The 71,219-nt window shown below is 40.7% G+C and overlaps 5 protein-coding genes across 5 annotated transcripts; 3 read left to right on the top strand and 2 right to left on the bottom strand.

Moving 5' to 3' along the window:
- Positions 1-24,063: 24,063 nt before the first annotated feature.
- Positions 24,064-34,588, top strand: LOC147855882 (Transducin/WD40 repeat-like superfamily protein). Its single transcript, XM_087330194.1, has 21 exons — positions 24,064-24,239; positions 24,342-24,563; positions 26,135-26,243; positions 26,363-26,725; positions 26,803-26,858; positions 26,942-27,185; positions 27,270-27,325; positions 27,428-27,704; positions 28,296-28,474; positions 28,614-28,750; positions 29,079-29,180; positions 29,359-29,497; positions 29,579-29,665; positions 29,843-30,004; positions 30,089-30,466; positions 30,616-30,821; positions 30,967-31,498; positions 32,282-32,455; positions 32,602-33,076; positions 33,432-33,821; positions 34,341-34,588. The coding sequence occupies exons 1-21, from the start codon at positions 24,192-24,194 to the stop codon at positions 34,508-34,510; spliced, it is 4,506 nt and encodes a 1,501-aa protein (XP_087186320.1). The 5' UTR covers positions 24,064-24,191; the 3' UTR covers positions 34,511-34,588.
- Positions 34,589-38,585: 3,997 nt separating this feature from the next.
- LOC147855881 (phosphoenolpyruvate/phosphate translocator 2, chloroplastic-like) lies at positions 38,586-46,461 on the top strand. The gene is made up of 9 exons (XM_087330431.1): positions 38,586-39,061; positions 40,635-40,757; positions 40,835-40,987; positions 41,076-41,161; positions 41,290-41,374; positions 45,615-45,734; positions 45,842-45,910; positions 46,020-46,149; positions 46,230-46,461. The coding sequence occupies exons 1-9, from the start codon at positions 38,588-38,590 to the stop codon at positions 46,298-46,300; spliced, it is 1,311 nt and encodes a 436-aa protein (XP_087186557.1). The 5' UTR covers positions 38,586-38,587; the 3' UTR covers positions 46,301-46,461.
- Positions 46,462-48,721: 2,260 nt separating this feature from the next.
- Positions 48,722-56,875, bottom strand: EMB2004 (RNI-like superfamily protein). Its single transcript, XM_087330546.1, has 17 exons — positions 56,541-56,875; positions 54,039-54,221; positions 53,890-53,948; positions 53,663-53,800; positions 51,963-52,037; positions 51,797-51,880; positions 51,609-51,670; positions 51,451-51,520; positions 51,265-51,340; positions 50,939-51,069; positions 50,799-50,858; positions 50,621-50,695; positions 49,731-49,835; positions 49,556-49,651; positions 49,398-49,478; positions 49,188-49,289; positions 48,722-49,100 (listed from the first exon to the last, which is right to left on the bottom strand). Exons 1-17 carry the CDS (start codon positions 56,854-56,856, stop codon positions 49,029-49,031), a joined length of 1,785 nt encoding a protein of 594 aa, XP_087186672.1. The 5' UTR covers positions 56,857-56,875; the 3' UTR covers positions 48,722-49,028.
- Positions 56,876-57,957: 1,082 nt separating this feature from the next.
- LOC147855879 (Class II aaRS and biotin synthetases superfamily protein) lies at positions 57,958-63,349 on the top strand. Its single transcript, XM_087330294.1, has 12 exons — positions 57,958-58,165; positions 58,267-58,346; positions 59,273-59,365; positions 59,540-59,656; positions 60,060-60,247; positions 60,482-60,548; positions 60,879-61,001; positions 61,084-61,236; positions 61,329-61,613; positions 62,147-62,365; positions 62,450-62,543; positions 63,027-63,349. Exons 1-12 carry the CDS (start codon positions 58,024-58,026, stop codon positions 63,089-63,091), a joined length of 1,626 nt encoding a protein of 541 aa, XP_087186420.1. The 5' UTR covers positions 57,958-58,023; the 3' UTR covers positions 63,092-63,349.
- Positions 63,350-64,229: 880 nt separating this feature from the next.
- LOC147855878 (uncharacterized) lies at positions 64,230-65,431 on the bottom strand. The gene has a single exon (XM_087330374.1). The coding sequence runs from the start codon at positions 65,271-65,273 to the stop codon at positions 64,467-64,469; it is 807 nt and encodes a 268-aa protein (XP_087186500.1). The 5' UTR covers positions 65,274-65,431; the 3' UTR covers positions 64,230-64,466.
- Between the last annotated feature and the right edge of the window lie 5,788 nt (positions 65,432-71,219).

Genomic DNA, 71,219 nt, shown 5'->3' with positions numbered 1-71,219 from the left:
CACCACAACAACAACAGATTACCGACGAGCCAATTGAAATTTTGGAGCAAAGCATTCTAGACATTTTGGACAAAGCGTAAAAGGGCCGGATAGTGGGTTCGACGTACAAGGTACTGTCCCACGGGCGTGCCATGTGTTATCGGCTGGCAAGAAGGCTTAAGGAGGTCCAAACTAGAGTGTGAAAAGGAATAGTTTATTCGAGAACTGTTGTAATTAGTAGTCTTAAAATATATAGTAACATATGAGTAGATGTGGACGGACAGACCGGAATTGGTATGCCGATCCGGATCCGGGCCGAATCCGAAAAGGTGCCGGTTGGCACCGTTTTGTATTTCGCACCGGGGACCTATATAAAGGCCCGATTACAATGTAATCGAGAGCGGATAATTAATAGAACTTATTGCTTTAATCTTTCAATGTTGATTACCGTTCTGTGCTTATTGTTGTATCTTGCGCGTGTTAATGATGTGTTGCTAAGAAATCGATTAAGGTCTAATTAAGCGTTGTGCCGTAAGTCATTCTGTCGTACCACCCTTTGGTGAAGTGTCTTAAGTGGACACTCTGTGTTAGGCTGTTGTCCGGCCCTAGGATTAACAAGTGGCGAAGGGATATGCGCAGACCCACGGAATTGACTATGACGAGACCTTCGCTCCTGTAGCGAAGATGACGACGGTTCGTGTGGTACTGGCGGTTGCTGTGGCAAGGGGGTGGCATTTTCATCAGATGTATGTGAAGAATGCCTTCCTTCAAGGATATCTTGAAGAAGAAGTCTTTATGACTCAGCCCCCCGGATTTCAGTCGGAGGTGAACAAGTCGGCGGTATGCCGGCTGAGGAAGTCGTTGTACGGCTTGAAGCAAGCCCCCCGTGCTTGGAATGCTAAGATCACGCACCGGTTGCGAAAGATGGGGTTTGTTGCCTCTAAGTCGGACTCTTCCTTGTTCATCCGTCAAGGCTCAAACGGTTCAGTATGTATCTTACTCTATGTTGATGATTTAGTCATCACCGGCCCAGGTCATCCGGAAATCAACCGCGTCAAGTCCCAGTTGTCGGACGCATTCGATATGAAGGACTTGGGGGACCTTCATTATTTTTTGGGGATCGAGGTGATCTGCACCCCCGACGGCATATTGCTTTCTCAACGCCATTATGTGTTGAATATACTGTACAAGTTCGGCATGACGGAATGCCGACTTGTCTCCACACCCTTGGACCGAAATCAGAAGATTCGTCCCAACTCCGGACCAACCTACGATGAGAAACGGTTCCGACAAATACTCGGAAGCCTGATTTACTTGACCATCACCCGACCCGACATTAGCTATCCGGTCGGAGTGGTAAGCCAATTCATGCATAAGCCGACCGTGGAGCACCTTCAGTGCACGCAACGAATATTGAGGTATGTAAGCGGGACTAAGGACTGGGGGCTCTTATACCGACAAGGTATAACCGAAGAGCTTGTCGGCTACACAGATGCAGACTGGGCTGGCAATGCAACGGATCGTCACTCAACTTCCGGCTTTATGTTTTCTCTTGGAAGCGCGACTGTTTCGTGGAGCATCAAAAAGCAGCCAACAGTGGCTCTATCCAGCACTGAGGTTGAATACTGGGGCGCGACCGTTGCCACCTGCGAAGCCATTTGGCTTCGGCGACTACTGCAAGACCTGCGGATCGAGGTACCGACCCCGATCCTGATCTACTGTGATAACCTCAGCAGCATGCAGCTCGCCAAGAACCCTTTGTTCCATGCTCGCACAAAGCACATAGAACTGTATTATCACTTCGTGCGTGAGCGGGTCTTGAGCGGTAAAGTTGAACTACAGTATGTTAACACGGATCGGCAAGTTGCCGACATCTTCACCAAGCCGCTCGGGTTGGACAAGTTGCAACACTTTACCGAAATGCTTGGTGTTCAACATCTCGACGTGCCGCACTTGAGGGGGAGACGCAAGGGCAAAGACACTACCGAAACAGGCAAAGGCAAAAAAACTGTTGAACCCGTAGGTAAGAGAAGAACCGGTAGAGGTGGAGACAAGAAGAAAAATGAAGCCGAGTCGACGAAGGAAGTCGGCACATCCAAACAGGTCGGAGTGAGCGGCTGTGAAGAAGAAGTGTACACTCAGGAAGAGAAGTGCATGCTATGCGGAGGTCATCACGATCGTAATGGCCATGATGCGGAATCGAATGAAGAATTCGACTTCGGTGAACCAGCTAAAGAAGCCAAGGGAAGCACGGAGAAGGCCAAGACCCGGACGTGGTCCGATGTGGTGAGAGGCCTGAAGCCGAAAATCGAATCGGAGGATACCGATTCGGACAAGAGCTGGAACGAGTCGAAGACAGCCGATTCGGATCAACAGACAGATCCGGATGAGTTGGATCAACGAGAGGCCAAGGAGACACAAACGCAGCGGAAGTCGATGCCATCGCGGAGGAACCAACGGATCGGCAAGCGCCGGAGTCATAGCAGCGAAGGAGCTGAGATGGGCCTATTGAGCAGACATGCCAAAGGTCGAGGCACGCAGAACTAAAGGGGTCGCGGCAAACGGGACCGGACTGGACAAGGAGCGCGAGCAAGGCGAAGCGACGCCAAGAGAAGTCGGTTGGAAGAACCGGCTGCCACAGAGGTTGACACTACGACCCTACCTGAGGTTGAGTTTGAGGGGGAGTGTTGAGCGGCAAGCTCAACCGGAGCTGGATTGGCTGAATAAGCCTGAGCCGGTAAGCAAGATGAATCGGTATGCTGGTGAGCAACCGAGCCGATAAGTAGTAAGGACCGGTGAGCTGGGGAGCTAGTATGCCGGATCCAATCCGTAACCGGAAGCCTAGTATAGGTTAGACTACTAGGCAGTTATAGTCTCGTAGTTAGTGTCAGATGCTCGTGTGAGCATTGAAGTACACCATACTTCTAATAGTCCCATGTGGACTTGTATAAATAGCGCTGATGAGCGCGTTGTAGAAAAAAACAGAGCACAGAGTATTCATATAATTTTGAAGAATAGTGTGTCCTGCTCTCTCTCTCTCTCTCTCTCTTTGTGTATTGTTCTTTCTAATGCTTCCGTAAGCAATCTTTTACAATTGCCGATACTAAGTCGCCTCACATGCTTTGGTGCCGGAGTTCGCATCTAGTTTTGAGATTATGTTTGAGCAGGGTTGCCACGGATTTGCACTCAGCCATCCTGAACTTGTACAGTAAGTTGAGGATGTAGTGCCGTTGAGAGATCATGATTCCGGCCGGAGTCTGAATTACCTCGATGCCGAGGAAGCAGTGGAGCTCCTGCATGTCCGTCATCTCGAACTTGTCGGAAAGGAGGGATTTGACCTTATTGATTTCGACGAGATGCTCACCTCCAATGACTAGGTCATCCACATATAAGAAGGTGATGATCGGACTTGCAGAATCGCTTCGTATGTAGAATGAGTTGTCCTATTTTGACATACGGAAGCCGATTTGATGAAGATATTGCGTTATCTTCGAATGCCAAGCACGCGGTGCTTGCTTGAGGCCGTACAGTGGCTTCTTGAGTCGGCAAATAGCTTTTGGGTGGGTGCTCGAGTTGAAGCCGGGTGGTTGGATCATGTACACCTCCTCTTCTAATTCGCCTTGTAGAAAGGCGTTCTTGACGTCCATCTGATGGAGGTGCCACCCTTTCGCCGCGGCAATCGCAATTACGGTCCGCACCGTCGTCATCTTTGCCACCGGGGCAAAGGTCTCTTCGTAGTCGATGCCATGCGTCTGAGTGTATCCTTTCACTACGAGTTGAGCTTTGTAGCGGTTTACAGAACCATCGACGTTATACTTCACCTTGTAGATCCATCTGCATCCGATCGCCTTTTTGTGTGGAGAGGTGGGAACGAGATCCCATGTCTCGTTCTTCCGTAGTGCCTGCATCTCCTCATTCATTGCTTCGATCCATCGCAGTTCCTTCGCGGCTTCCGAAAAGGTTTTCGGCTCCTGTACTGTCGCTACCTTCATCATAAAGGTGTAATGGTACGCCATATACTCGTTCTAACCGAATCTGCTTACGGGGTTCTTTTCACGAGTGGATCGGCAGAGCTTTTCATTTGCAGAGATGAGGGCTTTCTTAGCTCCGATTGGTACCTCGAAACCGCCGAACTCACTGTCGAGTGAGTGAGTCGATTCATCGTCGTCGAAGCGATCATCTTCATATTCCGCCATTTTCGCCTTGCCTTTGTCCATCTTCGGGCTAGGCCATGATGTTCTTTGATCGCTCAAAGGCTCTTGTGGTCCGCTCAATCAGGTCGTGATCGGACTTTCTTTGATCATGCGCGTAGGGCGATCTTCATCCTCGATCTCTTGTTCGGCCGATTCCGGGTCGAGCGGAGTCGGAGGCGAAGTTGTCTCTGGTGCGTACCAGGATGCGGACTCGTAAAAAACGACGTCTCGACTTACTCGAGATTTTTGAGTTGAGGGGTTGTAGCACTTGTACCCCTTTTGCTCTAGTGAGTATCCTATGAGGATACTATTCTCCGACTTCGGGTCAAGCTTTTGACGCTTCTCATCGAGGATGTGCACGTACGCTATCGCGCCGAATATCCGTATGTGCGATAAATCCGGCTTCCTTCTGAAGTATTTTTCGTGCGGAGTGACCTCGTGCACGCCGGATGTTGTGCACCGGTTCATTAGGTAGACGACAGTATTTGCAACTTCGGCCCAATATGACTTGGGCATATGCTTTTCGTTCATCATGGCCCGTGCTACTTCGAGGATGTGCCGATTTTTGTGCTCGGCTACTCCGTTTTGTTGCGGAGTGTGTCGGCAAGTGAATTCTCGCCGAATTCCTTCCTTTCGGAGGAACGCCGTGAAATCGTCTGAGAAGCACTCTGTAAAAAGTAACGTGCGGAAGCAAGTATGAAGACCGAACAGAAGGAAGAAAGCTCAGGTTTAATGGAGAGCTTGAGCTTACGTAGTATATGCGGGAGAGACAGAGAGAGTGAGAGAGAGAGAGAGAGAAGACAAGAACTATATTCAACAAAAGTACTCAATCTCTATTCACCACACTCTATACATATGGGTGTTCAATGAACACTTTTATACAAGTCCTAGAAGGACTGACCGAAGTACTGACAATACTTCAATGCTCATTAAGAGCTCCTACACTAACTCCCAAATATATTCCTCACGGAATATCTTTCCTAACGACCTCCCGGTTTACGCACCGGTCTGCGTACCGGTTTACGCATTCGGCCTAACCGTTCGGTCCCAACCGATCCGGTCCTCGACTTCTTCAGCCGATCCGGCCGATGTTGAGCTTGTCTCTCAACACTCCCCCTCAAGCTCAACTTGAGGCTCTTCGGGATCTTTGGGCTCACAGCTCCGGTTCCTCCTGGCTTCACGCCTCGCTCGCGCTCCATGACATGTTTGACTCCGCGCGCTTCGACCCTTCCGGTCGGCTTGTCTGCTCATGTGGCCCTTATCAGCTCTTCTGTTGTTGTGGTGTTGACGCTTCTCCTGTTGCCTTTTCTTCCGCTTGGGCCTCGGTTGATTCAACGTATCTGAATCAAACATCTGAACCAACTCGGCTACCTCCGATCGGTTTTCGCTCTCGTCCGAGTTGGCTGTCTTCAACTTGTCTTCGGTCTTCTCCCCCTCGATGGCGTCATCTTCCCCATGCGTGGTTGGCTTCGGCTCTCTCCTTCGGCTGCTCCCCTTCTGTCCGCTTCCGGACTTTTCCGCGGGTCCGCCCTCGGCTTCTTCAACCGATCCGAAGTCGTACTCGACAACCGAGCCAACCGACTCGGTGTCGCGGTCTCTGCTCCTTTCCTGCTGCCTTGCTTGGTCGTTCGGGACTGTTCTCCCCCTCAAGTTTGGCACGTCGAGGTGACGGAATACGAGTGCACCTGAGAATTGCCGCAACTTGTCCAGACCAAGAGGCTTGGTGAAGATGTCGGCAGTCTGCCGATCCGTCGGAACGTACTAAAGTTCGACCTCAGCAGAAACGATACACTCACGGACGAAATGGTAGTGCACCTCAATGTGCTTAGTCCGTGCGTGGAAAACGGGGTTTTTCGCGAGCTAGATGCTGCTGAGGTTGTCGCAGTAGATTGTCGTCGGATCTGACACCTCCTCTTGCAGGTCCTTAAGTAGCCGCTTCAACCATATGGCTTCGCATGTTGCGACAGCCGCTCGTCGGTACTCAGCGTCGGTGCTCGACAGTGCAACTGTCGGCTGCTTCTTACTGCTCCACGCGATCGTGGCACTCCCGAGGGAGAACGCGTATCCGGACATGGATCGGCGGCGTTGCCAGCCCAATCAGCATCGGTGTAGCCGACTAACTGCGCAGTTGCACCGGTCCGATATAGCAGTCCCCGGTCCTTAGTGTCGTTCACATACCGAAGTATGCGTTGCGCACACTGGAGGTATTCCTCGGTAGGTCGCGCCATGAACTGACTGATCACTTCGACCAGATAACTGAGGTCGGGTCGGCTGATGGTCAAGTATATGAGGCTTCCGACAATTTGTCGGAACCTCGTCGGGTCACATACCTTACCCGTATCGGGACGAAGCTTGACAGTTCTGTCCAGAGGAGTCGAGACGGACTTACAGTCGGTCATCCCGAATTTGAAGAGCATACTCAACATGTAATGACGTTGGTTGATCAATATGCCTTCGAGGGTACGGATCACTTCGATCCTGAGGAAGTAATGAAGGTCCCCCAGATCCTTCATGTCGAACGATTCCGCAAGCTGGAGCTTCACGCGGTCGATTTCACCTAGGTCGGCGCCGGTGATGACCAAGTCATCAACATATAGTAAAATACTAACCGGTCCTACTCGACCTTTCCGGATGAACAAGGAAGAGTCCGATTTTGACGTGACGAGATCCCGGAAAAAGTCGAAGACTTCGCTCTTCCTCTCAATGAGGTAGATCCGCGTGTGTTGCGTGTGGTCGTCGATGAAGGAGACGAAATATCGGCTCCCACCAAGACTAACATTTTGTGCAGGCCCGCATACATCGGAGTGTATAAGGTCGAGCTTGTTCCGGCTCCGATTTCGCTCGTTGGGGAAAGGAAGTCAGTGTTGCTTCCCGAGCTGGCAGGCTTCACAAATTTGTGCCTTTCGGCCACTAAATTTGGGCAATCCGAACACCACTTGTTTCGATTGTAGGTCTTAAAGCCGCTGGTAGTTGATGTGGCCTATCCGCTTGTGCCACAAGTCGATGTCCGACTCGGATTTTTGTCCCTTCGCGAACATTGCGGTGCCGCCGTCAGTGGAGTCGAGGATGAACATCCTCCCGTCTCTGCGCCCTTGCGCAATCACACGACCTTCTTCCTCAATGAAGCACCCGAGGTGTGTAAACCGAACCTCCATCCCTTGGTCGACGATCTGTCCGACCAAGACCAAGTTCTTCGTGATTGTCGGAACGTGCAATATGTTCATGAGTTTCCCTTTCTGCCCAACATGGCTAAGGAAAACTTCTTCGACATTCGCGATCGGATGTGGAGTGTCGTCTCTAGTTGCGACTACTCCAGGTTGTATCGGTTTTTCAAGGTACGAGAACCACTCCTTATGGCTCGTCATGTGGTTTGACGCGCCGGAGTCTACGTACCACACCTTGTCCGATCTTAGGGTGGTCTGTTTCATTGAGTTTGCTTCGTGTCTCATCACGAAGGTAGACCCTTCTCCGGCTCTCCCGGAGTCTTCGGCGTAGTGCGATCGCTGCCAATTTCCCTTGTCGATATGTCCGGAACCGGTTCTCTCCGAATCAGCGCACTTCTTCCAGCACTCACTTTCCCTGTGGCCTTTCTTGCCACAGTACCAGCACTCCGCGATGGCCTTCCCTTGCCGGTTCTCATCGCTTCGACTCCCCCTGTTTCTGGAGGGTCCGGAGTTGCTGTCGGCATCACTTCGGTGCCTTCTTCCTTGATCTCGTCGGCCGCCTCCATTGCGCGCCAACTCACCTCGTCCTCCACGTCCACGGGGCCTATCTCCCTCCGTGTACAACATTCTGTTGTCGGTGTGCGTGCTTGTAGACGCACCCGTGTGGTTCTCCTCTACCAGGAGCATTGACTGTAAGTCGAAAAAGGACGGCGTATTCTCCTGGGTACACACAGCCGTTCGGAACGCTCCGAACTTCGACGCCAAACCTCCGAGACAAATCTGGACCATCTCGCTCTCCTCGATGTTCACCTCAATGGAGGCGAGGGAGTCGCAAATATCCTTGATCTTCGAGGTATAATCCGCCATCGAGAAGTCGCGTTGTCGTAGGTTGCTCAACTCTTGTCGGAGCTGAAGCTTCATGGCTGTGGTGCTCGCGGCGAAAATCTTCTTCAGATTTTCCCACGCACCCTTCGGCGTCTTTGCATCCCGAACATAGCTCAATAGTTGTTCGCCCACACACGATGCGAAGCAGTATAATACCCTGCTCGCCGATTGCTCCCACGACGGTAAGTCTCTATGTGTCGATTCGGGTGCCACGTCATTAGCTCCTTCGACATAGCTCCAGTAGTCGTGCCCGAGTAGGTACTAGTGCATCTTGTAGGACCAAGACGCGTAGTTGGTTCTGTTGAGCTTCTCTGTTGGAAGCGAGCTCGCCATGCCTCTATCCATCGTTCTTCTTGTTCTTCTTCGTCAAGTTGTGTCGGCTGCAGAGAGGTTCTCAACCCTCGCGCTCTGATACCATGTAAAAAGTAACGTGCGGAAGCAAGTATGAAGACCGAACAGAAGGAAGAAAACTCAGGTTTAATGGAGAGCTTGAGCTTACGCAGTATACGCGGGAGAGACAGAGAGAGTGAGAGAGAGAGAGAAGACAAGAACTATATTCAACAAAAGTACTCAATCTCTATTCACCACACTCTATACATATGTGTGTTCAATGAACACTTTTATACAAGTCCTAGAAGGACTGACCGAAGTACTGACAGTACTTCAATGCTCAGTAAGAGCTCCTACACTAACTCCCAAATATATTCCTCACGGAATATCTTTCCTAATGGCCTCCCGGTTTACGCACCGATCCGGTCCTACCTACGCACCGGTCTGCGTACCGGTTTACGCATTCGGCCTAACCGATCAGTCCCAACCGATCCGGTCCTCGGCTTCTTCAGCCGATCCGGCCGATGTTGAGCTTGTCTCTCAACATACTCCTTGCCGCCATCCGATCGAAGGCATCGTACATGTCGGGCCGTGGCTTTCTCGACTTCATTCTTGAAATTTTGGAAGTGTCCGAACACTTCGCTCTTTTGCCGCATCGGGTAGATCCAAGTGTGCCTAGAGAAGTCGTCGATGAAGAGCACGTAATATCGGCATCCGCCGAATGTAGCCGTCTACGCCGGTCCCCATACGTCGGAACGGACTACGTCGAGTAGACATTTGCTCACGTTCCGCTCTTTCGGGAATGGGTGTCGGTGTTGCTTGCCGAATTGGCACGCTTCGCATGCACCTTCAATCTCCTTCTCTTTGAATGTCGGGAGTCCGATGACGACTCCTTTCGATTTCATTCCTTTGAGTTTGTTGAGATTGATGTGGCCGATTCGCTTGTGCCATAACTCTATGTCGGAGTCGGCTTTCGTGTTGTTCGCGAACATGGCGGATTTCATCTCGCGTGAATCAAGAATAAACATCCGGCCCTCTCTTCGTCCGCGTGCGATGAGTCGGCCCTCTTTTTCGATGAAGCAACCGCCTTGATTAAATCGAACTTGCATCCCTTGCTCTACAATTTGGCTGACGGAGACCAAATTCTTCGTAATGGTAGGTACATGCAAGACATTTTTAATGTAATTTTGCTTACCTTCTTTTCCGAACGGAACATTGCCAATGTGCCGAATCGGGTGCGTAGTGTCGTCTCCGGTTTCGACAAAGCCGGGTCGTTCCGGCTTTTGAAGTTCTCGGAACCATTCTTGATGCGATGTCATATGGTTCGAGGCACCAGAATCGACGAACCATACGCCTTCCGGACCGGAGGCACTAGTTGAGGTAGCGGCCGACATAGAGTTTGCTCAATGTTTCATCATGAACATTCCGCCACGGTTGGAGTTGTGCGCATACATTCCGCCACGATCTTCGTAGTCGGAGTGTTGTGCGTAATTCGTGAGTTGTCGGCTTATGGAAGCTGATTCACGCATCTTCTTTTGGCACTCTTCTTCGTGGTGGCCGAGCTTTCCGCAATATCTGCATTCGGTTGCGTTTTGACGGCTCGGGCCGGAGTGGAAGCTCCCCCTTCTTGCGAAGGTTCCTCGTTGGCCTCCATTTTGCGGCCGAAATTGGGATTTGTTGTCGTAGGTCGGACCTCGTCCGCCTTGTCCTTGGCCGAATCGGCCTCTCGCTCGTCCGCATCCTCTTCCTCCATTAGAGTGCGTGTAGAGCATGTGGCCTTCCGACTCATTGCTCCTTGTACACATGTGGTTTTCTTCGACCAATAGCATTGATTGGAGCTCGAAGAAGGAGGGAGATTTCTCCCGTGCTAGAACGGCGGTTCGCATCGCGCCGAACCGTGGTGCGAGGCCGCCGAGGCATATTTGCACCATCTCATCATCATCTATACTTACGCTTATTAAGCCGAGCGAGTCGTAAAGCTCCTTATCTTCATGGTGTATGTCGTGATGGACATGTCCTTTTGTTGAATGTTGTTCAACTCTTGGCGGAGTTGAAGCTTCCTCGCGGTCGTGTTGGCGGCGAAAATCTTTTGTAGATTTTCCCACGCTTCCTTCAGCATCTTGGCTTCTCGAATATAACCGAGCATGTGGTCGTGAACACATGTCGCCAAACAATACATCACGCGGCTTGCGGCTTACTCCCATGTCGTGTATCCGGGAGCCGCTTCGGCGGGTCGGTCTTCATGCGCTCCTTTGATGTAGCTCCAATAGCCTTGTTTGACAAGGTATTGGTGCATCTTGTACTCCCAATATGCGAAGTTGTTTCGATCCAACTTCTCGGTAGGGAGAGCGCTCCCCATTTGAGTATTCATTATTGTTGAGCGGCAAGCTCAACCGGAGCCGGATCGGCTGAATAAGCCGGAGCCGGTAAGCGAGACGGATCGGGCGAAACGGATCGGTATGACGGTGAGCAACCGAACCGGCAAGCAGTGGAGGCTGGGTGCAATCCGTAACCGGCAGTCCAATCGGAAGCCTAGTATAGGATAGACTACTAGGTAGCTATAGTCTCGTAGTAAGTGTCAGATGCTCGTGTGAGCATTGAAGTACATGGTACTTCTGTCAGTCCCAAGAGGACTTGTATAAATAGTGCTACTTAGCCCAGTGTGGATACAGAGTCTTGATATAATTTTGAAATTACGTTCTGCTCTCTCTCTCTCTCTCTCTCTCTCTCTCTCTCTCTCTCTCTCTCTCTCTCTCTCTCTCTCTCTGTGTTGTTCTCTGTTTTACGCTTCCGCAAACACTCACGTTTACATGGTATCAGAGCGCGAGGGTTGAGAACCTCTGTTGCAGACATTTACTCTTGAGAAGAAAACCCTAACAGGTCGAAAACAGACACAGGTCGAAACCCTCCCTTTAAGCTACCTAACCCTAGTTGGCAACCTCCTACTAAGTACACTCCCTTAGAAAACATTATATCTAAACACCAAACTATCTTTAGAGACACACTTCATACACTCAAATTAAAACCCACTAGGATTGCACCTCACTTATCACTAGCCTTACAATCTCTTAAGAAAAACAACAAAATCATAATCCTACCTGCTGACAAGAATGTTGGAGTGTGTGTTCTTGATAAGGACACGTACTATCACAAAGCTATAGAACACCTTTCTGATACTAATACATATAAAAAAGTCTCCCACTATCCACTTGAGGAATTATCCTATAGATTGAAAAACATTGTTAATAACCATCTTGGTACCCTATCCAACATAGAAGCCAATTACATACTACATAAACCCTCAAAAGGGTACAAAGTATGCAATATCTATTTCCTCCCAAAACTCCATAAAAACCCAATAGGTTTTAGACCTATTTGCTCATACAATAACTCCCTTTTTGAACAAACATCAAAATGGCTTCACCACCAACTCATGCCTATCCTTCTCCTTCAAAAGCAATATTTGAAAGACTCACATTCCCTTGTCCAGACTTTAGAACATCTCAACCCACCCCCTAATAGCTTTATCTTCACCTTTGATGTTGAATCTCTATATCCCAGCATACCCCCTAGGTTAGGACTCCAAGCTTTACGAAAAATGATTACCCCACATTTTTCATCTTCTAAAACTAACCTTATCTATACACTTAGCGCACTCACATTAGAATATCACTTTCTATCCTTTGATGACATGATCTATCAACAAGTCAAGGGTACAGCCATGGGTAGTAATTTTTCTGTAGTTTATGCATGCCTATTCTTAGCTCACTTAGAGAACTCCCAGCCATCACATCCTAATCTTTTTTATTTCACTAGATATATAGATGATGCATTCGGGATATGGACAGGTACTAAACCCGAATTAGAAAATTACCTCCAGTTCTATAACACCTCCACTAATAATTGCATCAAAATTACCATCACCACTTCTCCCTTTAGATTACCGTTCTTAGATTTATGGATTAACCTAAAGAATTCACATTTCTCCTTTAATTGCTACCAAAAGCCCCAAAATGCCTACCAATATCTCTCATTCTCGTCAGTTCACCCCCTTCACTTAAAACGTCATTTTATTATTAATGAACTAAAACGATACCTAATTAGAGAAAGTACCCCCTTAGGTTTCCTTCGAATGAAAAAACTATTTTTTAGTAGATTAGTTAAGAGAGGGTATCCCCTTTCTTTTATATTAGAGAATTATAAAAAGGTGCCATTTAACGCTAGGAAATCACTAGTATTTAGTAGAAAACCTAAAAGTACCCTTATACCTGTCATCTTCAAACTTAGGTATACGAAAGATACCCCTAGATTAGGAATTCACGACATGCTAGAAAACCTCCACACAGATTTAGCCACACATCCCCAACTATCCGAACTACCGCGACCCTTCATATGTTGGACTAAGTCTAAGTCCATTCATTCCCTTCTCGTCAAAACTAAATATAAATCCATAAAAACTCCCACTTAATACTATATGCCTTTTATCCCACCCCCACACCCACCCCCACCTATCACTTATCATGTACATACATATAACCCCCCTCTAACCCACTTTCACTAACCAATCCATTACCTATCACAATTCCCCGTTTCCCTCTCTCCCATCATTAAACTCCTATTCTCTCTCTCTCTCTCTCTCTCTCTCTCTCTCTCTCCTTCCCCCTATATAAACCTACCCTCTTGTTGTAAATGACCTTGGCACTGATGAGCTCTACCTAGAGCGAAACTAGTTTGCACAAGGTCTTTCTAATGAAAATTTCTTAAGCTTTTCTCTTTTCTCTTTTCTCACTCACTCTTCTCTTCTTCTCTTCTTCTTTCATCTCATTCTCTCATTCTCTTTTACTCTTGGTCACCTCTAATCCTACTCACCTTAGTTTCACTTGCATCATTGCTTTATTTCTTTTCTTACTCTTCCCATATCATCTCAATAGTTGTGCTAGTTCGCTCGCACTCCTTGTCACGATCCTACGGTCATAGCAATAATTGGTAAGTCTCTATGTGTCGATTCGGGTGCCACGTCATTAGCTCCTTCGACATAGCTCCAGTAGTCGTGCCCGAGTAGGTACTAGTGCATCTTGTAGGACCAAGACGCGTAGTTGGTTCTGTTGAGCTTCTCTGTTGGAAGCGAGCTCGCCATGCCTCTATCCATCGTTCTTCTTGTTCTTCTTCGTCAAGTTGTGTCGGCTGCAGAGAGGTTCTCAACCCTCGCGCTCTGATACCATGTAAAAAGTAACGTGCGGAAGCAAGTATGAAGACCGAACAGAAGGAAGAAAACTCAGGTTTAATGGAGAGCTTGAGCTTACGCAGTATACGCGGGAGAGACAGAGAGAGTGAGAGAGAGAGAGAAGACAAGAACTATATTCAACAAAAGTACTCAATCTCTATTCACCACACTCTATACATATGTGTGTTCAATGAACACTTTTATACAAGTCCTAGAAGGACTGACCGAAGTACTGACAGTACTTCAATGCTCAGTAAGAGCTCCTACACTAACTCCCAAATATATTCCTCACGGAATATCTTTCCTAATGGCCTCCCGGTTTACGCACCGATCCGGTCCTACCTACGCACCGGTCTGCGTACCGGTTTACGCATTCGGCCTAACCGATCAGTCCCAACCGATCCGGTCCTCGGCTTCTTCAGCCGATCCGGCCGATGTTGAGCTTGTCTCTCAACATACTCCTTGCCGCCATCCGATCGAAGGCATCGTACATGTCGGGCCGTGGCTTTCTCGACTTCATTCTTGAAATTTTGGAAGTGTCCGAACACTTCGCTCTTTTGCCGCATCGGGTAGATCCAAGTGTGCCTAGAGAAGTCGTCGATGAAGAGCACGTAATATCGGCATCCGCCGAATGTAGCCGTCTACGCCGGTCCCCATACGTCGGAACGGACTACGTCGAGTAGACATTTGCTCACGTTCCGCTCTTTCGGGAATGGGTGTCGGTGTTGCTTGCCGAATTGGCACGCTTCGCATGCACCTTCAATCTCCTTCTCTTTGAATGTCGGGAGTCCGATGACGACTCCTTTCGATTTCATTCCTTTGAGTTTGTTGAGATTGATGTGGCCGATTCGCTTGTGCCATAACTCTATGTCGGAGTCGGCTTTCGTGTTGTTCGCGAACATGGCGGATTTCATCTCGCGTGAATCAAGAATAAACATCCGGCCCTCTCTTCGTCCGCGTGCGATGAGTCGGCCCTCTTTTTCGATGAAGCAACCGCCTTGATTAAATCGAACTTGCATCCCTTGCTCTACAATTTGGCTGACGGAGACCAAATTCTTCGTAATGGTAGGTACATGCAAGACATTTTTAATGTAATTTTGCTTACCTTCTTTTCCGAACGGAACATTGCCAATGTGCCGAATCGGGTGCGTAGTGTCGTCTCCGGTTTCGACAAAGCCGGGTCGTTCCGGCTTTTGAAGTTCTCGGAACCATTCTTGATGCGATGTCATATGGTTCGAGGCACCAGAATCGACGAACCATACGCCTTCCGGACCGGAGGCACTAGTTGAGGTAGCGGCCGACATAGAGTTTGCTCAATGTTTCATCATGAACATTCCGCCACGGTTGGAGTTGTGCGCATACATTCCGCCACGATCTTCGTAGTCGGAGTGTTGTGCGTAATTCGTGAGTTGTCGGCTTATGGAAGCTGATTCACGCATCTTCTTTTGGCACTCTTCTTCGTGGTGGCCGAGCTTTCCGCAATATCTGCATTCGGTTGCGTTTTGACGGCTCGGGCCGGAGTGGAAGCTCCCCCTTCTTGCGAAGGTTCCTCGTTGGCCTCCATTTTGCGGCCGAAATTGGGATTTGTTGTCGTAGGTCGGACCTCGTCCGCCTTGTCCTTGGCCGAATCGGCCTCTCGCTCGTCCGCATCCTCTTCCTCCATTAGAGTGCGTGTAGAGCATGTGGCCTTCCGACTCATTGCTCCTTGTACACATGTGGTTTTCTTCGACCAATAGCATTGATTGGAGCTCGAAGAAGGAGGGAGATTTCTCCCGTGCTAGAACGGCGGTTCGCATCGCGCCGAACCGTGGTGCGAGGCCGCCGAGGCATATTTGCACCATCTCATCATCATCTATACTTACGCTTATTAAGCCGAGCGAGTCGTAAAGCTCCTTATCTTCATGGTGTATGTCGTGATGGACATGTCCTTTTGTTGAATGTTGTTCAACTCTTGGCGGAGTTGAAGCTTCCTCGCGGTCGTGTTGGCGGCGAAAATCTTTTGTAGATTTTCCCACGCTTCCTTCAGCATCTTGGCTTCTCGAATATAACCGAGCATGTGGTCGTGAACACATGTCGCCAAACAATACATCACGCGGCTTGCGGCTTACTCCCATGTCGTGTATCCGGGAGCCGCTTCGGCGGGTCGGTCTTCATGCGCTCCTTTGATGTAGCTCCAATAGCCTTGTTTGACAAGGTATTGGTGCATCTTGTACTCCCAATATGCGAAGTTGTTTCGATCCAACTTCTCGGTAGGGAGAGCGCTCCCCATTTGAGTATTCATTATTGTTGAGCGGCAAGCTCAACCGGAGCCGGATCGGCTGAATAAGCCGGAGCCGGTAAGCGAGACGGATCGGGCGAAACGGATCGGTATGACGGTGAGCAACCGAACCGGCAAGCAGTGGAGGCTGGGTGCAATCCGTAACCGGCAGTCCAATCGGAAGCCTAGTATAGGATAGACTACTAGGTAGCTATAGTCTCGTAGTAAGTGTCAGATGCTCGTGTGAGCATTGAAGTACATGGTACTTCTGTCAGTCCCAAGAGGACTTGTATAAATAGTGCTACTTAGCCCAGTGTGGATACAGAGTCTTGATATAATTTTGAAATTACGTTCTGCTCTCTCTCTCTCTCTCTCTCTCTCTCTCTCTCTCTCTCTCTCTCTGTGTTGTTCTCTGTTTTACGCTTCCGCAAACACTCACGTTTACATGGTATCAGAGCGCGAGGGTTGAGAACCTCTGTTGCAGACATTTACTCTTGAGAAGAAAACCCTAACAGGTCGAAAACAGACACAGTAGAAGACATGGATAGAGGCATGGCTACGTCGCTCCCGGTGGAGAAGCTCGACAGGAGCAACTACGCATCCTGGTCTTACAAGATGCACCAGTACCTGCTTGGACACAGGTACTGGAGTTATGTTGAAGGAGCGAATGATGTGGCACCCGACTCGGCACACAAGGACTTCCCGGTATGGGAACAAGCGGCAAGCAGGGTGATGTACTGCTTCGCGTCCAGTGTCGGCGATCAGCTGCTCAGCCACATCCGTGACGCCAAGACACTGAAGGATGCTTGGGGGAACCTGAAAAAGGTTTTCGCCGCAAGCACCACTGCCCAGAAGTTGCAACTCAGACAGGAGTTGAGCAATGTTCGACAGAAGAACATGTCTATGGCAGACTACACGGGCTGGATAAAGGAGATCTGCGACTCGCTCGCCTCTATCAATGTTACCGTAGAGGAAGACGAGATGGTGCAGGTATGTCTCGGAGGCCTAGCGTCCAAGTTCGGAGCGTTCCGGACTGCAGTGTGTACAAGGGAGAATACCCCCTCATTCTTCGACTTACAGTCGATGCTCCTTGCAGAGGAGAACCACGTCGGTGCATCTACCAGTGCATCCCCGGACAGTCGAATGTTGTACACGGGAACAGATCGGTTCCGTGGGCGTGGTGGAAGAGGTGGGTCGGCACGCAATGGAGGCAGCCGGCAAAAGCAGGAACGGAGGCACTATGAGTGTGCCGACAGCAGTTCCGGGAAGCATCTTCACCAGATGGATGTGAAGAACGCCTTCCTTCAAGGAGAGCTTGCAGAAGAAGTCTTTATGACTCAGCCCCCCGAATTTCAATCGGAGATGAACAAGTCGGCGGTATGCCGATTGAAGAAGTCGCCTTACGACTTGAAGCAAGCTCCCCGAGCTTGGAACGCGAAGATCATGCACCGGTTGCGTAAGCTGGGGTTTGCTGTCTCTAAGTCGGACTCTTCGTTGTTCCTCCGGCAAGGCTCTGACAGTCCGATATGTATACTCTTGTATGTGGATGATTTAGTCATCATCGGACCGGGTCTTCCCGAAATCAACCGCCTCAAGTCCCAGTTGTCGGACGCATTCGAAATGAAGGACCTGGGGGACCTTCATTATTTTCTTGGGATCGAAGTGATCCGGACCCCCGACGGCATATTGCTCTCACAACGACATTACGTGTTGAATATGATGTATAAGTTCGGCATGACGGATTGCCGACCTGTCTCCACACCCCTGGACCGGAACCAGAAGCTCCGTCCCAACTCCGGACCGACCTGCAATGAGAAACGGTTCCGAAAGGTTGTCGGAAGCCTGATCTACTTAACCATCACCTGACCCGACATCAGCTATCCGGTCGGCATGGTAAGTCAGTTCATGCAGAAGCCGACCGTGGAGCACCTTCAGTGCGCGCAACGAATATTACAGTATGTCAACGGCACTAAGGACCAGGGTTTGCTATACCGGCGAGGTATACCCGAAGAGCTTGTCGGTTACACAGATGCTGATTGGGCCGGCGATGCGTCTGATCGCCGCTCCACTTCCGAATACATGTTCTCCATAGGTAGCGCGGCCGTTGCATGGAGCAGCAAGAAGCAGCCCACAGTGGCTTTGTCAAGCACTGAGGCTGAGTACCGGGCCGCTACCATTGCCACTTGTGAAGCCATTTGGCTTCGGCGACTGCTGCGAGACTTGCGGATCGAGGTACCGACCCTGATCCCGATTTACTGCGATAACATGAGTAGCCTGCAGCTCGCCAGGAACCCTGTGTTCCATGCTCACACAAAGCACATCGAGGTGCACTACCACTTCGTGCGTGAGCGGGTCCTGAGCGGTGAAGTTGACCTACGGTATGTTCATACGGATCGGCAAGTTGCCGACATCTTCACCAAGCCGCTCGGATCGGACAAGTTGCAGCACTTTACCAACATGCTTGGTATTCAGCATCTCGACGTGCCGCACTTGAGGGGGAGAAGCAAGGGCAAAGTCTCTACCGAAACAGGCAAAGGCCAAAAAATTGTTGAACCCGTCGGTAAGAGGAGAGCCGGAAGAAGAGGAGACAAGAAGATGAAGGAAGCCAAGTCGACAAAGGAAGTCGACACATCCGAATAGGTCGGAGCAAGCGGCTGTGAAGAAGAGTTGTGCACTCAGGAAGAGAAGTGCATGTTGTGCGGAGGTCATCACGACGGTACTGACCATGATACAGAGTCGAATGAAGAATTCGATTTCGGTTCACCGGCTGAAGAAGCCGAGGGAAGCATGGAGAAGGCCAAGACTCGGAAGTGGTCCGATGTGGTGAGAGGCCTGGAGCCGGAAGTCGAATCGGAGTGTACCGATTCGAACAAGAGCTGGAACGAGTCGGAGACAGTTGACTCGGATTAACAGATGGATCCGGATGAGTCGGATCGACTAAAGGCCAAGGGGACACGGACACAGTGGAAGTCGATGCCATCGTGGGAGAACCGACGGATCGGCAAGCGTCGGAGTCACAGCAACGTGAGTGCTGAGATGGGCCTATTGAGCAGACATGCCGACCGAGAGGGTCGAGGCGCGCAGAACCAAAGGGGTCGCGGCAAACGGAACCGGACCGGACGAGGAGCGCAAGCAAGGCGGAGTGACGCCAGGAGAAGTCGGTTGGAAGAACCGACTGCCACAGAGGTCGACACTACGACCCCACCTCAGGTTGAGCTTGAGGGGGAGTGTTGAGCGGCAAGCTCAACCGGAGCCGGATCGGCTGAATAAGCCGGAGCCGGTAAGCGAGACGGATTGGGCGAAACGGATCGGTATGACGGTGAGCAACCGAATCGACAAGCAGTGGAGGCCGGATGCAATCCGTGTTGGGAGACAGGTCCCTCCGGATGGGAAGGGAGAAGAACAGTGTCGATGAACAAACTCGGTCGAGGCCGATAGGCTGAGGCCGATACCGGATGAGGAGTACTCGGCTACGGAGAGCCGGATGATGCAGACCCGATGAAGACCGGATGAGGAGTACTTGGCTACGGAGAGCCGGATGATGCAGACCCGGTGAAGACCGGATGAGGAGTACCCGGCTACGGAGAGCCCAATGATGCAGACCCGGTGAAGACCGGATGAGGAGTACCCGGCTACGGAGAGCCGGATGATGCAGACCCGGTGAAGACCGGATGAGGAGTACTCGGCTACGAAGAGTCGAATGGTGCAGGCCCGGTGTGAACCGGATGAGGAGTACCCGGCTACGGAGAGCCGGATGACGTAGACCCGGTGCGAACCGGAGGAAGAGACATATTCGTAAATATGTTTCTGAGAGCCCATCGAGGCTACATTTGTAAATAGCCGAAAAGTCATATTAGTATAAATATGACTTAGGGCAAGCTTTTTTAGTGGTTGTTGTCATTATTTTTCTTGTTGGTGCAAGAAGAAGAGTCAGCACGTAACTATGTACAAAGAGAGAGAGAGAGAGAGAGAGAGAGAGAGAGAGAGAGAGAGAGAGGTCGTTGCCTCTGTTGTAACCGCCGCCTGTGGCGAAGATCGTGAGCACGAGGTCGTTGCCTCCGTGAACTCACTGTTTTGTACATTATTACATAGTGACAGTTTGCAGCCTGTGGGCTGCCGTGGTTTTTTCCCTAGTTTGGGGTTTTCCACATAAACCTCCTGTGTAATTTCTCTCCTTTGTGTCGTGCATTTGTTTCCCGTTTTTCTGTGTATAAAAAGACGCTCGGTTGTGGCTGAGCGTTGGACATAAGGAGCCTTGAGTTCCCGTCAATCCGTAACCAGCAGTCCAATCAGAAGCCTAGTATAGGATAGACTACTAGGTAGTTATAGTCTCGTAGTAAGTGTCAGATGCTCGTGTGAGCATTGAAGTACATGGTACTTCTGTCAGTCCCAAGAGGACTTGTATAAATAGTGCTACTTAGCACAGTGTGGATACAGAGTCTTGATATAATTTTGAAATTACGTTCTGCTCTCTCTCTCTCTCTCTCTGTTGTTCTCTGTTTTACGCTTCCGCAAACACTCACGTTTACAATTATGTCGATACTTCTTCTTCTTCTCTCTTCGAATGCGAGCTATGTAGCGAAGCTACGATAGCGATGAGCTGGTTCTTGGTCATCGACGTAGAGCACAACACACGATCACGATGAGGCGAATGGGCTAGATCGAGCTACCAAATCGCTCTGATACCATGTAAAGAATCAAGAGATGGATTCTTGTGAAGTGGAAGAGATGTGAGTTATGTGTGTGTGGAAGAGAAAGAGAGAGAGGGAGAGAGAGAGAGAGAGAAACACAGAGAATACGCAAGGTAAAAGTATATTGACAAAGGAGAAAGATTCAACATTATACAAGGTGGGAGGAGGGTGCTTTATGTAGTCACCCTCTCTCTTCATTAACTACAAGACTCAAGGAGCATGGGGAATGTGAAAGCTCATAAGTTATGTGTCATAAAATATGGTTCTATGACTCATACTAAATGCTAGAATACAAAGTGGTGACATAATGGTGACTCTTGACCGTTGGAGTATCTCTTCACTCTCAAGGTGAGTTCACACTCTAGACCAAGTTGAGCTTGATTCTCAACAAAATCCATGGATATACTTTGCCACTTTTTAGCTGGAATATTGAGAGGTTGCAATAAGCCAGCTTTTTCTGTTGCTCAACCTTAATGACCTGACATTGTGGACATCGAATGACATAGGACTCTACCTCAGGCTTCATTTTGGGCCAGAAAAACCTAGCTTTAATCAAAGCTAATGTTCTTTGCACGCTTGGATGACCAACATAAGGGGCATCATGACATTCATACAGAATTTTATTCTTGATGTCCTTTGTGTGTGGTATGCAAACCTTACTATTGCGGTACAATAACCCATATGCAACACAATAAAGGTTCTTCGGGGTAGATGTGGTTCCAGATCGACGTCAATATCTGTTTCAGCTCTCTTACAGAACTTCGAAAATGTTCTGTCATCAAGGTATTTTTGTTTACCCCGGATTAAATCATATAAGTCATTGTTAAATTCCACGAAACTTAGGGCATTAATTTTTGGAATACGACTCAAGGCATCTACAACGGAATTCAAAGCCCCTTTTCGATATCTAATTTCGAAATCAAAGTATTGCATCAACTCCGCCCATCTTGCCTTTCAAAGTATTGCACGGATTTGTGATTCGTTAAAACAGTAAATGGATGGATTATATGGTTGATTATCGCGCCAAGTGGGGTCTTGCGCCAGAGACAGAAGCAGAATCGGAACTGGAACCTTCAAAGCACACGAACTCAGAACCACGCAACCCTCACAGAAAGGAAACACCAAACCCTACTATACGAACTAACAAGACTCCACTCAAAAAGAGAAACCCAACCCCCATGATGACGAAGAAGAAGACCTAAATGAAACCCTAAGGAAAATAAGAAAAAGAGAAAACTACCAACCCTAGATCTAAGTGGTATACCCTCCTTTTATAGTCCAAGGAGGGGAGGACGTTACAAGGTGGGATAAATATCCCCTATTATTTTATATACATTTCCTAATGTACATGTGCACATCGACGACTTTGCCCATTCCATCCGGTTTTCTCACCGTAGCCCGAAATCTTCACAACAACAAATATATGGCCCATCATTATGCCTTCACGATAGATCAAGTATATATCAGAATGGTTGAGCATGACGTGAGGTTGTAGGTTCAATCCTCATCAACTATATATCTTATGTCACTGTATTGTGACACCAAACCCTACTTTTTTCTCATGCAACCATTGTCAATTTCCCAACAATATGGCTTCACCTTAACTTGTGTCATCATTTCTTATTCCTTTTGTTCTTTGAGTGCAAGCTTAAGTGGCATCTTTTAGGAGCCAATTGATTTCCCATGCCTAAAACGAATGTCATGGATTGTGAATCACTAGAGCATGTGGGAGAACTACTACAACCAAAGCGACATGGTTGTCGATCATAGACTCGTGAAACCAAATGAAGAATACGATCCAACTCTTTTTCTCTTATCTTGCTTTCGCCCCATGTACATGGTCTTAACTCCTATATGATTATGTTTAGACTGGGATATTGTTGTTTATTATTCACGAGCTTTTATAAACCTTCCTCCAATTAATCTATTTGGGTCTCCTATAAAGGCCCGATGCGTGAGAACTCATCACGACAAAACAAAATCATTCTCTTGTGGAGGATCAAGTGAGATACTTGTCAACTCACTACTTGAAATAGTGTTTCTCAAGCAATTTTACATTACGGAGCTTATCCAAACCCATGAAGGCCCTCCACAAGAGAACACAAATGTTCTCTTGTTAAGACCCCAACAAGTTTCTTCATCAAGCAAACCTATGGTTGCTTGACTAATACTTCCTCCCATTTGTTTTGCTTTTTAATCCTACGGAAACACACACACACACAAGCTCATATATGCATATAATACATAAACATGCATGTGCACATAAAAATCCCAAGTACACATCGTATTAGATGAGTTGGTACCAAGTAGGAAGCAATATCGGTAATTACATAACAATGACTACTTCATTTCTCTCTCTTTTTTTATTGTAATTAGCTTATTGTATCGATAAGTTGTTACACTACAAGTCACTATAACTTGGGTTCAAAACCTAATTTTACTCACATCTCTATTACATATGTACTTCATACATATCTCTATCTCTTAATTCACTAGATGCCACTATGGAATGTAGGGGCTAAACCCATGACCTCCTGGTCTCCATTGGGCAACCTTATCAAGGATCTAGTCTCTTTCTCTTCTTCTTTTTTCTCATAATTACCTTACCCTAATGGTAGGTTGTTAACACTACAAGCACTACGTCATGGGTTTGAAACCCAATTTCCTCACCTCTCTATTATATACTTCATATACTTTTAATTCTCTAAATACCTATGTGGAATGTAGGGGTTGAACCCATGACCACCTGGTCTCCATTGGGCAACCTTACCAACTGAGCTACATCCATCTGGGCCTAGTCTCTCTCTCTCTCTCTCTCTCTCTCTCTCTCTCTCCCAATCTTTGCATGAATTCCTCTCACAACCACAATGTGCACTCTCGATTGCAACATTCATTGGTAAAGTTCTTGAACATCGAGAGTCACTACTCACTTTCACACGTATCACGTGAAATGTAATATTTTTGGTCTCATAGGTCATATTTGACCTCTGAAGACGATAATATAATCTATCTATCTATCTATCTCTCTCGCTCTCTTCGTTCCGCATCTCTTATCACTGGACGAAAAGGAAATGGGCAGCTCTTACATATTTGTTTCGTCCTACATTGACATGTCAGTCCGGACATAAATCAGTTAAAAGAACGTACAGACGCGCCCACATACAGACTTAGAGAGAGAGAGAGAGAAAGTTGGAACTTGGGAGTGTGTGGAAATTTTGAAAATGGAAGGCGCCATATTTCTTCCCTTCGCTTTCTTCTTTTTAGATTTCTTCCTTCGTCTTAGCCTTGCCTCGCGTTGCTGATCACACCTCTCTCTCTCTCTCTCTCCTCAAGGAAACAAAATGAAGCAGCAGCAGTGGCTGAAGGTTTTTCGGTGGACCTCAGACGAAGCCCTACTTTCCTGCAGATTTATGTGATCTCTCTCTCTCTCTCTCTCTCTCTCTCTCTTCCCCCCTCTTCGCACACGCCATGCGGCTCGTGAGAAGGAAATCTCGCAGGTCAGAGCCTGTGGAGAAGGTATGCACAGTCTCTCTCTCTCTCTCTCTCTCTTCTTGGATCATTTTTCTTTTCATTTACGTATTCTTTTTCTCTGTTTTCTCTCTCCTTCTCCACTCATAGCTTCAACTCGACCAAGTGATCGGCCTTACTTCCTCAAATGCTAATGGCTTAGCCTGCAATCCCGCCACCGGAGACATTGCATACCTGGCAGGATGTGTTGTTGTGGTATTCAACACAGTGAAGAAGACGCAGACGAAGTTTTTGATGGTCTCCCGAACTCCCAAAGCTCTCGCATGTGTAACATACTCACCTCACGGAGGCAAGCTCATTGCAGCAGGAGAGGTGAGTCCTTCTATACAAATCTTGCGTGAATCTTTACTATGTTTTCACGTATCCTTAATTTAAGAGAGGCTCTTTTTGTGTCTCTCAAAGGAAATGCTCCTTAAAATTTCACTATCTCTTTCTACTTTTCATAACGTAAGAAGCTGTAGGTTTTCAGCAATTGTATAAAGCATTATGGTTTCCCTAGTTGAAAAGAGATATTTTGAATTTTGATAAAGAAAATGCTCCCTAACTTTCACTTATTGTGTGAATCTTTATCCTTCCCCTGGTTTTGAAGAGACGGTCTTCTTGACAAAGAGAATGCTCCAAAAATGCAGTATTTTTATGAAGATTATGCTTTCTCTACTCTAAGAGATGTTTTTGTATTCAACAAAAGAGAATGCTCCTTCAAATTCAGTCCTTTATCCTTTCCCTTATTTAAGAGGTGATTTTTTATGTTTGCTAAAGGAAAGTTTTCTTTCAAGCGTAGTCCTGATGTCGAGCTTTGTACTTTTTCTAATTGGAGAAACTAATTTCAAAGGAAGGTCCAACTTTTCCTTAATGTAAGAAACTGCTTATTACAACCTACATGATTTCATTATGTAAGAAGCGGTTCTGTATGAAATTACTCCATTCTTCTCAGTCCCCTTGCATGAATGTTTATTCTTGTGCAACAAGCTCCACAATATTTGATTTATGTGTAAAGGTTTATATTTCCCATAATGTAATAAATTATTTATGAAGGGAAAATTAATGCTTTCTCCGATGTGAGACTGTTTCATGATTGATAACAAAAAAGATCCTGATTTCATTCGTTATGTAGCTTGAATATATGATTTTCATGTTTGGCAAAGAAAACAATCCAGTTATTTCTGTCCTTGTATGAAGCTTTATACTTTCTCTATTTGAAGAGATGAGTATTTGTTTCCAACATCCTAAATTTTGGTCTTTCATAATTTCCCTAGTGTAAGAAACTGTTTTTGTGCTCTACAAACAAACATCTCATAATATTTAGTCCTAACCTAAGATGGTTCTCAAATTTTAACAAAGAACATTGGTCATAATTTCCAGTCATTACATGAAGCTTCATGCTTTCCCTAATTCAAGAAACGGTTGTGATTTTCCACAAGGTTTACGTGTCATGCACTTTAACACCCACTGAAACCTTACTAGCATTGTTAGAAGCATACAAGTCTGGTAGTTTGCTCATAGTGGAGTCAGAACAGAAACTATTGCTTTCTTTTTCCGCTCAAAAAGGAGAGCACGAGCATTTTCGAGCAGTATTATTGTTATGGAAATCTGCATGATGTTAAAAACTACAAACCAATCTCGCAGTGGAGAAGTATAAGTGGGTTATTCTGTGGGTTTCAGTCTTTTTATGAACGTCCAGGTCTTAGTAAAGAGATTGTTGTTACCTTCAACAAGTGAATGGTCCCATAATTTTTAGTTCGTGTTGAAGTTTTATGCTTTGCACACTTCAATAGATGATTGTCGCATTTCACAAAGAAAATGTTTGCTAGACACATGTTTCAAACAAAATGAGCTGTATATTTGTTAATGTTCTAGAACTTTTGTGTCTGAAATGCTGACAGTGTGGCCATCAACCAGCAATTGTTGTATGGGATGCATGTGACGGATCTTGTGTAGCTGAATTGAAGGCTCACAAGTATGGAATATCTTGTGTACGTTTCTCACCAAATGGTAAGATTATGGCTATATGATCAATGTAAAGCTTACAATTTGTGAGATGTATTTGCTATTCCTTCAGCAATGCGAGGTAGTCATTTTGGACAAAATTTTGATAGTTTTGAGAAATGCAGGAAAACATCTTCTCTCAGTTGGGTTTCCACATGATGGACAGATTTGTATCTTTGATTACAAGACAGGAATGCTGGTGTCTAAATTGAAAGCAATAACAGCATCTTCACCAATACAAGAGATTCAATTTGCATCAGATGGTAGTTTCTTTGTCACAGCAGGAAGCAACCATTTGAGTAATTGGACCATTCATTCAGTCCGATCTAAGCCTAGTCAAGGCACAGGAACACATACACTGGAATGTAGAAATATTAACCTAGGGAGCTTGAATGAAAATTCCTTTGCTGCTGTAGCTTCATTAGAGGATGTTAAAGAAACCGGGGAAACAAAGGAAATACAACCTATCTATGCTGTAACTAGTGCAGGTATGCATGCTTTGGACATCCAGTTATAGAAGAGTTCAAGAGCTCAATCAGCATTTTAACATAGTATGACTATGCAGGTATTCTGTGCATGTTGCACCGAGGTCTTGCTGTAAAGAAATGGGTAAATCTGAAGGTATATATGAGAGAATATCTATGTCACAGTTGAGCATTTATACACTTGGTACTAAACTGATTGAAACTTATCTGTACTCCCAGGTTCGTCATGCACATTCTTTGTGCATTTCGCAATTGCACATTGCTTGTGCTTGCAGTGATGGGACTGTACGCATCTTCATGACAGAATCTCTTGCATATGGAACAACCTTACCCCGTCCTGCCCCGTTAGGATTCCATGATTTGACTGATGCAAATACTGCCTTATACTTTGCAATGAATAATGTGAATGGAATTACTTATCCTGATGCCATAGCATGTCGTTTTGCAACCCCAGCTATTCTAGGTAGTTCTAAATGTTTCTAGTCATCTGATTGTTGTTCACATGTTTTTTTTATATAGAAAGTAATTGTTGTATGCATGATTGCAGCTGTGCTTTATATGGACCATAGTTTTTTTCTTTGGGACATTCAAGACTTTTCTAAGGCAAGTATAATGATGCCTGCTGTACTATGAAAAGTTGCATGCCCTTATTTTTTCCACCATATTGACTGGTGTATACTTAGCGTCGTTTATTTTCCACAGCAGGTTTTAAAGATTCATTCGGTTCTGCCTCATAGTGGGTGCATCTGGGATGTAGTTAATGTCTCAAGTGACATAGATAGAATTTCTGTGTCAACATGTGATTCTGTTAGCACTAAAGGAGAAAATTACTTGATGGGAACTTTTGCAACATGTTCGTCTGATGGAAGCATAAAGTTGTGGTCTATTCATTCTCAGTTGGATGAAGAACCCAAGATTAACACCAAAGATGAAAGCCCATGCAATGTGTACGATCGAAATTTATGTGGAGTTCTTTATCAAGGTAGTCTGTAACTATTAACAATTCTACGTTCTTTAGTTATTTGTAGAATTCAGATGCTGTGTCAAGGGAACACCATGTAATATAAAATGCAATTGATGTGACATTTGATAAACATGTATCAAATATCATGTGTTGTATTATGTGGACTGTAATTATTAACAATTCTTACTTTTTCTACTATTTGTAAAACACAGCTTCTATATAAAGGAAATGTCACGTAACATAAAATGTGATTCATATGTGGCATTTGATGAACATGTATAGACTGTCATGCACTCTATTATGCTGGTAATGGATATCAAGTTTAACCAGTATGACCCTTGCTATGATCAATATACTGTTATCCTTGGTTTAACACAAGTAATAAGTAGGCCTTTTGTCTTATACGTCTAGGTTTTATGCATGTTGCTACTGCGAGACTTATAATTTTCAGATTGAGTATAGTAGTTGCATATGTCATATATGGTTTCATCATAGTAAGAGTAAGCAACTTCCAGTTTCTCTAAAGCTTCTTTTGTTTTGTGAATGTGCCATATTTTTTGAATTCTAAGTTCCCCAATAGAATGCTTATGGCTTTTAACTGTTTTATAGAAAAGCAAACCCAATCAGGAGTGAAGGCCAGATTCCCTGATAATGCTGAATCTACCGACTCTTGTAAAGGCTTTCGTTCAATGTCAACTAGTGCTGATGGGCATTACTTGGCAGCTGGTGACCGCAGTGGAAATCTTTATATTTATGATTTACATTCCCTTCAGATTATAAGTTGCAAGGTGAGTCTTCTTTGCTCACCAAGCAAAGGATGAGTCTGCATGTTACAATTTTTACTATAAGTAGATGTTATTGCTTTTGACGGCTAATTTGTCAGGTGGTTGGTGAAACTGTGCCGGAACCTTTGGGAATCCTTTGCAGGAAGCACATGATGCAGAGATTCTGACATTGAGCTTTGGTACTGTTGATGTGGTGACTGGGGATAATCGAAATATGAATGTGTTGTTGCTTGCGTCTGGTGGTAGAGATCGGCTTGTACACATATATGATGCAAGAAGGTTGTGATCTACTTTGGTTTGATATTTAATAGTGAAAAAATTCTGAAATTCCCCCAAAATTTTCTTTGTCTCCAAAAGCACTCAGTCAACCATGAAAGAGAAATTTATATGGTCAGCTCATCCCCTTTTTCTCAATTGCTACTGGATCAAGTCATCCCCTTCCTTTCTCCTTTTGGGGGTTGTGCCGAAAAGTAGTTGGGACATTTGGTGATATAAAGAAAACATTGGGGCATTTTTCCCGGTTCAATTATAGACATTATATTTTCATAGAATCACATAAATGTGGATGATGTTTAATTTATTCATTTGACTTAACCTACAATGACAGGAATTTTGAGCTTATTGAGACAAGGGATGATCATTCAGCCTCTGTTACAGCAGCTAGATTTGCTTGCAATGGTTCAAAGCTGCTAAGCGCTAGTGCAGACAAGTAAGGCAGTTTTTTCAGCTGCATGAGTACAAAGGGGAGTCATCTCTAGCTTTAATAATGTATTGCAAAATGAAAGAAACAAGAATTGTTAATATTGGCATCTTTAGAGAGAGTTTTCTCCAGATTTCAATTGCAAATGTTAGAATCTCCTTAATCCCCCGTTCAATTTGTGTTGCAGATCAGTTGTATTTTGTAGCATTGAAGTATGTCCTCTTGGCTTTAAAAGCACACGCTATCACCAGGAAATGGCTTCACGTGGTACTGTCTATGATATGGATGTTGATCCATCTAGAAAGTTGGCAGTGACTGTCAGCCAAGTATGTTTGGAAATTTCATAGCTTTCAATTGACTGTCAGCCAAGTCTTACTCTTCTGCTGATGATTGGCTACTCTATTCAGGACAAAAAGATCAATTTCTTGAGTTTAGAAACTGGTAAATCTATGAAAAGCATTAAGCCAGATGGTGAATCTGGTGAGCCTATCAAGGTAAGAACTCTCTGGTATAACTGCTTGATCTATTAGTGGTAATTGTTTTTTCTAGCAACTAGGCGTTACTTCAAATTCCATGAACTTGGTTTCCCTGATGTAAATTGTGGATATATATATATATATATCTTGACATAGATAATAATGTTGAAACATCTCTGATATTTGGAATCATAGGTTCGAGTAGATCCAACTGGCACATGCTTAGTTTGCTCGCATTCGGATAAAGCATTGCGGATTTATGATATCTCAAGTGGAGATTTGATTTCATCAGGGCAAGGTCATGCCGAAGTCATCACAGGAGTAGTATTCATGCATGACTGTAAGAGATTAGTCTCGGTATGTAAAAGTTAGCTGGAGATAAAGAATAATGATGAAATATTCTTTCTTATGATAAAAGATTGGCCTTCTGTTGGTGCCCAGGTCAGTGGTGACAGCTGTATATTTATTTGGAAACTTCCCAATTCTCTTTCTAGGATGATGCGGAAGAGATGCATATTGGGCTCTGAGTCGTTACTGTTGCATGTGCCGATTCAATCATCTGAACAAAGTGAAAAACAAGAGTGGACACCAAATATCGTTGAGGGAAAGCGTGTCTGTGCAGAGAATACACACATGCACATGGCAAGAAATGGACAAGGTTCAACAGATGCAATGTGTAACATTCCATCTGCATTCAAATTTAGTGTGTCTAGGTTGCCCCATTGGGCACAAACAAAAGTATCTGAGATTATCACTGATGAAGGAATGGATGTCCTAGAGGACGAGTCTATACATTCCTCCGAGTCCAGATGGGTAGAGGTAACTACTATACATTGTCATCTTTCTATCGCATTAACTGTACATTGTAGATTCACTATATCTGTATGGGAGTTATATTAGGGCTGATTTTTAAACAGTATTTCAATGCTAACTTGATCTGTTTGGTTTGGTTTATAAACATGTTTCAGAGGCTGGGTCCAGAAGGTTATAAGTTATTTTGCGAACCTCAAATGCTTACACCTCCTGCAACTATTCTGCCTAATAAGCTCGGGCTTCGTCGCAGATTCACAATTGAGCCTGGCGGTTCATGTACATCTATTCATGACACACCAGAGAGCTCTAGTAGGTCAGATTTTAGTGAACCTTCAACTTCCACTCCACAGGTGTTGAGAAGGTATAGCATTAAAAAGCCAGTCATGTGCAATATCTATGTGGTTTCATTCCTTTTAATGTTTATAGGAAAGGAGGGAACCAAATTTGAATTCCCTACATGTGGTTTTGATTTAATTGATTTAATTGATATCTTTTGATTTTCATAGGAAGGAAGATCATTGGAATACTGTGCACACTTTGTTCTATGATGAAGTTGGATCTGTTGATGAGCCCTGTGGCCATCTGTATGGTCAACATAGAAATGACAATGATAATTGTCATCTGAATCACGTGAGGGTAGGACAAGAAACCCTTTGCTGCAAAGAAGACTGCACAGTTGTTTATCGGTCAGAAAATGAGCAAGAGGTTGTTGCGTTATCCCCAAAAACACGAGGCCTTTTCAAAGGACCTGCACAGTTGCTATGTCAAACCCCAGTTCCTCTTGCTTGCATGGTAAATAGCAGGAGTGATAGATCAATGTCTATGTATTTCAGATCTACATCTCAAGATGACCGTGGAAATAGAGTGGAAAGGCTTATAGGAAACTTGGAAAATGACAACTTTAACGGTGATTTTCATGGAGAGCAGTATGTGCAATCATCTAATGAGGAGATGAGTGATGATGAGAGCGAACAGCATTTCAGCTCAGATGGTGGCATGTTTGATGCTCATTTTAGCAATTTGTCTACTGTAGTAAAGGTAATAATGTAGTTTTGATTTGAACTTCCATGTTTTGATTTGATGCAATTATTCTTCCAGTCCTAAGCAAACCGTAGCTTCAGTATTGTTCCATTCTTATGATTGATTTAAAAAAGGACAGTGATAAATATATATATTTTTGTGCAATTTGCTGCCAGGCTATCATTTCCCATTTTGATTTATTTATTTGTGTACACTTTTATTCCTTTCACATTGGCTAACTCACATCAATTTAGGGTTTTCTTCCCAACTTGAAAATATCCTTACCCACAGAATTGGATGGATGCTACAAGTTTCTTACGTGGATGAACAAATAAGATTTGAGAATTAGGTTTCTTAACTAGGATAAGCAGATATAGTTTTGGATGAATGCTTCAAGTTTCTTACTAGGATGATGATTAATTCTAGAGAATGAGGCCTCTAAACTAGGATGAACATATCATAGCTGGGGAATCATGTTATCTTACCATATTTTGCATCTGGAGTGAGAGGTGAAAGATTATTTTGTGTTATGCTTTCTGAGTTATTGGAAGGTGAAACATGCATGCCCTTCACTGTGTAATGGTTCTATATTCGCTGAACTTCCACCATTTTATTTACTAATATATGTGCATTTTACATTTTGATTATGTTATGGTTGATGAATGTTTGAGGTGTGCTTCAGTATTGAAGTATTGATGTTTGTGAGGTATATCATATAGTTTTGAATGGGCATTGTAAAAATGATTTGATCAGGTTATCATGTTGCTAATATTTCTTGAATTTACAAATTTCACCTTTCAGGCTGGACATGTCTCTGCGAGAAGTAGCTTTTCGGCTCGATTCTTTTCACAGTCAAATCATACCTTGCCAGTATTATCACTTTTCCAAGAGTCGCCTGAAGTGGATACCAAACAAATGACTGAAGTGAGAGCCACTTCTGAAGTTGTAACAGTGGAGGACCAGGAACCACAGCGGGTGGGTATTATTTGTACTGACTATATCTTTTCTTGATGCAGCTGAAACATAAAAGGTTTCGACATTCTATAGTATTTTCACATTGTAAATAATGTTCTAGTTAATAGCTTTGTTAATTTTATCTAAACACAGGTCTGTTTTTATAGCAGCCTTATCTTCAACCGATGATCGATACAACACATTTCAATCTCGTCGCAGAAAAGATTTCCATAGATGTCAAAGACAAATTGGAATTGCATCAAATTCATGAGGAAAAACAACCGCATTTGGACACATCAAATGCTGATTCTGCTGATGAAGAAGTTTTCAAAGATGGGAAAGATGAAATAGAACTGCAACAAACAGGGGAGCATAAGCAAGGATTGCTTTTGGCCACACATGGAGTTATCTCATCTCCTGTTCCAGGATCTGAAACCGCCAAAGATATTACCTCCAATGATAGGTGTGATGCCCCAACTATCATTGAAAGCGACTTTCAGGTTTCTCAATCAATATTAGTGAGCACAGGTCTTGCGCACAGCTTTCTCAATCAAGTATCACAAAGTTGTGAACCACTGGCAGATAGTCCAGCATTTTGCTCAGCTTCAGAAGGTCTAGTGCAGAAAAGTGAGTGTTTTATTGGTGAGGTTCTTGTTTGTTTGTCTTGCCTAAATGCTATTATTTTCAACCCTTGGGTTATGAGGAATGTTTTGTAAAGCCTTATATTAGACGCAAATTGTTAATGTGCATGATCTCATGCTAAGAAAACCTTCAGGTTGCAAAGGCCACATTAACTCACAGCCTTTGGTAGCAAAGCACAATCTTACCATTAATTTTTCAGGTCTAAAGCACATGTTTAATTTAAAGCATCTAGTGGGTAAGCCTTTGTAATCTATATAAGTATTAATTTGTCAAGGTTAAAGTATCATATATTATGTGCAAAATAATGTTTTCACACTGTTTTAGCATGTAATATGTATCTTTTTCATGATTGTAGATACAAAGCAGGAGATATATGTGGATGGACAAAGCCAGTGTGACATCCGTACAGAGTCTGATTTCCTGTGTGATGTCGCAATAGAAACGAGTTTCCCAAATATTAGGAAACCCTCAGATTTATTTAAGAAAGTTCTTCAAGATCTTTCACAAGCTGCTGATAATGCCCTCGCAACATTTCAAGAGCTTGATTCAGTAAATAAAGCAGAAGTCTTCAATTTGTATGAAGAGTTTGTATCTCCAACATTACAGAAGATTTGGCAGCTTTCAGACTCTATGTCTTCTAGTCAAACAAGAAACTATGATGCATCTGCTCCTGATAATCGACCTTCCATTGAAAGCGACCCTATGTCTTGTTCTGATCATTCCCCATTGAGGATCAGCAATACAGGTACTTGCCGGTATTATACTTGTTATATGTTGTAATGCATCAGATCGTTTTAGGCTATCACGTTTGTTTTAATTTGTGTATGGTACGTTATGCAATAAAATTTATATTATGTTGTTTTATGTAACTGGCCATATATCTAGCTATATCTAGTTTTGGTGTATCAACCTTACAGTTGTGAACAAACATGTCCACCTTGTTTGAACCAGTTATAAAAGCTAGGTAACCACAGTTGTTGGATATAGAAGAATTTGCAAATTTAAGTTGGGTGTAGAATGATATGGATGATGTAGATGAACCAAAATTTTGCCTAGTGAAAAAGATAGTGACGTGCAAAAGCCATGCAACTGAATAGCCAAAATGTAATTCTTTGATGCTCTTATTCAATGCTTACTACCTGTTATGTAGTTTACTAGATTGTTATGTAGCTTATTTTTGAATGCTTGAATCATTTTATCTGTTGATGGTAGAAGGAAACAAATGATTCTGTTAGCTCTTATATATTTGATTTATGGATGATAGGTACCATAACATCAAGGCCATATTTTGCACCATCGATGTCAGCAGCGAGCTCTGTTCTTGAGTCTATCGATATTGAAGGTTTTGTTCAAAATTACTCTGCTCGCTTTTCAGAAATACTTGCAAGCCAGGTTCTAGCCTTAGTAGAGAAGGGCCTCAACTCCAAACAGTGATTGGAAATTATTTCTGACACAATGGACTGGTTTTTCAGATTTAATATGGAATTTAATTATCCTAGTTTTTGTGGACATGGTTTCTTTCAGCTTTATTATTTGATTATACAAAGTTTTTACTTTGCAAGAGAAGAGAAGAACCTGAAATATGTTGTATAACCTGATGAAGCCTTAATGGGCTTTTCCATGGTCTTGGCTTTATGCATGTTTTCTTTGCATAGTCAATACATGCGGATTCCCACGCATAAAATACAGTCCTTATGTTAAACGTGGAACTATGCAAATGGGAAATTAGGCTTGTTGCACCATGAACGGAATCAAGTCATATGTCCATGAAAATTGTATCCAACATTTGCTGTAAAGGAAAGTTATATCCCCCATTCAAGGAAGAAGAGGAGATAAGCATAAATCCAACTTATCAATTAATTGTTCAGTTACCGTCCCAATATATTTTTGTACATTTTCTTTTGGATATTGTTAAAGTATAAATGGTTGGTTCCAAATTCCTCAATTATACCATGAAAGATGCACCTCAACAATGCTGTCTATAATTGGTCCTCTCTTTTTCCTCTTTTTGCTTCATCAAATGTTCCAATATATTGTTTTAATAAACCTAGTTTGAATCTGATGTACTTAATGTTTTTAACAATGTAGAATTGTCATGTTGGAACTATTTTAATCACTGCACATTCACCACTTGAGAAGCGTTTTCATCCTCAAAAATAGTTATTGGGGATCTAATGCAAAGTGCAATAGTATCTCCCCAAATTGTTTTTACCTCATCAATGCTAAACTAGGAATTCTATGATTTGAACCATTGTAAATCAAAAACTTTAAATTGTGAACCATAACTAATGCTAAAACTTCTATCAAATTCCTTTGAATACTCTTTTTGAAATAAATGAACCTTAAAATATGAGTTAGAACCAACTTATAAGTAAAATGTGCTTACATTTTGAAACAACCCTCAATAATGTGGTGACAGGTCGATACTTTTCCAATCTTAAGAATCTTAGACTTCTCATGAACCTTGAAATATCTGACATATGTTGGTGGTCGTTAGTAAATCCAATTGTAGGATATGGTTTGAAACCATACAATTACATGAAAGGGCTAAAACCCAGTAACAACATGCTTCCCACTATTTGTACACAAACTCTAGAATAGGGTGCTATGTTCCCATTTTCAATTGGTGTTATAATAATGTATACACTATACATATATCCTTGTGCATAATTTGCCTATACAACTCAACTATCTCTTGTACGATGATTAATTGTACTAAGACAAGGATTATTGATTGGGTACAAACTCTTGAAACGAATGTGTGAAAACATATGAAGATTGAGGATAAACATTTAGATCAACGGTTGTCCACCAATTTAAAGACTTTCACTAAAGGAGAAAATCCTTTGAATCGCAATACCAATGTGGAGCATATGATGCAACCAATGCAAATCATGTCATTTTAAGAAAAAATTATGGAATATATCTTCTGTACATTATTGATATTTTTTATCATATCAATTGTTGTGGCACCCTTTATAGAGTTGTCAACATTGTCTTCGTATGCGATGTCTAATTCTCAACAATAACAATCTGAGTAGACATTGGTGAATGACTCGCCCAACTCATCTGCTTTTGTAAGTGTTTTTTCAACCTCCCGTCATCCTTGTAAATGTTAAGAAAGCAACATCCTTGATTAGCAACAATCAATATATTAATTACATAATTTATAATCTTTATTTTACAAACTTGTTTTCTTATTTCTAAACCAATGCCATCTTCCAACTTAAAAGACAAGTTTCACCATATGATTTGATTCATGTTCCACATTTGTTTTGGGCCATCCAATGCAAATATCCCAATAGTTGCAAGCACTTCTACTAATAGGGAATTTGTATATTGACTATGTGATGACAAACGTCAATTGAAAAATCTCAAACTTCATGGTACGAGAGCTCAGTGTGTTCAACTAGAATAATAATTTGAGGTTTGCCACCATGGGTCTTTAATGCTCGTTTTACCATGGTGGATACCGACCTTTTCTTGAATATAACACATTTTCTCCATCTAATGTGGAGATCTTTCACATGTACCTTATAAGAGGTTGAATCTTCTACCATATGATGCGTTGAATTCAATATGATGCATATATGGTTCTAAGAAACCCAACCATGTCTAGTTTTGAGTATTTTTCCCATATTGTATACTTTAAACCATGAGCCTTTGCAAAGACTAGACCTGAGATTTCAAACTCTCAAATGTGTTTGGGAATTTACTTGAGATCCACATCAAACTCGAGACGACGAGACATAAACATACAAGTACAATCAATAGGGAAACCCAAGTGGCGACAAACATGACCTTGCTCCAATATTTAGCCATGCATCCAAGATCAATTAGGCGATTTTTTATGTATCACATAAGCACAAGTGTATTTATGTGTAATATCAAGGCCAAGGCAAATACGATGCACACTTCCATGGTTTTATTAAATCGTTGAGTACAACTATCATGAGAGATGGAAAATCATATGTTCATTCATGAGCTATAAATAGTTTCTTATTAGAAAGCAACTCTTACCACTTTCCGTATATTGTGCCAAGGTGTATAGCAATAACATAGCAAAAATGTAGTGATAACAATGTTAAACACTAATAGCCTCAACAAACAACATTTGATGCATTGGTTGGGTCAAAGGTATCAACCTTGTCAACAGTGTCAAACAATAATGACCTAAACAAAGAAGCTTTGCCATGTTGATTTTGTTACCAGGGTCAACTTGTCACTTCACCATTCACCATAACATGCGACATTGTATCAAGTCCCAAGGTGAAAACAAGGCTTCATGTCCTTGCACAAAACCATCATGAGACATAAAGCTAGGCAATAAACAATCAACGTACATTATCATATGATTTTCAAATATGTAGTTGCATTAGCACAATTTTTGTTTCTCTTCCTAAAAATAAATCATGACCACTGGCACATTCAGAATATTACAAAGAATATCTCATTGCCAACAATAAATCCGTAAGGCATGGGGTGGGTAATACAAGGTAGCCCTTTTTGAAGTCAATTCTCTATTACTTCAGTAAAAATCTTCTACAACCCATCCATCAAGGACGATATAAGTCACGAGCATGAGCAATCTAACTTCCATAGAAACCTAGTGAGACATAAATTACATGAATCAAGAATTTTATCATAAGTTCACACACACGCACACACACAGTGCAAAGTGCCCAAAAATGCGGACTCTCAAGTGCATTTACTCTTTAATAAAAATTCCCGAGAATTGAGTGTCACTCCCTTTTTCTCCTTTCAAATTGGGGTTCTACATGCATCATGGGTGGTTAGCCAAACTCCCATGTCTTGATGTTTATATCTCACTCACCGATAGACTACTTTAGTACTCAATCGCACTACAAAATGCAACGGGTTGGGGTTGCATGCATGATGTTATTGGTCGGGTCCCTCAGTTGGAAATGCCACATGCATGTGTGGTGGGACACTGGGATCTGAGAAAACACAAACACAAAAGACTCTCCATGCGTGCATGTGGATGTATGTACATATATATCCCTTTGGCTTTTGGTGTGCGAAAAAGATGTTAAAATGAAGGATATTCCTTTTCGATGGCAATTGGAAGGACCCAAAGAACACACACAGACAGACAGTTTCACATGAAATCGCATCATCACCAATGAAAAAAATAATACATACATACATACATACATACATACATACATACATACATACATACATACATACATACATACATGATATTATACATGGAGGAGCAGGAGAAGGGTACATCATACATGCATTGCATTACCTTACATTCACAATTTACATGTAAAATGAATGAATTGTGTGTCTGTGTGATAGAGAGAGAGAGAGAGAGAGAGAGAGAGAGAGAGAGAGAGAGAGAGGGTACTGACTGCATTCCTTCCTACCTACAGCCACTACACAGCCGCCGCCGCCGCCATTCCAAGATCAGTGAAGTGAAGTGAGCGAGGCAGACAGACAGACAGACAGACGGTAGGAAGGAAGGAAGGAAGCTCGAAGGCCATGGTGACGGCGACCACGCCCATGGATTGCAGCTCCTCCATCTCTTCTCTTCCTCCTCAGTTCCGCCTTCGCTCTTTGTATCGATCTTCTCCTTCTCTTCCTTTTTCTTCTTCTTCTCGTCCTTGTGTCGCTGCTTCTTCTCCGTCTTTTGGTCGACCTCAATCTTCGCCTTTCAGACGAGCTTCCCCACCACTACGTTTACCTGGAGGCCTAGGGTTTAATCCTCTCCATACTCTTCCTGATGCAAACAGCTTCTCCTCGGCATCGAAGAATTCCCACCTACAGCCTCTTCCTCCTGCTTTTAAGGCTTACTCAGCAGCAAGCAGTGATGGAGTACCTTCAGATATTCCTTCTGCTTCAGACCAGAGCCTAGCACCAAAGGAGAATAGCGATACAGGAGGAACTCTCCTTCTTGGTTGTTTCTTTGGTTTATGGTATCTCTTCAACATCTACTTCAATATCTATAACAAACAGGTGTGTTTGTGTCTTCTTTGTCATTCCTCTGGAGTGAAAGTACTGTGGCTTTGAGTAAAACAGTGTGTTTGATCAGATAATGAAGGTTAGCTGCACATAAGGAATTTATTGTCCACATCCATGATAAGAAACTATAGAAATGAAAGCACGTTATTTCTGAGTTCCAAGTTTCTGTACTAGTTGTCCGATTTTCTTTTTTGTTCACGAAATAACAGGACATATGTAGAAAATAGTAGAATTCGGATGATTATAGTGAATATCTTGTATATTTCTATTATAATTTACTCATTTTATAACTCATCGCAACTGGCAAGCACCAAGCATTTGTCTGGCGTTATACTGAAGGTGATCGCCTATTTTGTGAATGCTGTCATAATGTATCAGTATGCATTGAGCAACTTAAAGTGCGATGTACATGGCTGTAATTGAGGAATACATGGAAGCTAACCTGATATTCTCTTGACTGATTGGAATAGGAGACTTTCAGGACCAAGTAAAGTGATGACGCAGTTTTCCAGGCATTGTTATCATCTTATAACAAAATAAGGCCAGGATTATAACATTTTTGGCATAGTTTATTGGTATCTTGCTTTGCATTGTATCACTGAAATGTTAGATTGATTATGCTTTATAGAAGCTGAACCATAATAAAGTTTTCCAGTAAGGCTTTTCAATACTTATGGGAAAGGAAATCAATCTTAAATGTTAAATATTACGCGAGAAGGTAGCAAAATTCTATTGTATAACATGCAGTTGAATTTCCTAGTTTCTGAAAAGCATACTGGTGCAACATTTTGAAGCGTCCAATTTAACATGGGAACATAAGATGCTTCTACTGAGTGCTGATTCTGGTTAGACGTTTTGAAGGGCCATAGAATTGCGAAGAAGTTTCTTTCTGGTTTATATCACTGCATTTTCTTCATTCCAGCTCCTGTGGGATTTTTGCATTATAACTTAGAGAACTTTTAATTTCAGCTTCTGTTATACATAGGTTTTGCAAAGATGATATGTTCTATTAGTTTCCATAAGCTAATTCCTGTAATTGGTCCACCACTAGGATTCAACTTGTATTCTACATATGCAATATCTTGTTTATGTTAGAAAAATACAAGAAAATTATTATTTCATGCGATAATTTAGACAAAAAGTCTTATTAGGATGTATAAATATCCTCTAAAAGCCCAACATGTGTTAAAGAATTGAAATCCTGGAAAGTCTCTTAGTATAACAAAATCACAAAGATAATAATTTTGAAAGGGCGTTACAATAATTGTAATGAACGGCTATTGTTTGGTATCATCTTCATCTTCACCATCATCAGCATTATGAAGCATTTATTTTTGGAACAATATTATGGAATCAAAATATGACATTTTCTTCTGAAAGACTGAACACAATTATCTCTTGCCAAACTTCCACAATCGGCAAAAGTTGGAGATCAGTTTTCAGTATAGAGATGCTATAAATATTCTTACAACAATCTTGCCTTTGGAACAGTTTTTTCATCATATATTTCTCTAATCCCAAGATGTGCATATGCTGTTCAGCTCCTCATAGTCATCCTGATCTGCAGGTGCTGAAGGTGTTCCAATATCCAGTTACAGTCACACAGTTTCAATTTTTCATTGGTGCAATTATTTCTGTATCTATGTGGACTCTTGGTTTACACAAAAGACCGGAAGTCAATACTTCACAGGTTTGTAGTACTTGTAAGTAATTATGATACATTGATTTTATTTTTGAGATATATCTTCTGATTTTATGGATTTCCAGATTCTTGCAATCCTCCCGTTAGCATGTGTGCACACAATGGGCAATCTTTTTACAAATATGAGCCTTGGAAAAGTTGCAGTATCTTTCACACATACAATCAAAGCTATGGAACCTTTCTTTTCTGTGCTTTTGTCAGCTCTAGTTCTGGGAGAGGTTAGTGTTAGCTAAGCTACATGTACAATGGTACTGGTAAAAGTAAGCATTTGACAACCTTTCCTATGGATTTCTGTTTGCATTACAGTATCCCAGTTTGTTGGTGGTGGCATCTCTTCTTCCTATTGTTGGAGGGGTGGCATTAGCATCTCTTACTGAGGCATCATTCAATTGGTAAAGTTATTTCCGTAATTTAACTTGGGTTCTCCTGCTTCTTGTAATGTATATTTCTTGGTAGTTTATTTTGTGAATGGAGAGGGATGATTTATTGCTATAGTTTTTTTTCTGCATTTTAAAACCAGGGCTGGGTTTTTGAGTGCAATGGCGTCCAATGTGACCTTTCAATCCAGAAATGTGCTGAGCAAAAAGCTCATGGTTAAGAAGGAGGTGCATAATATTTCTTTCTGTTTTTATTTAGATTAATGAGTTCACTATGCCTTATGAACATTCTTTGTATTTCGCATGACTTTGTGTACTGCATATCAATATTTCTTCTGAAAATAAGGTAAGCATCCTAATGCATTCGATTGGGTCACTTAGATATTAAAAGCTGATTCCAGGTCAAGGAAACATCATATGTATACACTTTTAACCCTGATCCTGTGTAAGTTCCTAAGGTCTTGTAGATCCTGTATATTTATATGATCCCAAGGACTAAAATAATTATCTCAATCATGTTTATAATTTAGTTGCTCCATTATTTATGTCCATACAGTAGCTTAGGTAGGAGCATTCATCTTGGACTATCAAAGTGGGGAATGATATTTTTCCACATCTTCACTTCACCATTAAGTACGTAAATGGTTTGAATCCCCCACTACTCTGCTGTTCATCTATACTCTATTACTCAAGATCTTTCAAAGGATATATCATGTGCGTAATGCAATATTTTGAAACTTTCCTAATGCATTTTAAAAAATATACCATCTGTAAAATCTGCAAAATTGTGATGGAGTGAATGTCCATGTTCTTCTAGCATTCCTTTGCTACTATCTTCTAATGATCAGCTATCTTGTTTAAATTATACAACTAAATCCGTTATATTAATCAGGGATTGTTATTTCTCTTTTACCGCTCACCTGAATCTTTGATCTACCTTTTGCTTTCAAATAACCACGTGCACCAAATGAATCCACCTGAAAAAGGCATCATGAGGTTGTAAGGCTTTGATAGGTTCAGTGAACTACTTACACCCCATCAGTCCCATCTTGTAAGTTGCATGGGCTACACAGGCACCTCTTGCTACATTGGTGCATCTGATTAGATGTAACAGAGATTGTAATGTCAGTTTTAGCTGTCAACTGTGTTAATGGGAATTTTATCTTGATGCAAGATCAGTAGTGTTTTGCATGTCATCTCGCAAAGGAATAGAGCTGGCTGACTGAAGTACTAGTTCTTCAATATTGCAACAGTCTTATTAGAATATACTTAATGGATATTTTTCTTAGATAACTTTGATCACCTTTTTGCAAGGAAGTAGAAGATAGAATGACAGTTTCTGAAATATCTGAACGCAGAGATATGCGAAACTAAAAACAATTATGGGGTTTAACACATGGGAGGGATTAAGGAAGTAGAAGCAGTTCTGCAAATCAGAAGCCTACCGCCTAAATAATATACATAGTGGAGTGCGTACATATATATATATATATATGCTATCCAAGATACATAGAATATGCTCTTAGAAGAAGAGCTTTAAATGCTCATGTGACAGCTTAGTCATGCCTCATAAATACCTATTTAATGCTGAGTGGGAATCTTATCCAAGGATCCCATTAAAACTATAAAATATTCTTTCAGAAGTTGTAGTACAGTTCTGAAAACGAGATTGTACAACTTAAACAGAAACTAGAAAATACTAAATAATATAAAAACGTTTTTCTAGTTTAATTAGAGAAACCTAAAGCGCCTTTAATCCCAACACTTTTAGAAGCTATGACAAGCTCCACATTTTCTTCTTTGTAGAAACTAGAAATCTGCAGTGGTTCAGTTTGAGAGACTCAAATCAAACCATTTTAACTATTTAAAACCTAAACCTAATCAAATCAAAGTGTGTTATTGTTGAACTGAACTGTTTCAAACTTCATATGAAATTCTAAAATCTAAACCAGACCATTTATGTGATCCTCTGATCTACATTGTTTCCAACCAAACTGCTCAGCCGTTAAACTGCAACTTCATGGTTTGGTTTTGGTCCAAACCTAAACAATGCCAATTGCTAGTTATAATTATAAACAATAACTTTTAAATTGTAAGTTATATTTTAATTCAATATTATAAAAATGTCCCATAAACTGTTAAGTTGTTGAAACCATGGTTTCAACCTGGATAACTAGGAAACCGTTAGAAGCCAAACCATACTGAACCAGTTTCCTCTCAATGAGTTTTCCAAGTTTAGAGCTTCAACTAAACCTAACTGTACTGCTAAGCTGCAGTTATGTTGTTTGATTTTGACTTAAACCAAACTGTTCCCTATTGCTCTTAGAAATGCAAGTTCTTCGATCTTCTAGATGCTGTAGTTAGTAGAATGCAACTGTAGTTTGAAAATCTAGAGAATCCTAAAACTGCTGCCATCGCCACACTCTTAACTATTGCACGGAAATAGAAATATAAGTTCATGGATCTTCGAGATGCTGTAGTTGTTAGAATGCAACTTTAGTTTGAAAATCTGGAGAATCCTAAAACTGCTGCCATCGCTGTTAACTATTGCACAGAAATAGAAACTGTTAAACAATGAGACAAATGCAGTGGAACAAAAAGAGAATATATATAATCCAACACAGGGATACAATGGAAATTCAATCTTATGTGCCCCTAATCCACCAGTTACAAATTCAAGTGTGTCTTGAAGTGATGACAACTTTAGTTCTCTACAGTTGGATTGACCTTAGCATTTTGTGGCTCCTAAAGTACAAGATTTAGCTTATCCTAACCCAACGAATGCATTGACCTTCCAACCACACTGTCTGTTGACCATTGTCAAACGGTCTGTTGGCTCTTTTTCACACCAACACTCATTTCAAGTGTGTTATCTACACATCTGCATTGCCTATTTTCACGTCTTCTGCTTCATCTTTGTTCACTTGCCTGCTGGAATATCGCATCATTCACATGCTGGTACCCTCCCACTTCACAAGGCCATTGTAAAGAGATCTGGACAATCATCCATTGATGGACAACACTCCAACTTGAGCGTCTTATTCAAAATAAACTCACATAAAGTGATATTTGATCTCATTAGGATTGGCATGGTCACAGAACACCAGATATTCTTTATGATAGAGATTCAACTTTGACTGTATCATGCGATTCAATATATTTTATTTATTTATTTACATTTATATTTCTTAAAGACAAGACAATATTTTAAGGTGTAATCTCTTGTTTGGTCTTATAGGCCATTTTGGCCTCTTAAACGATGTTAATATATCTTTCTTTCTATCTTTCTGTTTCTAATGTCGGATGTGAGACTCAACAGAGCTCTGCTCGTCAGAGGTAGATTTTTGTCGTCTGAATCTCTGCTCTGGTTGGAATCACATTATCTTCCATCTTTGTCCCTTGGCCAAAGTTGATGCTAAATTCAACAATATCCTTAACGTCTTACGAATTAATCTGACATACTTAGTCTGGGTGACAAACATCCCTGATTCCTTGGATCCACCACTAGTACCAAATTGAAGTGCAGCAGACCGAGATTTGTCACTTCAATTCAAAACTCAGCTTCAGCTTGAACTGACTAAGGTTCTCTCATGTACTTGCAGTGAGGACTTATATCCTACAATGTGGTAACAATCCAACCACTAAATTAAGGCATAAAAAGGTTTTAAAATTTGTAGATAGATCATTTGTAAAATTTATTAGAATGGGAAAAGAATTAGACTGGAGGTGAATTATGAACTTTTTGAAGTACAACTGGGCCTTCAGGAATAGAATAGAATAGATATGTTATGGTCCACGACGATGTGGGACCAAATCAGCATATCATATTGTATGTAACTCCTTCCGAAGATGGGGGCTTACTATTCTATAGTAAAAACTCTCGATGTGAAAATAATGCATGCACGAATGCGCTCACCCTTCCTCATGGAAATTTGAGTATGACTAGAAATAGAAATATAATTAAGACATGACTAAAGAATTTTGACATCTATATAGTTAAGATTCTCAAATAATTTATTTTGTGCTTTTTGGTTGATCCAGAATGGAGAGGTCTTGGAAGCTAGGGATCTAAACAATAGTTAAAAATTCTGTGTATCCTTACTAACCCTCACTTATTCGACATCATGAAATCCTTAAACCTTTAGGAACAACCTTTTAACACTTAAATAATGAGTGTCCAAATGTCAGATTCTAGTAAAGATAGTATAGTAGGGTTTGGTAATGCACTATCACAGAGTAGGTATCTCCTGGTAATGCTAAACCTTGATTGCGTCAACTATGCTGTTTGAATAGAAATCTATAATTTGTCTGCATTATCTCAGAGTATGTATCTTATAGTTGTGCACAATCGTGATTGTGTTCACTATGCTTTTTAAACAGACTGCAATAGTATATCTGCACTATCTCAGAGTAGGTTTGTCATGGCTATGCAAGATCTTGATTGTTAGTGGCGATGATGTTTGAACAGAAATCTATGGACAATATCAACCTTTTCTCCATAATTACAATATTATCATTCTTTCTCTTAGCTCCTGTTACCCTGCTCTTGGAAGGAGTAAAGTTCACACCCACTTATCTTCAATCGGCTGTAAGTGCTTCAATTACATTTATGGTCTATGTTTGTCTTCAAACATTAAAAATCATGCTGTGAATGAAGTTTAACATTTATACTTCATTTTTCTGATTTGTATGTAGGGCCTAGATGTAAAGGTTTTGGCCATACGGGCACTCCTAGCTGCAGTTTGTTTCCATGCATACCAGCAGGTTCTTTACCATCTTTGGATGATCTGCTAATTGCTTTGCTTTGCACTGTTAAGTTGAATATACAAGCATGTTCAGGAGGATTGATTTATGTTTTGCCATGATTATTTAGGTTTCTTATATGATATTGCAAAGGGTCTCCCCTGTAACTCACTCAGTAGGCAATTGTGTGAAGCGAGTGGTTGTGATTGTCACTTCAGTCCTGTTCTTCAGGACACCAGTATCACTCATCAATGGAATAGGTTCGTGTAGACCTTCCGTTGCAAGATTTCTTCCTGATTAAATGAACTATTTTTCTCACATACCCATGGTTTCATTACAGGTACTGGTATTGCTCTAGGTGGAGTTTTTGCATATTCAAGGGTGAAGCAGGTTAAAAAGAAGCCTGAATAAGAAGTTTTGGTGGAAATTTTATTTTTTTCTACAACGTAGTTTTTTATAAAATGATTGCGTGATCCAGACATCAGCCTCTTTATGTTGTATTATTTCTGCAATCTCTGATTGTGCAGCCAAAGCTAAAATAAAAGTGCAAGAATGGGGAATTGTTAAGTGCATATATTTCACTCATGTGATCTTGCTTTTGCTCCTGTGGTCCTAGTTAAGGTTAAATAAAAGTTAAAGAAAGCAGATTTTTTTCAGATCATAGTTTCACCTGTTAGGTACATGCACTAAACCTAGTGCCCAAAATAATGATCATCAAAGCAAAATTATGTGTCTTCTCAATTCCAAATTGGAATTGTTTGTGCGTGGCATACAAATATTTTGCTTCTATCTTTCAATAAACTGACAATCCTTTGTATTAATTTTTTGTTAAGAAAAAAAAAAGAAAAGTTTTCTGGACTTCACTATGAATTGATGGATAAAGTTGTTTGCCTTAATAGTGTGGATTATCTTACATCAAATGATATGAAATGTATGTTGATTGAAGATTTATGAAATTTGTTTAGCCTCAACATCAATTTATCATGCCGTGGGATGGTTTCAAAGGCTCTCACTCCACAAATTTCTCTAATTATAATGTGCTCTTTAATTGTATTGAGAGTCTAAAATAAAGAATGGTCCACTTCGGTTTTGAGAGTCTCAAATAGATTCTAGGAGTAGAGGATCATTAAATCTGCATTGGGAAATATATGAATGTGAAAGCAAAGCAAGGGAAGAATATTACATGCATTAGTATGGGATTCAATGCATGCACCAATGGTAGCAATAAAGACAAATTGAAAGGTAGGAATGATTACATCATTCATGGTGGGCAAAGTTCTCAAAAATCTCAGAAGTTAAAAGTTGAAAAAATCATAATAATTATATATTTATATATACTTTTTACAAGATGGTAAAACTATGTTGTGCGTATTGTGATTACAATGAATGATAGAGAGAGAGAGAGAGAGAGAGAGAGTATGCAAGTGAAAGGAGTGATCATTTACAATGCAACCTTGAGAAGCAAAAGGCATGCTAGTTACAAAGTGCATAGCTTCACAAGAGAGAATTTATATTAACTACTATAGGACACAATTGGCATACAAGATAATCATGCTTAAACAAAGTAAAACCTATAGGTTTTCTAAAGATCCATGATAATAATATTAATGCATGCGGTGGAACGATTTGGAAGTGGTTTACAAGATGGGTTGAGTATTGGTGAGGAAATATCAAATCTCATGTTGGCTTGTAGGTTGGAGTGAGGCCAAATGGAACTTCACTAGTATAAGTGTCCTCATGTGAATCAGCCATGACAAGCAGTGATCTCCATGAGCTAATGATGGTATGGCCTGTGTGCCTTGTATCATGATATTTGTAGTCTCCATTGTTGTCAATATTCCTCTACATGTGAATCCATGGAGGATATCAATGATGCAGAATTGTCATTGCATCCGATCTGCTAATGTAAGGGGTTGATTCCATATAAGGTTGACGCTCAAGCAAGATTTGACTAAAATGTTGTAGGCCATTCATCATTTGTTGAATGGTGGTGAAGTGTTCATGGAGAGTCACTCTTCTACATGATGTACTTTCAAGATAAAACTTGGCAGCGACACAAAATATTTTGGTTATAGGTATGAGAAATACTCGTCCTAGCTAATTCTTTTATGAGCATCATAGGGGATGTAGCTTTGTACTTAAATGCATCCAACCTATGAGCAGCCAATGATATGGGGTCTATGTTGTAAACTACCTTTATGAGAACAGGTTCCCTTGGTGTGATCAGATCGTTTGGATATAGAGCTCATAGCCCTTTCTGCAATAACTTGTTTAATTCATCATTTTAAAGCCACATATAATATCATATGGGCAGCTAGTTCTAGATGTCAGACCACTTATAGAACTATTCTTTCACTTGTGAATTCCATTTTGTTTTATGTTTTGAATGTCCTTAAAAGTAATTCTTTGAGAGACAGAGAGAGAGAGAGAGAGAGAGAGAGAGAGAGAGAGAGAGATGTATCACAGGAGGTCGATGGATGCTCTAGTGTTTATCTTTGTGTAGTAATAGGGAGAAGATGGATCGTCAAAGAAACATAAAGAAATAAATAAACAAAACATTGAATTTTGCAAGCTCAATGGTATTTCTCAAATAAGAGCATTAAAATATGAGTATTTTTGACATCAAAAATGGTATTTCTCAATCAAGAGTAGTAGTCAAAGGTTTCTTGATTTGAAATTTGCAATGACTGAATACTGATCATGTCTTCTGCGATGTAAATTTAGGATCTAGAGTTCTAAGCATCCTACCATTGGGTTGTTTAACTTACTAGTTTGGCATTCTCTTTACTGATGATTGCTTTGTAGAAAGAGAACAAGAGTAATGTATTGGAGGAGATAAAGAAAATAGATTTAAATAGGGAAGTTGTCCTCATAGATTAGCATCCCTTCAATATGAAGGTTGATGTGAAATCTTTCAAATTCTTTTTTTTTACAACAGTGGTAGGAAACTTATATTGATAGAATTGTTTTTCATATTTGTATGTATAATCAAATCTAGAGTCAAATATCAATGCCCATCATCGTCATCAAAATTCATCCCGTGTGCTCAAAAAAGCACAAAAAAACTTAACTCAAGCCTAGAGGCATTGAACCTTGTATCAATATAATGATTCCATGTATTGTTTTCAAGATTCCAATTTTAGAAGTAAATGTTTACCTCCTTCCCATCATTCATTTCCATCACATGATCTTTTGCTTCTGTTAAAGCAACCTGTTGGGGTAATGTTCCAGTCACTAACGTTGTTTTTTTCGTCTTGAAAAATGCTTCCATATATAAAAATCTTATTTATATACTCACCTGTCCATACTTCGTGAAGAAATTATTGGTAAGATTTAAAGAGGCTACCGCAGCATCAGGATTAGCTTTTAGAGCTTGTGCTAAAGCAAATGCTCCCTTATCCTGCAATACATAAAATGTGGCTTGATAAAGAGTTAATGCAATTCCATGAGCCAGATATATCATTAGTTCCTAGGACCATAGACTAGGACGTTGAAATGGATCATTTACCCGTATTTCGTTGAACCCAAGATCCAAGGAAGTGAGAGTTTCATTAACAACTTTTAAACTTCGTGCCAACGCAGTTGCACCCTGTCACAAGAATTTTGACTTACTGACCCTTCAAAACCGTACAAAGGTAACAAAAAAGAGACAGGGTTGTTACTTACATCATCTCCCAGGCTATTTGCACGCAAATCCAAGGTTGAGATGGTGCTGTTGTACTGCAAAGCTTCAGCAAGATATTGTGCACCTTTGACACCGATCTGCCAATTAACCATTTATATAAAAGTGAACTAGTCTCACAAACACAGCTTAAGCATTATATTCCAAGCTTTTATTTACCTGACACCATCCTAATCGAAGGGTTTGTACGTTTCCATGAAATTTGAAAAAATCTGCAAGAATCTTTGATCCATCAGGGCCAATAGGATTGTAACTCAGCTCCAGCTGCAAGTCAAATATTAGGAAACAGACACTCATAAATTACTCTGCAAAACGTACAGAGAATTGAGTATAAGATCCATGAGAAGGGTTAAGTTCTATGGCTACACATATGGACAAGAACGAGAACATCTACTATCAATAGGCATTCGATGATTCACAACAGTTGCTGACACAAGTCCCACAGTCACAGCAATGAGATTACAGTTACTTCGTGGTTGAAAGAAGACTACCCCAATACAGCAAAAGCGCCTTCTGTTCTCTGTCGTTCGGGACAATACGGAAACATGACCCCCTCTCTATGTTTATCATGTTCAGCAACAAGAACATCAGTATCCCACGTGACACCCATAGTAAGAGGAACTTGGGCCTTAATGATGTCAAATGTAAAATAAACTTGACAACACATCTTCACAGCCTATTGTGATCATTCATTACTAAATTGCAATTTTATTAGCTGTAATCTGCCATAACTTTTGTAAAATCAACCTGCACCTGGGTTAATTGAATGCATTATTTGGGCTCATCATTAGGTGATAGGTTTACCCCCCAAAAAACATTATATCTTAATGATCCGATCCCACTACAGCAGCCACAAGACTGGACACATGATTGACGGTACAAAGCCATTCAAGAATATGAGATCTTTAAGTACGTTATTCCTGATTCCTTGCACAAGAGAGGATATGATGTAGATGTCAGGCAAGTTTAAGTTTTATTCAGAATAAGTATTATCAGCACATACAAGCACACTATCATTCAGGTAGCATTAGAGAAATGCAGGAACATACAGTTGTGATGCTTGTGTTTTCCTTCATAGCATTGGCAATGTAACCTGTCCCCTCTGCATGTATATTATTCCCTCCCTGGAAGAAGTAAACATAGAATAAAAATTATATATTGAATGTCAACTTATTTACATACATAGCACCTTTAAACATCTCTTGCAATTAGCTTAGAGGCACCAACCAGATCTAACGTTGTCAGTGTATTGTTTCTTTTCAAAGCATCTGCAATACGTTGTGCTCCCTAAACACATGAAGGAACTATCATAGGAAGAGCTGGTGACAACTATAAGATGAAACACGATAACAGACTTGGTTTGATACCTCATCACCCATGTCATTCATGTAAACGTTTAACCATTGTAAAGTCTTCGATTTTTTTATAAAATTTGCCACATGTAAGGCACCTTTTGGCCCAATATCATTGTTTCCAATGTCAAGTGTAGTGATTTTTCCTGTAAAAAGCCAGACATTTCAATTAGAAATAAATGGTTGACCACCAAAAAGGAAAGCAATCCAATTTTAGCATGAATTTAAACTTCAATTTTTGTCCCCAAATTGACAGTCTACCTCGGAAAGGGTTTTGGATTTGAAATAGAAATAAATCAAACACAATTTCAAATTCACCATTTGCAAACTCAAATACATGCCTTTGTGAGACATTAGACCAGTCATCAATGTACGAGCCCCTTCATTTCCTATTCCATTTCCATGAAGGTGAATTTCCTGCATTACAGGGGTAATCTGGTTTTCAAACAACTCCAAATAATTCTTCTAATGCTAACTACGTATATATATTAGTTGCGTTAAAGTGGAGTCCAAAGAATATTGTTTACCCTTAAAGATTTATTCATTTCCAGACCTTTTGCAAGTGCCGAAGCTCCAAGAGGACCCCCATAATTCCCACTGTATAACATAAAAAACAGAGACAGTTAAAAAATTAATTACGAAAAATTATTTCAACAATGACAGAGTTCATCATCGTGTAACTCACTTCAGATGCAAAGACCGAAGGGTAGTATTTACAGTCAATGCTTCTGCTAAAGCGGCAAAACCCTACAAAGATTATAACAGAGACATTATGTGAAGGTACAATAAAAACTTCCAAAAACGGGCTCATATGAAACTTATAACAATACACAATAAAAACCAATAAACAAACACATGAAATTTCCAACTTACAGGGTATTCTATTGAATTGTTGTTAAGCTCTAATACAGATATATTCGAGTTCTTCTTTAGCATTTCAGCAAGTGCCTTAGCCCCCTGCATACACAAACATCAAATGAAAAACAGCTTCCTCTGCATTCTCAAACCAAAGTATCAATATTCATTAAACCTTACACACCTCATCTCCAATATTTGTACTGTTCAGCTGCAGTTTCTGAATTCCATGATTCCTCTCCAGCATAGCAGCAAGATCCTGGAAAAGCGGCCAAGCTGAACGACATGTTACTTTACTGCTACAATCCATGAGTCTTTGCAAGGCTAATATTTAGGACTTTTCTTACAGCTGGGAGTTTCTATATCTTAAAGAGAAAAAAACTAGGATCCAATGTAAAGGCCCAGTAGAGATCAACTTGTCTTGATATCTCTTGAAAAGAAAGTTCAATTTTGAGAATGATTGTAATCTTAGTGAGCATGAAGGACATATGCAGAGATCAGCAAATGTACCACTGAGATTTTAGCAATAAATCATCATGACATATGTATCATCCATATTGTGATCCTTGTCCAAATCTTCTATTTTCTAGCATAGTTTTTATCAGATCAATCAACTTTCTCACTCCCTCTCCCTCCCTCCCACAAGGCTTTCCGACATTCAAATGGAGTGTCTGAACAACACCAATTTGCAACTGAACATCGGAGGAGAGTAATAATTAATCCTTCCCTATATTAATTCAAAGCCCAATATGACTTGTTATAAATGTTGTTACAGAATGCACCATAATCAGAGGAAAACGTGTGTGAGCTCCAAATATTCACAAGATCTGCAAAGACCAAGTATCACACAGATCAGAATCGAATGATAACCAGACTGACCATATGCCAATCCCTGCCAGCCATGGCTCCTCTGGTCTACAGACACCATTTCATAGATCCGATGCAATGTCTTTTTGCCTAATTTCATGAGGTTCACGGATCAAGTAAACAATAAACTAAAACAAAATAAATAGAAGTAAAAGCATTACTAAACAACGTAATAAAATCAAACAAAATAACTCCCCCTGGTGACATACCCTCTTATTGAAATAATGCAAAGAGCATCCCATGTGTGCCTACAATATATGCTAAAGGATAACATTTGGCAATAGTATACAACTCACTCTTTGTGCTATCACATGAATTTGTATTGCCAGTTTGAGCTGAGACTATATTCATGTTTCTGGAAAATAGCATTGCCAAAAATGTGGACAACCCACGTGTATAGCATCGATTCTGTATGGAAAAACCTTTATCGATGGCCCTTTCTTGAGCAACCAAAGTATGCTCTAGAAGCAAGCTTGATTAAGCTTAATTACATGACAATGAGTACCCATTGAAAGGCCTCCAAGTAAAGTTGTAAAAGCTGAGGTGAATCAGCTAATTCGGCCTCTTCCATCCACTTTGCATCCATCTGTAAATAGTTCTTAAACTTATGCCTTATAAATTTCCCCTTCACTTTTCTTTCTTTCTGTGCCAAAACCTGTTCCGAATAAGAATTTCTTCAAATTCTTCCACTGCACGTTGTTCCTCAAATCGCATATCCTTTGGTACGTTGCCCGCAAAAATCCCAAAGAAGGCTCACATGAATGCATTATGTATGCTCTAACCTTCAAGTAGTCTCACCCATTAGTTTACATCACTTACTTTCCCTGACATGACAACTAAAGATTTTGTCAAATACTTCATTCATAACGTGGGCTAGATGCTACGGCATCCCTTCCCACATTCATTTGTATGCAAAAATAAGTGAAGGGTTCATGTATCAAGGACAATAATGCAAATAACCCAATCCATATCAACTTTCTAAACACTAAAATATTTTCCAGAGAGATAAAAATTTACCTTTGCTCCATCATCCCCGAAGCTATTTCCAGAAAAATTGAGGGTTTTCATGAATGTGTTTGTTGGTAAAACATCTGACAGAGCTTTCACCCCAATCTCTGTTATCCCATTGGCAGAGAAGTCAACTACTTCTGCATTCTGATCCACCACCATGTCACATGTTAAAATATTCTTATCTTTTAGAAAATGAAATAAACAAAGATATGTTTTATCAATACTTCCTCAACCTTATTAAAAGCCAAACTTTCTGCCAAAAAAATAAAGCCCTCATCTCCAAAGTTTCTTCCTGTAATAAAAAATTGATTATATGAATAGACTCATTCCTTTTCAGTTATATTTTTCAAGAAAATTATTGAACATGCATATGAATGCATACCACTCATATCTATGTTCCGGAAGGTTCGAAGCTCCTTAGCAAATTCATTCAGGCGAGCTACTGATTCTCTTCGAAATTTCTTGTCTGAACTGCCCCAAACAGAACTTGAACTTGTACCACCACTTAGTGATGTCAACTTGGCCTCTGACATGGGTCTCTCTCTTCCCATCCATTTAACCAGAGCTGTCACACAAGAAACGATCAACATTTATGATAGGTTTCCATATTACTGTGAAAAGTAAAGAAAGTAAGTAATGTTACTGTCTACAAAAGGCCAAAATGACACATAAGGCCAAACCATTTTATAACGTATAAAACTGAGGTAACTGCATCTCCTTGCAAATATGATAGACAGTCTATAGATAAATTGGTGTGTCATCAGTATACCCCTCATTGGGTATTCAAGTTCAAAAGGGTTACAAAATTATGACCTACAACCTACAATGGAAACGATGACTTTTATCTACGGCGTGCTCTATTGTGTGTTGATCTCCGTGGAGTATTTCTACTTATGAAGCACAATCTAATTTTGTAACCATAGGTCAAAATTGGCTTCTTTATGGACGATAAAAATTCTAATTCTAATTCTAATCCAAGGACCTCCGAAGAATGAGCCCCTTCAACACAAATACGAGATACATCCTGTTGATCACCAAAATAATAATTAACACTGTTTATTGTGATCGTCTTGCAGTGATTACTGTGTATCTAATTAATCCAACCATGGAATTAATCACTAAATTGTCAGTGTTGCGTCCACAGGGTTTTGGTGACAGACAGAATTGTTACATGCATTGCATAACAAGCTGATATGACCGTGATATAGTATTACAGCTCATTCATTGCACAATGTAAGCAGGCAAGAGATTTGTTAAAAGAATAATGAAGCATTTGCATTTGCCCTCCAAAGTAGAGGTGGAATCATCTTGCTCGCCATTACTTGAAAGAATGTAATATGTTACAACCATGAATAATTACTCTATAATGGATTTTCTGTCAATATCTCTCCTGCACTGAGCTTCATAATGGATGTCATAAATGTCATACGTGGTCTTCTACATTCTGCTACTAAAACACCAATGCCACCTTCCATAGATATGGTTACACTACTGACATACACATTTATTCATGTAACAAAGGAACATCAGACTTCGAAAGATATTTTTCATGTCTCTTAGAATCCTCCACATGCATAATCCTTCATGGACACTACTAATGATCAATGTCATAGATCTGACTTTGCAATACAATGCGCATGCTTCCTTACGAGAATCATTATACTAGAAATTTGAAAGCACATAAACACTTCAGTAAACGTGGTTATGATGCTAAAACATGCATTCATCAGTATGAAAAAAGATCGTACGGGACATTGAAACCTGGGTCTTGTGCCTCTGATTCTTCATATGCATGATGCACTTATATATGTTTGGCATATTGCTAAGACAAGCACATGACATAGATTCAACTCAAATACCAAATTTCTGAGCTTGGTTCAAATGGCCACTTCTATTGGCATGATTATAGTGCTAAAACTTGCACTCAACCATACAAAAGGGATTCTGTAGGGCTTAAAAGCCATTCTCTACGACTCTTATCCTCCATGTGCATTCTGCTGATTACCACTTCCATGGATCTGGTTATACTGCTAAAACATGCATCTGTCCATAAAGGAAAAGATTGTGCGGGAATTGAGAAACTGTTTTCCATTTCTATGATCCTCTGTATGCATAATGTGAATGGCCACTTACATAGACGCATTTATACTCCTGAAACATGCTTTCACTCACCCAAGAAAAATAGCATTGGACTTTGAGAGCTGTTTTAGATGTCTCTAATCCTTCATATGCATAATAATTTCATGAAGATCCAAATGACTGTTTCCATACATCTAGTTATAAAACACACATTCGTCCATGCAAAATTAATTATATGGCATTTTGATAAGGATATTTTTTTATGTCTCTGATCACCTATATGTATAATCCATAACGCTGATGAACATTTACACAAACATGGTTATAAATTATAATACTAAAACATGCATTAAGTCATGTAATAAAGCATACTATCTGCAGAAAAACATGCCACGGATCTTCCACGTACATAATCCAAATGAGCACTTCCATAGACATGGTCATGCTCCTAAAACATGCATTCATTCATATAACGAAGTATTCTATCAATATATGAAATATATGATCTATATGCAGGATGTTTCACCACAAATTAATAAAATAAACAGAAGAAAACGATTCATTTTATGTTTAACCTATTGCGTGCCTGATCCTCTGTAGTCATAATGCCACATAGTAACTAGAATAAATAAATAAAATAGTTTAGGTTTAACGCACTATATCCCTAATCCTCCGTATGAATACTACTTCAGGCCATGTTTAGATTGAAGGCTTGAGTTTACATGTACATTTAACAGACTATGCCTTTGACTATCGTCAATTAACAAAAACATCAGAAAATGTTTAGTTTCAGGTTTAGTATTACCATATGCAACACCAACAAAGACACCAGCGCCAAGGAGAGGCAAGATCAACTCGGAACTTCGTTGTTGAGTGTGTGGAATATTCTGCTCTTCTGTGGAACTGTATACATTGCGATTACCTGAAACTGAGCGAGGACGTCTAGTATTCTGACCAGGCCTAGATGATGATGAACGTTCGAGAGCTCCTCTGACAGAGAGAATTCTGGACTTTCTCTTCTTCTGCGCAGAGACAGTGATAGCGTCGCTATTAGTTATGTCGACCTTTGGAAGCTTAGAGTTGCAGTCTGACCACGAAAGCGAGGCGAGCTGAGACTCCATTGCTTCTCTCTCTGTGTGTTTTGTGTGTGTCTCTTGTGTCTATAGATGATGGATGATGAGATGATGAGTCTTCTCTTTTTCTGCATAAAACCCCAAAAGTCCTCCTCTTCGTAACTAATACATACTATGTACTCTCTCTCTCTAAGCTAATGGACTACATACATACTTTACTATTACTACAGTCTACTACTAATAACTACTACTATTTATTGGGAGGAATGGGGGTTGGGGAGAGTTTGATGGATGAGGCTTCGACATGAAGTCATTTTATGAGCGCATTCATTCATATCCGATTGTACATACCAAAACATACACATATATGTATACATATGTATGTATATAAAAGTTGGCTCAATTACGATACTAACAATAACAAAACACTTTTGTTTTGTAGGTAAACCCTGAATGCTCACAAGTCTAGCCCACATACATGATAGTTTGTAGGCTCGATTGATGAGGTTCTCAAAACTCCGACATTTTTGTTGTAGCATCTAGTTAAGTAGTACAAGCATAATAGTGTTCACCTCCACATGGTTGTCTCTCAATTGATCCAATTTCTATTTCAATGTGTAGGGGTTAGTGCACATGTCTTTGTGATGCGCTACATCCTCTTAGCCATATACCCGAGTGTCTTATGTGTGAGTTTGGGCTTTAGCCAACACCACACTATGTAGTTTTCCCATGTCAAGAATGAACACGATTACAATAATACTCAAACTACGACTTTGTGCCGGCTCGCTCTGCATTTCATGCAATGGTTTTTCGAATGTGGTTGAGTAAAATATTGTCTCATGCTCTATCGTCCCCTTTATGTTACGATTCCATAGCACTAAGGACCAATGTTAAAAAGGAGGCTAAGACTAATGGATTTAGGTTAGGGTAGGAATACATATTGGGAGAACACTCACGTAAGAACATATGGGTTTGTTTGGTCGTAGTGTTGTTGTACATAAATATGTATCATGTATGTATGTATGTATGTACTTAGAAGAAAGGGTAGAACTTAGAAGTATATACATAGTATAAAAGTTATAACATAATAACATACACGGAGCAGCAGAAGAACCCTAGGAACCTTCTCTTCTTCTTCTTTCTTCTTCTTTCTTCTTCACTACTGAAGAAGCTTCATCGGGCCGAACGCACAGTGGATCCCCGCCTGCAACAAACATGAGCAGCTCTTCCGACGCTGACCTGGCCTCCGTGTTAAATGGCGTGGCTCTGAGTGCAGAGGCTAACAAGACCGAGAAACCGAAGAAACCCGAGAAACCTAAGAAACCTCCGAAAGAGAAGAAAGAAGTTGCCCACGGAGGTGAGCACAATTCTTCCTTCCCTCAAGATTTTCGTCCTTCTTCTTTCACTTCTTATCTTGTTGCCGCACTTCATGGATTTCGTAGATGAATGCTTGTGTAGGAAAAGAAGTAAAGAAAGAAACAAAGCTTGGCTTGTCAGAGAAGAAAAATGAAGAATCATTCGGTAACTGGTATCAGGAGGTAATGTCAGTGATTTTTTTTTAAGGTGTCTGGAAGATTGGCATGGATTTTAGAAGAAGTTTGCTCTAGGAGGCATGACAGATTTTGTTTTTAATGTATTTGAGACAGAGAGATGGAGTGTGGAAATTTGATCCAACCCATAAAGAACATAGCTCAGACAAGTATCTTCATTGTGGATGGATATTTCTCTGCATATTCTGAACATTGAGATTTTTATTGGAAGGAGTGATCTGAATAGCTTAATAATATAGAAAATTTGAATAACTTGGTTGTAACTTGATGTATCTTAAAGGTTGCAATGGATTTATGAAGAAATGACTGAACTTGCTGATGTAATAGATCAATTGGATGGATACCTACACAGTTTCTTTCTTAACATGTTTTAAAGATCAAGATGGATTTTGAAAGAAATATGGTACCAGAAGGTATTATTATGTCATTCCCGATGTATTTGAAAGATCAAGGTATCCATTATGGATGAGATGATCCAGCATGGTAATAGAATATATTATCTCAAACTTCAGTTTCAACTACCTGCCACCTAGTCTTTCCTCATGTGTACGAAACATTGAGATAAATTTTGAAAGGAATCATCCAACTTGCTAGTACAATAGCTCAGATGAGTAATTTTGTTGAGTCTGTCAGTAACTTACTTATAGCATGAAGATAGAGTTTGTAAGAATTGACTCAGCATGCCAATATCATATACCATAGATGAGCATACATGATCTATATTCATGTGTGAGCGCTCTTCAGTTTGTGCTAGAGATCGTTTTCCTTTATTTGCTCGTGAGTCCTATTCTCTCTATATAAGGCATTGGATTTTCATTGGAAAATTTCCTGTCTCAATTCATGCACTTTTAACATGTGAACTAACAATTCATTGTCTGTTTACCTATTTTTTTATTCTTCTTAATAATCTGTAGGTTCTTACTAAGAGTGGAATGATCGAATACTATGATGTGTCAGGATGCTACATTCTACGACCTTGGTCATATGCAATATGGGAGATCTTAAAGGTTTCCAAACATTTTATGTTCTGATAATCTAGTGCAAATCTTAAATCTTCAAGAAACAACAAATTAATGTATGTGTAAAGAAATAGTGTTTATAATTTGAACAAAGATTCAGTGATTTTAATAGCAATGCCTTCACAATGGACCCTATTTTGAGCCACTCCTTCCGCTTAACAGGATTTCTTTGATTCGGAAATTAAAAAGATAGGGATTCAGAATGCTTATTTTCCGCTATTCATTTCAGAAGCAGCATTGACAAAAGAGAAAGACCATATTGAAGGGTTTGCACCAGAGGTATGTATGAAACAAAGAGAGCATATATAACATCTATATTCTCTTACATCATTTCGGTTTTATTTGTTGTGAATTGGCTATATGAGTTTCCCCAAAATGTTCACATCATGTAACAGTTCATTTGTCAAGACCAAACTTATCTATAATCGATCTAATGATGTTGAGAGCAGTCATCATAATTTTTCCGCCATTCTGCTCAAAGAGAGAAAATTCATGATCTCAAAGGATGTAGATTTTTGTGGAAGATGTCTGAAATTTGCATGGCTAAATGTATACATTTTTCTATTTGCACTCTTTCTTTTATTAGCATCTGAGCCTGCTAAGCTGTTTCCCAGCCAGATTCCTGAAGGTTAGAGATACCATTGTTTCTACTCATGGATCACCTTTTGTTTTTCTCTCTCAGGTTGCGTGGGTCACAAAGTCTGGAAACACTGAACTAGAAGCACCGATTGCGATTCGGCCCACTAGTGAAACTGTGATGTATCCATTCTTTGCAAAATGGATCAGGGGGCATAGAGATCTTCCTCTGCGTTTAAATCAGTGGTGCAATGTTGTGCGTTGGGAATTCAAGCATCCAACTCCATTTATAAGGTTTGATGTGGATATCTATAAATTTGAAGCAGTGTAATATATTGAGCTCCTATAGCACTATGTCTTATGTATGTCATCTGGGTAATGTACGCTATCTTTCAACATGGTGGTTAATGCGCTAGTAAAATTTATCTAGAGCATTTGGCTTTTATTGTGGGAAACCCACGATTAGATATTATCAAGTTGTCTTCCAAATCTATTTTCATATGTTTATCAGTGGTTGCATATCTTTAGGAGTCGTGAATTTCTATGGCAAGAGGGGCACACAGCATTTGCAACGAAGCCAGAGGCAGATGCAGAGGTATATGTTTGATAATAAAATATGCTTGTTTGTGCATGTGTAGATTTGGGCCAGAAATGACATATCTGAGTGTCCTGGCCCTGAATACCTCTTGCAATGTTGGAATTGCCTCTGAAACAGTGCAAAGGGAATGCCCTTTTTAAATAAATTTTTTTTCTGTTTGGGCATTATTTAGAAAAATGCACACAACTTTTCCGTTATGGAGAATAAACTCACATTGTCATAATTTTATGAGCGATGCCTACTTAATAATATAAATTAGCATGCAATGTCGAGACATATAAATGTTTTCGAAAATGCTCATGATTTTGCAATGCCTTGTTTTCGAAGGTCCAAACTATACTCGAACTTTATAGAAGAGTATATGAAGATTATTTGGCTGTACCAGTTATCAAAGGGGTCAAGAGTGAACTTGAGAAGTTTGCTGGTGGTCTTTACACTACTACAGTGGAGGTATCTATTGTGAATAATTCTTTTTCTGGTCTCCTCTTTGATTGCAGAGTTAAGTGCTCAAATGATATAGTAATTTACGCAGGCCTTTATTCCAACCACAGGCCGTGGTATTCAAGGAGCAACCTCTCATTGCCTTGGCCAGAATTTCTCCAAAATGTTTGAAATCAAGTTCGAAGATGATAAAGGTGAAAAATCAATGGTTTGGCAGAATTCGTGGGGCTTCACAACTCGAGTGGTAAGGCTTTTCTTCCAAGAAAAAACTTCCACATGTTCTTATTTCTATTGTGGAGTATGTATTTGTAATTGTACTTTTTTCCTCATTGCTAGATTGGTGTAATGGTGATGATTCATGGAGATGAGAAAGGTTTGGTTTTGCCTCCTCGAGTGGCAACAACACAGGTGGTTATCATACCAGTTCCATACAAGGATGTAGATTCCACTGCAATGTTGAATGCTTGCCGCAAAGTAGCAGAAACACTAGAGGCTTCAGGTTTACGAGTTAAGGAAGATACACGAGACAATTATCCACCAGGGTGGAAATATTCCGATTGGGAACTAAAAGGAGTTCCTCTTCGAATTGAGATTGGTCCCAAAGATGTTGAAAAGAATCAGGTATGGGTGGCATATGATTATTATGAGCAAATGCCACGTTAGTTTACCAGAACATCTAAAATGTGACAAATCTATCAAATTCCTGTAGTGCTAGAGTATTTTAGATGATAATTTAATAGGGAAAGTTTGCAAAATGCCGCACAAAAGAAATATTGATCCCTGATATCTGACTGGAAAACTAATTTTTATAATCACGTAATAATTACGATATTATGCTTAGCAACGAATCATCAGAATTCAACAAGCTATAAGATGCAACATTCTGAGAAATAAATAATGATCAATGTGTAGCTAATAAGATAGGTTAACGTTCATTTGAATTTTAACCCTGTAAACTAAAAAATATGCGTAGTTACTCTTTAAATGATCAGAAATGAATTATTTTCCCCTCTTTTGTCTGTGGAATTATTGTACCTTATAGTGACATAATAATAATTTTACCTATTATTAGATGGTTCGAGTCAATTTGTGACAAAAAAAATATTTTGGAAATATGAACTAGTCAATTCGTGACTAAAAAAGTGTGTGTTCAGGTGAGAATGGTTCGAAGAGATAATTTTGAGAAAGAGGATGTGCCTGTACAAGATGTAGCGACAAGAGCTTTGGAATTGCTGGATGATATTCAGAAGAGCCTCTTTCAGAAGGCCAAGAAAGAAAGGGATGAATGTATAAAAAAAGTATTGACATGGGACGAGTTTATCCTAGCACTGAATGATAAGAAGATGGTTTTGGCCCCCTGGTGTGATGAAGTGGTATGGGAAACTTTTAATGAAATCTTTACTCTAAATTTTGGGCTAAACCATGAAAAGACATGAGAAGTATTGTTGGAATTGTAGGATGCTGAAGAGGATGTGAAGGCACGAACAAGAGGAGATGCAGGAGCTGCAAAGACATTATGCATGCCATATGATCAGCCTGAACTCCCTGAGGGTAATTATTTTGTTTGCTATTTTAGTGCAGTTATTATATTGAGTTCTTAAAAGTAAATTGTGTCTTTTTTCATTGTTTTATTGCAATTACTCAAATCTCAAACAAAATTTCAATTATGGAATCCTTCATCCCACTCAAATCTCAAACAAAATTTCAAAATTTCCTCACTATTTAGTCTAATTTCAAAATTTCCTCACTATTTCAAAATTTCGAGCTCTTAAAATCCAAGTAAAATTTCCATTTATTGCCATTACCTTCTATGAGTGCATTAATCCAAGATAACTTCAGATTGTTTGTCAGTATTTTGCCCCTTTTAAGCTTTTATTATATATTCGGCATTTTCATCATTACTTTTGTGCAGTTTAACTTTTGCTTCATCCCTAAAATATTTCAGCATTTTACTTACTATTTGATAGTTAAATTTTCTTTTTGGACCCTTATAAGACATACAAATAAATTTGGAGCACATTGTCTTTACTTCAGGTACCTTGTGCTTCGCTTCTGGAAAACCGGCGAAACGCTGGGCACTGTGGGGTAGGAGTTATTGAGGGTATTACTTTTATTATTAATTTCAATGCAACCAAGTTACAACTGGGTTCATTGCCTCAAACAGGTTCTGAGGGGCACAATTTTCTTCTGATTATTTGAGTTATCACTTTTGAGATATAAGCCAATATTTTCTTGGCATTGGTGATCTTATGAACACTTTTACAGAATTTGTTTCATTTTGAGTTACTGACAAGCTTATCATTGCAGTAGATGTATTTTAAAATGTTAATGAATGAAGTCGAGCCATCATAAATCCATCATCTTATGCAAATTACTTTCTGCGTGTTTTCTATTACCTGTATGTGGATGCGAATTTGCAGAGTCCACATTTGGACTTAAGAGGATCTTGAGGATTCTACTAGTTTTATTCATGGGTATATTTTTTAATGATTTGATGAAGTAGAGCTAATTTCATATAGCATGTCTGCTTAGGCAACTGTAGGAAAAATCAAAACCTTTTTTAGGGCCATAAGTGCAGTCTCAACACTGATGTTCCTTGTCTCATTGTGGTGCACAGCTAAATTCTTGATTTCTTTAAGTATTACTATGTCTTTTTTGTTGATAAAAGTGCACCAAATACTCTATACTATACTATATTTTCTGTGCAGGCTGCAGCTAAATTCTTAATTGTTGAATGATTACCAACTAGTCTTTGTTGTTGACGAAAGAACACCAAACACTCTATATTCTCTCTCAATATATACTGGTGGTTTTGTGGAGAATTTCTGATTTTGTAAATTCCAAACATGGTGGTGGTTTGTCCCACATATTGATGTAACATTGGATATCTAAAAGTAGCGGTTTTTAATAGACCTATTTGATGTTAAATTTTCAAGAAGGGTTTATAAAAGTCATTTGTTTACTTTCCAACCTCCATTATGTAAAGGGCTGAAATTCAATGGAAATAATGTGATCATTGTCCAAAGCGATGACACGACGAAATATAGGGCTGGTATGTGGGCTAGCGAAATCTCGTGCCACAAGTGGCTAATGAGTTGTATTATGGTGTATAAGAAACTTAAGTACATGTAAATTTACAAAGATTATTGTTTCATGTTCATGGCGATGCATAAAAACCTTAAATACATATAACACACTTGATGATTTTTTAATGTTAACGTGTAGCCCAAAGGAGAATACAATGAAGATGTATTTGGATATTCCAGACTGTATTCAATCAACCTTTCCATCCAGGATTTTACAAAATGCCAAAGGGTTGATAATATACTATATCGTTAGAAGAGGTGGGATGAGTTAATTAACCTAGAAAGTTCCTAGGGCTGGGACATGATGATCCATCATTGGGAAACGTTTGGGGGGGTTGAAAATATGAGAGTAGGTCAGGTAATGCAAATGCATTGGCCTTGGAATGAATCATGATGATGTTGTTTGTTGTGAGCAAGAAGAAGAAGTTGTGTGGGTGGTGGGAGAGGCGAAGTTTAGCTTGGCTTTTGGGCCCCTAATGGAGAGGGCAGCTATGTCATAGGCGCGGGCGGCACCCTCGGCGGTGTCGAAAGTGCCGAGCCATAGGCGGACGCCCTTGCGTGGGTCCCGAATCTCCGCCGCAAACTTCCCCCATGGCCTCACTCGTATACCTCGATATGGGAACTTCCGCTGCCTCTTTTCCATTCCATCCTTCTCTTCCTCCTCACCTCCTCCACCGCTTCGGCTACGTGAAGCCTTCCCACTCATAGCACCAGAAGAGGAGGAGGTAAAAGGGGTGTTTCGATTTATACGATTCTCTGAATCAAAGGAAGACGCTGTCACACGAATCGGAAGATCGTCTATAGCACTGGAAGAGGAGCTCGAGGTTGCAGGAGTTTCCATAGTTATAGCATCCTGGATATGGCTGCTGGTAGAAGAAGGGTTGGAAGTGCGAGAAAAAGAAGCCACGGCACTTGTCACATCATTTGAAGCAGCGGAAGGAGAGTTTACGGGGTCTGTAGCTTTGATAGGTTTCATGGCATCTTTTGCAGAATAAGTAATTATATCCGAGCAACTCGGATTTATGGCATTTACAACCACATCTGTGGGATTCTTCTTCGCAGCACCGGCACCGGCACCGGCAGAGGCAGAGGCAGAGAAAAACGGATTAGAGGAAGAAGCGCCGCGCAAGGAATGTGTGAAGTAATGGCCATTGCACCAGAATTCAGGCCCGTCATCATCTTGCTCTTGTTTCATGGCTGCTGTAACTCTGTTTTGTTTGCATCGCCTGAACAACAGAACCAAACCAGATAGATAGGAGTAGTAGTTTGATAATTGATTTACATACTTGCACAGCAATTGAGCATTTCTAAATTTTGGTGTTTAAAGAAAGTAAGCTATTAAATATGTATGTATGTATGTATGTATGTATTGAAGAAGCACTTTTCCGCCCCCTGTCTATGCATATATATATATGCATATGCATATTACCGCCCCCAGGAAAGGGAAAGGGAAAAGGCAGGCGCCCATTGGATGTCAAAACTAGTGAAGTCAGCAAAGTTAAGAGGGGTGGGGGTGGGGGTAGGGTTCTCTCTTTATCTTTATCTTAAGTTACGTGTCTGTCTGCCAATCGTTTTATGGGTCACGGGTGCGTGGAAAAAACAAAAAAAGAAACACAAACGAGTGCGCGCACGCACCACTAGAAGAACTTCATCCTTGCTCTTCACAAATGCCGTTCATTTCTTACTTTAATTTCTTGAGCTTGTCCTCCTATGTCTCGTCATTTAATTGGGTAACAGTTTGGCTTGAGCCACAATCGTTTGGCAAGTAAAATGACATATTGTTGGTGGCTATATGTTGGTCACCACCACAATAGAATTCATGGAGTCCTCCTATCCCATTAAACTTGTGGGCATTGTGTGAACGTGTGTGTGTGTGTGTGTGTATATATATATATATATGCATGCCCAATCGTCTGTTTCTTCTTGTTGCAGATGAGGCGGTCAACGTTGAGCCTCCTTGTAACCTTCCTTCCACTACTCAAACATAGGCCCAACTAAGGTTTGGCTACTCAAACATAAGGGTGGCACTCCCTTTAATGTGTTTGTTTTCACACTCAAAACACACATGTACATACATACACACTACTCCCTCCCCCTATAATATCAAAGAAAACGGACACACATAAATATATGTAAAAAGTGTGTGCAAGCATATAAACCACAAGCAAAGATTTGCACATAAAGAAAAAAATTGTCATGTATGCAATTCTACATTTATACCCATTCACACACACAAACACACTCACTCACTCAAAAACACATGCACGTAAAAGTACTTAGAAACACACCCACCAAATTTAGCACACCATTACACCCACATACTTATTCATACATATTTGTGCATTACATACAACTCACACACTTATATACATGTACATGCAAAAAAACATTACACACATATAGAACATGAAAGCTATTTACACGTACACTCACACTCACGTAGATTAATCACATGTGAAGAAAAATAAGTTCAAGAACTAGGTAGTGATCAAGTGGTCGTATGAACTGAAGAGAGGGAACAATCTTGACAATACATGACAATTAACACACTAGACTCTCTTAGGTCTACATCGGCAAAGGTGACAAACTCAACTTCCTCGGGTTTAGGGCTGTTGTGGTTCCACTACAACTTTCTCACATGTCTCTCGATTCTCACGATAATAGTATGTAGCTTGTCAAAGGTCTCCTCAACCACAAATGTGTATGCAGTCAATGATATGTATAGGTTTGAGTCCCTCACTAAATATCAACACCAACCAAATAATTTCTCACAACAGAAGGAAAACCTGGAATTGGACAAAGGGTGTAGGCGACATTCAAAGTTGGCAATGAAGAAGGCAAACATTTTGAGTTTCAAATGAAGGCAAGATATCAAGAAATTGTTTAGAAGACAATATGCATTAAAGTTCCTTCAAAATTAATGTATCTCTCCTTTTGAAGAGATAAATAGGCCTCAACCCTCATATCAAACTACAAAACCTCTTCCCCTCCAAATAAGCAAACTACACTTATACAATGTTTTCATATTCTCTTAATTCAATATGAGATGGGCCAATAGGACACAAGCAATGAGGTTCATTAACTACATATCGTGTCTTGAAAATGTTTGTGAATTGAAGTACAACACTTTAGGATTACTATGTGCAACCTTTCATCGCATAGAAGTTTTTCTCTCATACATTGCAACCTTCTTTAGTCAATCTCTCAAACATTGTGAGACATTGACAACTCCACGCATGGTACATTTTTCGTGGAAATGGTTAATTTTGGTCCTATAGGTTGATGATGGAGGATAATAACATTTATATATCCTAAAATTTAGATGGTGGGATTACCTGTGTCTAGAGAGGAAGCTTTTAGTGAGCTTAAAGATAGAAGGTTGTGGCATGTTATGTAAGCTTGTCTTTAAGGTCATAGTTGTTGATCAATAGTACTCCATGAAAGAAAGTCCACCACCGTTTAAAAAACATTGCAAAAGGTGTGGTTCATGATGGATTGGATTATTATGTGTGTCTAGACAGAAGCTTGTACTGAGCTTGAAGATGGAATGCCATGACATGTTATGTAGGCTTGTGTTTAATTAGTATTTGTTGGTAAATATGCCACTCTTCATTTCAATTTGTGCATAATGGAACAATGCAAAGAAAATCAATTTGTGTTTTGGTTGAACAATAGCAATTATCAAAACCATATGTAAACATGGATAACAATAGAACAACAATCACTTAAAATGTATTTAGCAACATTGACAAATGCAAATGGCGTATTTCATAACCCGAAAAAAAAATTAAAAAAATCCTAAAAAGAGTAATATATTAAATCAATTATGCTCTATAGAATTGTTAACAACAGATCACTAGATCCAAAACTATAAGAAACATCAAAGGATAAATATTAAATTTTGCAATGTCAAGGGATTTAGAAGCAAAGCTAAGATTCAACAAGCAAGTGCATATGGTAGGTGTTGTGGAGGCAACCTAAAAGTGGTCAATATCCAACATGTTTAGATGAACATTTTAGCCTTCAAGGTTTAAGGGCGCTTGTCTTGGTGTCATCATTCCTTGATTACAAGAGATCACGTGATTAATCCCCAACATAGATGGGTGGTAGTGGATATAATATCATGAATTTCCCTCCGCTCTCATATGCTACAATAGAATGGGGTGTTAGTGATGCCCCCCTTTTTGCTAAAATGTCGCAAAGTAATGCTTAAAGGATGCATTGCGAACCGTGACACATGTAGAGTTTTTGTGATCTTTCCGTACTAGAATGCACCACTAAATGATGTTTTCAATGTCTCGCATAATGACATCCCTAACAAATGTGTTGCATAACAACACAATTAAAAAAAAAAAGTATATGCAAAAGGGATTCATAATCCTCCATTTCAAATATTGACCTTTTCTCCCTTTCTCCCACCACCAAAGAAAAGTACTTGAGTGACGTTGAGTACTACAGCTATGCCAAAGGCTAGGATTAGGGTTCAGAAATGAGCATACATGCATACACAATCGAAAAATAGTCACAGATACACAAATTGGTTTAGGGATACTATTAGGGTCAATTAAGCATAAAAACACAAAAAAATTAGGAAGCACATACACATACACGCTAATTAGCATTCAAAAAATGTAACATTCACACACACAAATTAACAATATCACATGCACATGCACATATACATAATATGCATACACAAATTAATGATATCACATACACATATTCCAAGTGAGCTTTATCAAGCACCATCTTAGGTGAACGTATCTTCCTAAGTTGAATACTTGTTAGGTTTTGTGGATATAAAAGTCCAAGGCATTGCCATTGATGACATGAGGTAGAGATAACTTGTAACTTGGATTGTGGTATTCTAACAAGAAGGGTATTTAAAAAGCTCAGTGAACCTTCTATTCATAGTATTTGTTTTCATTGTTTTGGATGTAATAGATCCATTTCATTCATTCATTTTTTTGCTAAGGATTTGGAGAAGCCTCATGCATGGTATGCATGATTATGCCTTACTCTCTTTCATGCAAACAAGAACTAGAGTTTCTTAAATCTTCTCTAACTCTCGCAAAGTATTTACAAAGTTTACTTATATCTCACCACGCAATATTTACATTAGGTTACTTCTATAATTCTTTAATGGCATTGGTATGATTGCACATGTGGTGTCCCTAGGCTGTCCCAACTAGCACACAATCCCAAACTAAACTAGGACTCACAAAGGGGCTGAGTCCTAGTCCCAAATCAAAATATCGCAATTTACGATAAATCCAAAAATTGGTAAACAATTTGTCTCTACAATCACTTCTGCGCCAATTAGATAGTCCATGTTCGTCTTAATGGCGAACATTGCTTTTGGAGCTGAAAGTGTCCGGTGTACCCCCTCTAGTCTCGAAAGCACTTTATCACAATCTTCTATGTGATCCCTTGCGAACTTCCAACATCCAACAATATTCAACTCTTCATTCTTCATTCTTTCCTCACATCCTTTGACGGGTATATCATCCAAAAAAGGCATGGTTATGTGAGGAATTTGCAGAACTTTGTGCACATTGTTCATCATGTGAGTGATCGAGTTGGTCACACCTTGAGGTGAGGTACACATCTAAAGTTATCCGATAGGATTCCTGATGGAGGTGATATCTCGGCTACCGACTACAAGTTGGAATTGATCGTAGCCAGAGTAAAGTTGCGAGATCCTCTCTCTTGGCACTAGAATCGGTTTCAAAATCCATGGAACGTGTGGGATCGTGAAGAGGACCATCGGTTCAACCAATTTCGGATCCACACATCTGATTTCTTCAGGACTGAATGAAAATGCTTTGCCATGTCGCCCTAACATCTTCATGAATTTTGCTCCTTCTCGTAGGCAATAAGAAGTCACCCTCTCTAATCCTAAATTTTGAATGGTTTCTTCGTTGAATTTGTGCCCTACTTTCTTTGAATATCAAAGCATTGGCTCAGTCACCACCTCCTTCATCACCTTTTCACAATCTTCTAGAAGTGGTGTTGTTGTTGTTTAGACCTTTTTCTCCACATTTTTATACTTTGTGCTTACTTGAGCTTTTTCTCTCTGAGCATACTCCTTTATAGCTTTGAACATTTCAATGGAGTTTACATAAACTTCAATTTCATTCTCCTCCATCGTCAAAGACTCGAATTCTCCTAAAATATCTTAAAGACTATATGCTTGGACTATTTGCACTAATTTTTCCTTTGTATTAATCATACCTCTATTTTGTAAGTCCGTTTCTATTTTTCAATTATATTTTCTACTATAGTTGTGCCATCTATTGATGCAACACACACTCCACCTTTATCTTCAAATCTACAAATGGGACTTCTCACCTCTCTCAGGCCATCACAACCCTAAAATCCTATAAGAAATTCTCCACCTCTTGTAGTGGATGATCCCAAAGATGCTCCTTGTTCTGTTCATGATTCGGTCGAATAGTAAGGAACTGTACTGACCTCTTCCCATCATGACTCTAGATCTTAACGAATGCCGCTCCATTGTCAATCACCTTAGTCTCCATCCGTATTGTTGTGATGCATGACTGCGCTTGGATTACCAAATAGGACTTGCCCTAGGAGTACTACTCCTTATCTCATCGTCGGCCTTTCATAAGTCTCATGATTGAAATTTCTTTTCATTCGCCAAATTCATCACTTTTCCCCAGAATCCCGATCTAATATGGGGATCACCAACTTTCAATTCATAGGTAGTCGAAAAATACATAGCTCGTATATTCTTCGACGCTACATCCTCTAGTAAATTTTTCATGCAGCCTTTTCCGAAGTTGGACTTTAAGGGGTCTCAAAAGAGTGGATTCTCCCAGCCTGGTAGAAGATAATGTTTCTTTCCAAGGCCTCCTTATGACTATGACAATCCCTTTTTAAGTGTCTGGTGCTATTGCACTATATGCATTGGCGGATGTATTCCATCTTTTCTCATTGGGCATTTTCTTGAGACTTGAGCTTTCACCCTTCTCAAGCTTCAGGAATTTGAGCTGCAAATTCTTCATCCCTTTTATGAGCTCAACAATTGTTGACTTTGAAACTTTTCCTTTGCCAACATTTGCTTGAATTCTTGTTTCTTGCTTTCGATGTTCTTTGATGTTAATAATTAGATGATTAA

The sequence above is a fragment of the Azolla caroliniana genome, unplaced genomic scaffold (genome assembly GCF_043228905.1).
Source record: "Azolla caroliniana isolate FFs.n. ecotype wild unplaced genomic scaffold, voAzoCaro1.0.p SCAF_14, whole genome shotgun sequence".
NCBI lineage: Eukaryota > Viridiplantae > Streptophyta > Polypodiopsida > Salviniales > Salviniaceae > Azolla > Azolla caroliniana.
Note: the sequence above shows the minus strand (reverse complement) of the source record. Positions and strands in the feature narration are given on the sequence as shown.

Bases quoted from the DNA above. Each gene is read 5' to 3' on its own strand.
- EMB2004 (XM_087330546.1), bottom strand. From the start codon at position 56,856: ATGGAGTCTCAGCTCGCCTCGCTTTCGTGGTCAGACTGCAACTCTAAG. The intron at 53,801-53,889 runs GTTGAGGAAGTA...GTGGTGGATCAG, and splicing joins AAAGTTTGGCTTTTAATAAG to AATGCAGAAGTAGTTGACTT. The intron at 49,652-49,730 runs GTAAATAAAAGC...GTTAATTGGCAG, and splicing joins TTCGATTAGGATGGTGTCAG to ATCGGTGTCAAAGGTGCACA.
- LOC147855878 (XM_087330374.1), bottom strand. From the start codon at position 65,273: ATGAAACAAGAGCAAGATGATGACGGGCCTGAATTCTGGTGCAATGGC.
- LOC147855881 (XM_087330431.1), top strand. From the start codon at position 38,588: ATGGTGACGGCGACCACGCCCATGGATTGCAGCTCCTCCATCTCTTCT. The intron at 40,758-40,834 runs GTTTGTAGTACT...ATGGATTTCCAG, and splicing joins CGGAAGTCAATACTTCACAG to ATTCTTGCAATCCTCCCGTT. The intron at 41,375-45,614 runs GTGCATAATATT...ATGTTTGAACAG, and splicing joins AGCTCATGGTTAAGAAGGAG to AAATCTATGGACAATATCAA.
- LOC147855879 (XM_087330294.1), top strand. From the start codon at position 58,024: ATGAGCAGCTCTTCCGACGCTGACCTGGCCTCCGTGTTAAATGGCGTG. The intron at 60,549-60,878 runs GTATATGTTTGA...TTGTTTTCGAAG, and splicing joins AGCCAGAGGCAGATGCAGAG to GTCCAAACTATACTCGAACT. The intron at 62,544-63,026 runs GTAATTATTTTG...TCTTTACTTCAG, and splicing joins TCAGCCTGAACTCCCTGAGG to GTACCTTGTGCTTCGCTTCT.
- LOC147855882 (XM_087330194.1), top strand. From the start codon at position 24,192: ATGCGGCTCGTGAGAAGGAAATCTCGCAGGTCAGAGCCTGTGGAGAAG. The intron at 28,751-29,078 runs GTTGTGATCTAC...CTACAATGACAG, and splicing joins CACATATATGATGCAAGAAG to GAATTTTGAGCTTATTGAGA. The intron at 31,499-32,281 runs GTAATAATGTAG...TTCACCTTTCAG, and splicing joins ATTTGTCTACTGTAGTAAAG to GCTGGACATGTCTCTGCGAG.